The sequence below is a fragment of the Geotrypetes seraphini genome, chromosome 2 (genome assembly GCF_902459505.1).
Source record: "Geotrypetes seraphini chromosome 2, aGeoSer1.1, whole genome shotgun sequence".
Classification (NCBI taxonomy): Eukaryota; Metazoa; Chordata; class Amphibia; order Gymnophiona; family Dermophiidae; genus Geotrypetes; species Geotrypetes seraphini.
In genome coordinates this window covers 507,961,820-508,033,908 of record NC_047085.1, presented here as the reverse complement: position 1 = coordinate 508,033,908, position 72,089 = coordinate 507,961,820, and the positions used below count along the sequence as shown (strand labels likewise).

General features: G+C 45.7%; 2 protein-coding genes across 3 annotated transcripts in view; both read left to right on the top strand.

Annotated features, from left to right (window-relative positions):
• Positions 1–6,655, top strand: part of LOC117354598 (putative protein ZNF720) — an 11,876-nt gene extending 5,221 nt beyond the window's left edge. Inside the window, exon 3 of the mRNA XM_033932384.1 lies at positions 6,533–6,655. Coding sequence (XP_033788275.1) covers positions 6,533–6,648 — 116 coding nt within the window. The 3' untranslated portion in view covers positions 6,649–6,655. The remainder of the gene's footprint in view (positions 1–6,532) is intronic.
• Positions 6,656–18,358: 11,703 nt separating this feature from the next.
• On the top strand, positions 18,359–66,219 carry LOC117354597 (zinc finger protein 501-like). 2 transcript variants are annotated; one of them, XM_033932382.1, is made up of 4 exons: positions 18,359–18,462; positions 30,158–30,265; positions 56,109–56,477; positions 63,655–66,219. In XM_033932382.1, exons 3-4 carry the CDS (start codon positions 56,120–56,122, stop codon positions 64,818–64,820), a joined length of 1,524 nt encoding a protein of 507 aa, XP_033788273.1. In that variant the 5' UTR covers positions 18,359–18,462; positions 30,158–30,265; positions 56,109–56,119; the 3' UTR covers positions 64,821–66,219. The 2 variants fall into 2 exon arrangements, with proteins under 2 accessions (XP_033788273.1, XP_033788274.1); XM_033932383.1 differs by having other exon boundaries at positions 56,106–56,477.
• The last annotated feature ends 5,870 nt before the right edge of the window (positions 66,220–72,089 follow it).

The window sequence follows — 72,089 nt, the reverse complement described above, 5'->3', positions numbered from 1 at the left end:
CCTCCGCCGGTTCCCCCGCTTCCCGTCCTGCGCAATGACTCCTTGCCGGCGCCCCCTTTGGTTCCGGTGGGGGCCCGGCTGCGCAAATTTTTCCCCAAATGGGCCGAGATCGCGTCCGATCAGTGGGTCCTTGAGGTGGTGCGGGACGGTTACGCTCTGGAGTTTACCCGCTCTCTGCCGGACCTTTTCCTCGCTTCTCCATGTCAGACTCCATGAAAGACGCAGGCTTTTCGTCAGACCCTTCAGCGTTTGCTAGATCTCGAGGCAGTGGTGCCGGTGTCCCCTACGGAGTGGGGCACCGGCAGGTACTCCATTTACTTTGTGGTGGCCATAAAGGAGGGGACCTTTCGGCCCATCCTGGATTTGAAAGGGGTCAACAGAGCTCTCAAGATTCCGTCTTTCCGCATGGAAACGCTGCGGTCGGTCATTCTGGCGGTTCAGCCGGGGGAGTTTCTTACGTCTCTCGATCTGACGGAGGCCTACTTGCAGGTTCCAATTCGGGCCTCTCATCAGCACTTCCTTCGCTTTGCGATCTTGGGGCGGCACTTTCAGTTCTGTGCGCTTCCCTTTGGTCTGGCCACGGCTCCTCGGACGTTCACCACGGTAATGGTGGTCGTCGCGGCAGCCTTGCGGTCGGTGGGCATCCTGGTTCACCCCTACCTGGACGACTGGTTGATTCGGGCAAAGTCGTTGCAGGAGAGCTCCCGGGTTACGGCTCGGTTGGTGGAGTTTCTCCGGTCGCTGGGCTGGGTGGTCAACCTTTCCAAGAGTCGGTTGGTCCCGGCTCAGCGTCTGGAGTGCCTTGGGGTTATGTTCGACATCTCCTTGGGGAAGGTCTTCCTTCCAGAGGCCCGGGTGAGCAAATTGCAATCTCAGATTCGCCTGCTTTTGGCGTCCCGGGGTCCTCGGGCGCGAGATTTCCTCCAAGTCCTGGGGTCAATGGCGGCGTCCCTGGACGTGGTGAGGTGGGCGCGGGCCCACATGCGTCCTCTTCAGTATGCTCTGCTCCGGAGGTGGTCTCCCCGGAGGCAAGATTTGGATGTTCCGGTTCCCCTGCGAGGCTTGGCGCGCTGCAGTCTGCGCTGGTGGATCCGGACCCCTCACCTGGTTCAGGGGGTGGGTCTGGATCTCCCGCAGTGGACGGTGCTCCTTACGGATGCGAGTCTCCTCGGTTGGGGGGCTCAGTTTATGGGCCACTCAGCTCGGGGCACCTGGTCCGCGGAGGAGGCCTCCTGGTCGATCAACGAGTTGGAGACCAGAGCGGTCAGGCTGGCGCTGTTAGCTTTCCACTCCCTTTTGCTGGGCAAGTCGGTCAGAGTCCTGTCGGACAATGCCACGGCGGTGGCTTATGTCAATCGTCAGGGGGGCACCAAGAGCACTCCTGTGGCGCAGGAGGCGGCTCGGCTCATGGTTTGGGCGGAGTCCCATCTTCTGGACCTCTCGGCTTCTCATATAGCCGGGGTAGAAAATGTTCAGGCAGACTTCCTCAGTCGTCACTTCCTGGATCCAGGAGAGTGGTTTCTCGGCGCCGGAGCGTTTCGGTTGATAGTGCAAGATTGGGGGCAGCCCCTGATGGACCTGATGGCCACGAGTGGCAACGCCAAAGTGCCCCGCTTCTTCAGTCGTCGCAGGGAAGGGCTGGCCGAGGGTCTGGATGCTCTGGTCCAGCCGTGGCCAACGGAGGGGCTGTTGTCTGTGTTCCCTCCTTGGCCGCTGGTGGGCAGAGTGCTTCTTCGCATTGTTCACCATCCGGGTTTGGTGGTGCTGGTGGCTCCGGATTGGCCTCGACGTCCGTGGTATGCGGATCTGGTGAGGCACCTGGTGGCGGTTCCTCTTCCTCTGCCTCTCTCGGACGACCTTCTGATGCAGGGTCCCATTCCCTTGTTCGACCCGTCTCTCTTCTGTCTTACGGCGTGGCTCTTGAAAGGGGTCGCCTTAGCAAGAAGGGATATTCAGACAAGGTGATCGCTACACTGTTGGGGTCCCGGAGGCTTTCTACCTCTCGGGCTTATGTGCGGGTTTGGCGTCTCTTTGAGGAATGGTGTCGGGCGCGGGGAGTGACCTCTTTTCGCGCTTCTCTGCCTAACATTCTAGAGTTCTTGCAGGATGGCCTGGATAGAAGCCTGGCTTGGTCTTCTCTCCGGGTTCATCTTGCGGCCCTGTCGACCTTTCGAGGGTTGGTGTCAGGTCAGCGTTTATCGGCTCTTCCTGATGTGATTCGGTTTCTGCGGGCGGCCAAGTTGCTTAGGCCTCCCCTATGGCCCTCGGTTCCCTCTTGGGATCTTAATCTGGTTCTCTCTGTTTTGGTGCGCCCGCCTTTCGAGCCCTTGGACGACTGTTCTTTGAAGGACCTTACTTTGAAGGCGGTCTTTTTGGTGGCCATTACTTCTGCTAGGCGTATTTCTGAGCTGCAGGCTTTCTCTTGTAGGGCTCCCTTCTTGGAGTTGTCTAGGGAGCGGGTCGTCTTGCGGCCTGTTCCTTCCTTTCTGCCGAAGGTTGTTTCTCCTTTTCATGTCAATCAATCGGTGGTTCTCCCGGTCTTGGGTGGTCGGGAGGGCTCTTCTGAGCAACGGCAGCTGCGCAAGTTGGATGTCGGTCGGGTCCTTCGCTCTGATGTGCAGCGGACCCAGGAATTCCGGAAGTCCGATCATCTCTTTGTCCTCCTGGCTGGTCCTCGTCGGGGAGCTGGCGCTTCTAAGGCTACTATTGCGCGCTGGATCAAGGAGACGATTGCTTCCGCTTATCTTCTGAAACAGCAGCCTGTTCCGGAGTTTCTCAAGGCTCATTCCACTCGGGGTCAGGCGGCTTCTTGGGCTGAGTCGTCGCTCGTGCCTCCGGTGGATATTTGTAAGGCTGCGGTTTGGTCCTCCTTGTATTCTTTTGTTAGACATTATCGGGTAGATGTTCAGGCGCGTCGGGACGCGGTGTTCGGTGAGCGTGTTCTGGTATCGGCCCTTCGGGGGTCCCGCCCGTGAGAGGGACTGCTTTGGTACGTCCCATTCGTAAAGTTAACCTCTACTGGTCTGGAGAGTGCTAAAGAAGGAGAAATTAGGTTCTTACCTGCTAATTTACTTTCTTTTAGCTTCTCCAGACCAGTAGAGGTCCCCACCCTGTCTGTTGTTGTTGTTGTTGTTGGGGCTGTTTTCGCGGGCAGTTTTTGTTTTTTGCTGCGGGTTCTAGTATTTTTCTAGGGCCGGGGAGAATTAAAGAACAGCGGCTGTGGCTCGGCTGGCTTAGCTGGCGAGCTGTGGGGACATTTTCCTTCGGGTATTTCTCCTCTGCATTTTCCAACAGCATTTGGGTATGTTATTTGTTACTCCTGTTCGGAGTATTGTTTTCTTCCTGTTTTCCAGTTCTTGGTTCTGCTTGGCTATTCGGCAGACTGAGGGAAATAGAGAAGGGAGGATAGTATATACTGTCCCAAAGTTTTGTTTTCAGTCTCCACCTGCTGGTCATGATTAGATATATACCCATTCGTAAAGTTAACCTCTACTGGTCTGGAGAAGCTAAAAGAAAGTAAATTAGCAGGTAAGAACCTAATTTCTCCTTTTTTTTCTTCTCTTCGCGGGCATCTCCAAGGACCAATCGCCCAACTTGCATCCTACAGTCACATAGCAGAGCCATGAAACCATCTGATCAGTGTCAAATGGTATCACAAATCATTGTAGAGATAAAGAGCCAGGAGCTAGTTCTGCAGATGTAGTCCATCTCTCCTTCACACATCCCTCCAGGAAACGAGGGGCCCAGGGCTGGCAAAGATGACCTTGGCTGACACACATGCAGCTTGTAAAATTCCAAGATGTGTAAGCAGGAGACACTTTGCTATCTTAGGGTCCTTGACTTGTGTTCCAATGTTAATGCCTCTGATGATGGAGTCCCCTAAAAGCAATACTTTATTAGATTGAGTTTTGTTATTCTTCCTTTCTGGGTACTTTTCTGTATGAGTTACCTTCATTGGTTCCAGTTCCATTTCAGTTCTTTCTTGAGCACTGCAGTGCTCTAATGGAGCAAAAGAATTCTGTAGGTGCAACTGTGAGGGTGGATGTTTCTGTGTCACATGTCACAATCTGCCTTACCTTACTGTATGATCCATTTATTCCTTTATTGCATTACTCTTTGAGGCAGTGGTGGTAAATTGGTATGATTCTATGGAGTGATGGAAGTTATTTATTTATTTGATTCGATTTCAGAACAGGTTAGAAGCCAACATTCACAAAAGTTACATTGGACAGTATAATGCAATACAATACATACATAACAATATTATACAATCTAATATAATAAAACCCTAAGCGCACATGCGAACTGTTACCTGCATGGTTCCGTTTTCCGTGAGCTGTAGGGCCCCGCCAGCAAGAGTTCGTATGCGCGCTTCTACTCCCTCCCTCACTTTAAGTTCGCCGCCGCCATCGTTGCCCCCTCCCCCCCCCCGTGCACCCTTTCCCGGCGCACAAAAACCCCCATTGACCCTCCCAATGCGAGACGCACAAACCTCCTGGCTCCAGCAGCGGCCGCATCATACTAAAGATGCTGCTTCGCGGCCTTCCCATGCTCTGATTTCCACTGCCGGCGTCTCTGATGACGTCATCAGAGACGCGGCAGAAGAAATCAGAGCATGGGAAAGCCGCGAAGCAGTGGCTTTAGTGTGATGCAGCTGCTGCTGGAGCCGGGAGGTTTGACGGTCGTCTCGTAGTGGGAGGGTCAGTGGGGTCAGCTACACGGCGGCGATAGTGGCGGGGGGGTGAAGAGAGTTCTACTGCACAGGGGGATGGCTGGCAGGCAGGTTGGCTTCGGAGGGTGCGGGAGGGACAAAGTATGGAAGGCAGTGAGGGGGAGCAGGGAAGAGGTGCTGCTGGACTGGAGGAGCAGGGAACAGGGACCAGGGGAACAGGGAAGAGGTGTTGCTGGAGGGGGAGGGGAGAGTTCTACTGCACAGGGGGATGGCAGGCAGGCAGGCAAGCTGGCTTCGGAGGGTGGGGGAGGGAGTTTCAGCACATGCCAGCCTCCCTTTTCCTCCGAAACAGGAAGTTACGTCATGAGGGGAAGGAGGAGAAGGGAAGCCGCTGCACGCAGTGTTAGAGCCCAATGGCCTGGGTTCAGTTCGTTTACAGATGGCGGGCAAGATGGCAGCAAGGGAATGGAAGGGAGGGAAGCTGACCTGACCTCACCTCACCAGGCAGTCGGGGGCCTCTGCAACTGTGAGGCCCAGGGCAGCTGCCCTGTTCCCCCATAATGCTGACCCTGGGCCCTCCTGATGTTTTCAGGCCCAAGATATGTGCCTACTAGGCCTACCCTTTAACCTGTGCTGCTTAGGCCCCCTCTCTGGCACATACCAGGATGCACAGGGGAGGGGAAGGCCTGCCATTTTGAAAAGGTGGGCCTGCTGGCTGGAGGGAATAGGTATCCCTCCAGGCCAGCCTTTGTGAATAATATAGGAGGGGTGGGGGGATCGTCATGGGCATAATGGCGATGGGAGGGAGTAAGCATCCCTCTTTCTGCCGGGGGGTATATGTGTTGTTGGGGTTGCTTTACGGCGGTTGCTGGAGGGAATGGGCATCCTGTAAGGGGGTGATTGCTTGACCGTGGAGGCAGGAGGGAGTGGGCATCCCTCCCGCTGCTGAGGGGGGAGGGTGTCAGGTGGGCTGCTTGGCGGTGGCAAGAGGGAATGGGCATTCCTCTTGCTGCCGGGGGGGGTACCATGTGGGTTTCTTGACAACTGTGGCGAGAGGATATGAGCATCCCTTCCGCTGCCGGGGGGAGGGGTATCAACGGGGTTGCGTTACGGTGGCAGCAGGAGAGAGTGGGCATTCCTCTTGCTGATCTTTGATTTGGGGTTTGTTTTTTAATTCTGCACATGTGTCGATCACTATTACACTTCTCCCTCTGTATTCACGGTTTCAGCAATCGCAGTTTCGATTATTCACGGTTTTTAGCTTGCTAGCTCCTCCACTCCAATTACGTCAGTTTGCATAGAGAAAATCACTGATTCCCAGCATTTTCTTCACTGTGTTTTTGCCTCTCCTTCCAGAACAGGCCACGTCTCTCACCATGTTATTTGCGGTTTCACCATATTCATGATGTTTTTTAATAGAAAACAGCGAATAACATATGAAAAAGTTATTTGTGTTTTTTCTTTTTTTGCGGTTCTGTTAATCTCCTTTCACAGCGAATATGGATGGAGAAATGTACCAGCGATTTTAGCACATGCAAATTTAGCAATCCTCTGTGACTCTCCACGAACCTCATTTGCATGTGCGTTTTTTTAAGAATGACTCGCCTTTTTGAAATCGTTACAATAGTGGCCCATCTGATTTTACCACAAACATTAGAGAATCTTCCCCTTATTGTATTTCTGTTTATATTTGGTCATTTTACTATTGTTAAAATGTTAACAAAATTGTAAGTTTTTATGTCAAGTTGTATCTGCTGAACACTGCCTTGGGTAGCCAATCCCTTGGAAACTCCTGCTGCATATTTTTCTTTGAATAAAAGGGAAGTGTAACTCAGTTTTCATGTTTCTTCCTGGAAACAGGCTATGTAAAGATAAGTCCTGATCTATTATCATGGATTAAACAAGAGGGAGAACCAAATATCCAGGATCCCCAGGAGTCAGAGGAGAGAGAAAGACATTCATACACAGGTGAGTAACAAATACTGTACAGAATGCCATGGGGTATTACTACTGAGTAATAATTACTATACAGCTGAGTATTAACTCGCTCCTGGTCTCAAAATTTAAACGGCATATCGTAACTCAGGGCACCTGAATCTGTCAGCCAATAGAAACATAGAAAATGACTGCAGAAAAGGGCCACGGCCTATCAAGTCTGCCCACTCTAATGACCCACCCTCCTAACTTCTTCCCCTAAGAGATCCCACATGCCTATCCCATTTTTTCTTAAAATCTGGCACGCTGCTGGCCTCAATTACCTGCAGTGGAAGTTCATTCCAATGATCAACCACCCTTTCGGTGAAGAAATACTTCCTGGTGTCGCCATGAAATTTACCGCCCCTGATTTTCAGTGGATGCCCTCTTGTGGTTGTGGGTCCTTTAAGAAAAAAGATATCATCTTCCACCTTGATACGGCTGTGATATATTTGAACGTCTCAATCATGTCTCCCCTCTCTCTACGTTCCTCGAATGAGTATAGCTGCAATTTACTCAGCCTTTCCTCATACGGGAGATCCATGCAGGGAGAGCCATGCAGATACCATTCTGAGACTCTATATAGTTTTCTTGGTTTAACTAAAGCATAGGTGTTGTCCCCCATAGCATACGTGTCGTATTTAAAAAGTCCCAATTTTCTGTAACACATGTCTGTCTACTGATCCTGTAGCATTTAAATTCACTATAGCATGTGTGTTATCAAAAACCATCTCAATGTTCCGTAGCTCGTTATTGATCCTGTAGCTTGTTTGTTATCCTGAAAACTACTGTGTGCGTATCCTTGTAACCTGTTCTGGGCCACTGGGGAGGACGGGCTATTCAACTAACTAGCTGGGATGTAACACAAGTATAGAAAGCAAATCAAGTAATGAGTATAGAAACCAAACCAGGTCGTAAATGTGCCTGCCTAACCTTCAAGATCCTCCACGGTATCCTTCCTCCTTTTATCCCTCTATCCTGGAATTCCTCAAATCCAACCTCCACTAGATCCACTCAAAAATTAAAACTATCCTACCCCTCCTTAAAAGGCATCTCCCTTGTTGGTAAACTTGGCTCTTCCCTCCCTTTCAGAATCACTCAGCTCTGGAACAGTCTCCCTTCCCCTCTCCGCAATTTGAGCCCCCTTCTATCATTCCGTAAGCATCTGAAGACTTGGCTCTTCTCCAGAACGTAACCCCGTCCCGCTCCTGGCACTCTCACACCAACCTCTCTTCTCTCATACTTATATAATTCCACTGGAGTTCCGTTCCTTCCCTAACCATGTAAACCGTGTCGAGCTCCATCTGCGGAGAAGATGCGGTATATAAACCCAAGATTTAGATTAGATTAGATTAGTTAGGACTTCGATAGGAAGACAGGATTTAAATGAGAAACCAAGGTGGCAAGGGAGCCTCTTCTGGTGATACAGACAGGTCGTGACCAGTCTGGGCCGCCGCGGGAGCGGACTGCCGGGCAGGATGGACCTATGGTCTGACCCGGCGGAGGCACTGCTTATGTTCTTATGTTCTTATCTAAATCAACTACCTCTGGTAGGTTTATTAAACCAGGAAACTGGTAAAAACCCACCTTTTAAAATGGATTCATTTCAAATTACAAAAATGGAATACAACACAAGTGGCAACAAACCCATAATACATAGAAACATAGAAATAGACGGCAGATAAGGGCCACGGCCCATCTAGTCTGCCAACCCCAATGACCCTCCCCTACCTTTCTCTGTGAATAGATCCCACGTGTCTATCCCATTTGGCCTTAAAATCAGGCACGCTGCTGGTCTCAATAATCTGAAGTGGAAGACTATTCCAGCGATCAACCACCCTTTCAGTAAAAAAAAATTTCCTGGTGTCCCCGTGCAGTTTCCCGCCCCTGATTTTCCACGGATGCCCCCTTGTTGTCGCGGGACCCTTGAAAAAGAAGATATCTTCTTCCACCTCGATGCAGCCCGTGAGATACTTGAATGTCTCGATCATGTCACCCCTCTCTCTGCGTTCCTCGAGTGAGTACAGCTGCAACTTATCCAGCCGTTCCTCGTACGGGAGATCCTTGAGTCCCGAGACCATCCGGGTGGCCATTCTCTGGACCGACTCCAGTCTCAGCACATCCTTACGGTAATGCGGCCTCCAGAATTGCACACAGGTAGGGCATCACCATGGATCTATACAATGGCATAATGACTTCAGGCTTACAGCTGACGAAACTCCTGCGTATGCAACCTATGATTTGCCTTGCCTTGGATGAACAGTACAAAAGTATTCCATCACAGAAAAAAACAAAAACTACTCAATATCAATGTATACAAAACAACCCCTTACAACACAACCCTCACAACCCACCTTTTTACCCAATTATTGCCCGTAAAGACATTCTCCAACCCTAAACCAGTTGTCTAAATCTACTTCCGTAAGAGTTGTGCACATGTCGTTGAAGGTACCTTACCATTCGAATTGTGGCTGTCATTAAGTCCCAATGCCTATTTTTGTTTTTAGGCTATGCTTGGACGTGGCTCTCTACTTCATGTGCTCACATCATTAGAGTGCCTTAACAATTGTCTTACTACTGTACTTAGGTCCCAAATGTGTATTTGATCTCTCATGCTGTGTATAAAAATTGTCTCACTGCTGTATGAAGTAGAGAATGACATGGTGGCTGTTACCTGCGGGTAGCCACAGGTAACCCACCAAAATGGGAACAGAAAAAAAAGTGGTCACCACAGGTATGGAGACAAGGCCATTCACCACCCGTGGAGCGGTGCATGAGCATTTCAATAAGTTGCGCGCGGCTGCTTGAAAGTTGAAACTTCTCCTCTGACGCAACAGGAAATAGGAAGTTGCATCAGAGAATAAATTTCGGCAGCCATACGCAACTTAAGAACTGAAAAAGGGACATGAACAATGGTCGACAGCCAAGGCAGAGAAGCAGCAGTAGCAACCATGGGGAAGTCAATCTATAGGTATGGAGACCCAGGGCCTGAGAAGCCCATGCTAGTCACATTACACTGCAGCCTGTCCCTTTCAGTACCCCTACCGATGCACTGTAGAATGAAAGGCATGACAGGGAACAAAATTTCTCTAACAGGATTTTTCTTAGCTTGATCTCCATTTCCCACACTCTGTCCTTCACATCTAGCTGCACTGCCACCCTCTGATGATCATGTGGTTCCCCTCGCCTTTCCTGCTCAACAGCTGTGTCTTTTAGAGAAAAGCTATACAACCCAACAGACTTGTTAATTTTAATTGATAAAATAATTTTGGAAAAACTGATTAGATCCATTTTTAGACACATTCAGCTGAGTGTTTTTGTTTGGTTTTTTTTTGTGCACTCTGGTCCTTTTAAATATGTTTCTGGTATAGCATTTTCTACAGTACTGGGAGTGTATGGATAAACAGATTCTCCTTTACAGGAATATGTTCAGCGATTAGCTCCCATTGGGGAGGAGACAATGGAAATGGGAACGAGGGGGCAGATGCTGGATGGAAGTTGACAGAGGAGAAGATGCTGGATGGCAGGGGTAGAGAAAGAGGACACATGATGGAAAAGGGAAGGAAAGGAGAGAGTGAAATGCCAGACCATGGGGTATAGGAGAAGGAAGGGACGAAGAGGAGAGAGATGCCAGACCATTGGCAAGTGAGTTATCAGAAGACAACCAGAGTCTGGGACCAACATGATTTGAATAATGACCAGGCAACAAAAGATTTTTTAAAAAATTTATTTTCTGTTTTGTGATTACAATATGTCAGATTTGAATTAGAGAGTTGCGCAGGGACAGAAATCCACCCATCCCCATCAAAGTCCCACCTGTCCCCACCCGTCCCCGTGAGGAATCCCTCCATCCCCACCCGTCTCCGCGAGGAATCCCCTCCGTCCCCACTCGTCTCCGCCCCCGCCCATCCCTATAAACTTCAGAAATAGTTATTTCATTTAATTATGCTACTGAATTAAAGGCTCTGGTAGAAAACCATTTACAAATAAGTAAAGAGACTTTATTAATTTGGAAATATTAATTGGGAAGAATATTTTGGGAGGGAGGGGTAAATTTTCCAAATTTTTATAGGTACCATCAAGCCTATATTCTACGTCAGGGTATGTATTGGATCCTCCCAGAACTTATAGATAATGCACCAGATTGGTTGTATTTGGAATGGCGCCTTATGTTTCCCCTAAATTTAGTTCATCTTCCAAGTATTAACATACCTAGAAGATACAGAGAAAATAAAATATTAATGGATACTTGGAAAACATTGAGGTTTATAAGTAAATTAACACCTATCCCAATAAACAAATCAACTAATCAATCTCTATGGATAAACTCCAAGATCAAAATTGGCGGAGCTCAAATCCTTTGGATTATTGCAGGCATTAGATCTCTAGATGATGTTATTTCAGAAGGTAAACTGCTGGAATTTTCACAATTGCAACATAGATTTGGTCTTAGTAAAACACAAAGTTTTAAATGGTTGCAATTGAAGCAGGCCTTTCAGGTTGGGTTCCCTGAATGGAAAACATTGAATAATCAATATAGTTTAAAGTTCTTATGTTTTCAAGCAGACTTCCTAGGACATCAAGCCGCATTGTGGTATAAATTAATATCTGAATATTTGAATAAAAAACCAAAAAATGGTCTAAGAGATATTTGGAGCATTGAGATTAAGCATCAAATTAATGCATCTCAATGGCCACTAATTTGGTCTTGGAGAATGAGATGTACAGTGTCAGCATCTATGAGACAAACTTGGTTCTTTTTATTACATAGAGCTTTTTGGACCCCTACACGTTTACAAAAATTAGATAGCTCTAAGTCTAATAAATGCTGGCACTGTAATCTGGAACCAGGGACGTTAGATCATTTACTGTATCATTGTCCCTACATTAAAAGTTTTTGGAATACAATTTGGCCACAAATTAATAAATTGATGGAAAATCATATAGCAATATCATATGATACAGTGTTATTTGGAATGATGATGAGAAAAAAAAAGTCAAATTTCACCAGAAAATAACAAGCTTTTATTAATCATGACAGGGGTTGCCATTCAGCATATAACCAACAATTGGAAGAATTATAATAACCTAAATTATACATTTTGGTGGAATATAATATGTCATATATTCAAAATGGAAAGAGCAATAGCAATACAAAGAGGGACATATACTAATTTTATAAAAATATGGGGGCCATTGACAAAATATTGTAATGAATAAATAATAGGATTTCTCTTCTTCTTTTCTTCTTTTCAATATCTTCTTTGTGACACACATGAAGGGGAGGGTAGTGAAAATAATTTTTACATAATATGATATAATATGAAATACAATATGTAATGTATGATTGGAAAGTATTAGAAGGGTGGGGGGAGGGAGAGGGGATAAAAATATATTTAAAATATGATGTATTAGATATAAAAGTGATATTGTGTATTTATCAATTGTATTTTAATATTTTGTACACTTTATGTAAAATTTGAAAACGAATAAAAATTATAAACCCCAAAAAAAGAATACATACTTTGTAAACGGGTTTCTACCAGAGCCTCTAATGTTTATAAATTTTTATCAACACAACTAATATACTACTTTATCCTGAAGAAAAAAAAAAAGAAATATAATTTTTTTCCTACCTATATTGCCTGGTATCTGCTTTCCTCATGTTCTCATTCAATTCCTTCCATCCACTATCTCTCTTCTCTCTGTGTCTTCCATTTGCTCTGTTACTGTGCCTCTCCCTTTCTCCCCCCTTCCAAATTGGTCTGGCATCCATCTTCTTCCCTCCGCTCCCCCCATAGTCTGGCATCTCTGTCTTCTTCCCTGCCAGCGTCTTCGCCCCACTCTCTCTTCCCCATTTCCCTTCAGCATCTTCGCCCCACTCTCTCTTCCCCATTTCCCTTCAGCATCGTCTCCCCACTTTCTCTTCCCCATTTCCCTTCAGCATCTTCTCCCCACTCTCTCTTCTCCATTTCCTTTCAGCGTCCTTCTCTCCCCATTTTCCCCATGTCCTGTCAGCGTCCTTCTCCTCCCTCTGTCTTCCCCATGTCCTTTCAGCGTCCTTCGCCCATTTCCCTTAAGCATCTCTCCCCACTCTCTCTTCCCCATTTCCCTTCAGCATCTTCTCCCCTTCGTGGCGCTTCCCCACCCGACTGACAACAGAACAGGCCCGGTCCAACAAACCTCCCTGCCCTGAATCCAGCTGCTGTAAGAAGGTAATTTAGATTCACGGCTACAGGGCAGGGAGGTTTGTCGGACCGGGCCTGTTGTCGGTCGGTCGGTCGGGGGAAAGCGCCACGAAGGTAAGGGGATCTGGCCGGCTCTGCACCACCCCCCTAAGGCTGCCCCGGGGCGGACCGCCCCCCCCACCCCTTGGTACACCACTGCCTTGAATTTTTTCCTACCTGCCCTGCCGCAGCACACAGCCGACTGGAAGTCTTCCCGATGTCAGCGCTGACGTTGGAAGGAGGGAGGGCTTTGCTTAAGCCCTCCCTCCAACGTCAGCGCTGACATCGGGAAGACTTCCGTCGGCTGTGTGCTGCGGCAGGACAGGTAGGGAAAAGAAGACGAACTTCGCGGTTCGAGTGCATCCAACCCCGCAGGAACCCCGCAACCCTAGGGGCGTCCCCACGGGATCCCCATGACCCTAGGGGGGCGTCCCCACGGGATCCCCGTGACCCAAAGGGGGAACCCGCGGGATCCCCATCGTCCCTGTTCCCGTGCAGCTCTCTAATTAGAATCTCGGAGACAGCGTGAACTCGCCGAGATTTTACGCAAATACAAACTACTTCGAGATAGCTTAAAATTTGAAGATTCCGAGGTCTGCATCTTTCAGGATTACTCTGCGGCTTTATTGGAGAAACGGAAAAAAAATTTTACCCGCTCTGCTCTACCTTAGCAGAGAAAAAGCTGCGTTTTATGTTTCTCTATCGGGCTCTTCTGCGCCTTCAACATCAGGGCCAGTGGCACTCTTTTGACACCTCAGAAGATGCAGCTCTGTACATAATACTCATGTGCTTTCACTACAGGACCCTACTTGATAAGGGTCGACACCTATATAGCTGTGACCTAGTCATTTATTAGCAGAAGTTACTTACCAACTTATACAGCATGGTTTGCTGTATTGGTGGCCCTTATGCTTCTGTGTGTTTACCAAGTTTTGTTTATTTTGCACTATTGTTATACTATTATCAGTTTCAGATTTGGGGTCCTATGGATATTCATGCACTATTGGTTCTTTTGATGATTTGACTCGGGGCTCGGGGGGGCATATTTTCGTGATTTCACACACCTTCAGGCCCACGTTGGTGGGATCTGTAGTAGAGAATGCCACCTTTAGCCGCGGGTAACCCGCCAGAATGGGGAAAGAAAAAAAGCAGTCGCTGCGGGGACGGGGACAAGACCATTCACCGCCTCGTGGAGCGGTGAATGGTCTTGTCTCCGCAGTGAGGTATCAAGGATCGTGCGGTCCCCGCAGCCACCGCCCGCCCGCCCGTAGCATTTAGCCAGCTCCCTCCTTCCACCTCCCCTTAAATTTCGAGTTTTTCGGCTTCCTTTTTTTCCGAGCCGCACGCATTCAAAAAGCCGTGCACGCGCGGCTGCACGAGTCAATCAATCTTCTCCTCTGACGCAACCGGAAACAGGAAGTTGCAGGAGAGGAGAAGTTTGATTGACTCGCGCAGCCGCGCGTGCACGGCTTTTTGAACGCGTGCGGCTTGGAAAAAAGGAAGCCGGCAAACTCGGAAGGAATATAAGGTGAGGTGGAGGGAGGGTGGGGGCTGCTGGACCATTCTTCATTACCTTGCCATACTAATTCCATTCTGTGTTAGGTGCCATGCAGTAGCGTACCAAGGGGGGGGGGCGGGAGGGGCGGTCCACCCCGGGTGCCGCCTTAGGGGGGGGTGAAACAGCTGGCCCGGTCCTTATCGCGCTCCCACCCTCCAGCGAAAGCAGCATCGGTGCCATTACCGAAAAAGGTAATGGCGCCAGGCCTTGGAGCACCGAGGCAGACCGCCTCTCCCCCCTCCAAGCCGAACCCCCGCTGACCCTCCTGTCTCTCCCCCCCCCAAGTGAACCTTTCCGACCCTCCCAGCGAAAGCAGCAAACCTCCCTCCAGTAGCGTCGGCTTTCTCATCAGTGATGCGGCAGAGGGAGGAGAAAGCCGCAAAGGAGGTTTGCTGCTCTCGCTGGGAGGGTCGGAAAGGTTCACGGGGGGGGGAGATAGGAGGGTCAGCGGGGGTTCGTCTGGAAGGGGGGAGAAGCGGTCTGCCTCGGTGCTCCATTACCTTCTTCGGGCAGCAGCAGAGTTTACAATTCTCTGCTGTTGCCGGCTTCAGGCCTTGTTCTCTGCCGGGTCCTGCCTACTTCCTGTTTTCATGAAGACAGGACCCGACAGGAAGGCCTGAAGCGGGCAACAGCAGTGAATTGTGAATGCTGCTGCTGCCCGATGAAATTCAGGACATCGGGGAAGGAGCAGGGAGAAATCGGCTGCTGGCTTGGGGGTGAGGGTAGGGAAAGAATCGTGGAAGTGGAGAAATTGGCACAATGGCTTTGTGGGGGCTGGGGGGGGAGAGAGAAAGAAAGGAAAAAATAAAGAGGGGGGGCCAGGGGGAGAGAGAAAGAAAGGCAGAAATAAAGAGGGGTCAGGGGAGAGAGAAAGAAAGGCAGAAAGAAAGAGGGGGTCAAGGGGGAGAGAAAGAAAGGCAGAATGAAAGAGGAGGGCCAGGGAGAGAGAAATAAAGAGGGAGGCCAGGGGGAGAGAGAAAGAAAGGCAGAAATAAAGAGGGGCCAGGGGGAGAAAGAAAGAAAGGGCAGAAATAAAGAGGGGGTCAAGGGGGAGAGAAAGAAAGGCAGAAAGAAAGAGGGGGTCTAGGGGGAGAGAAAGAAAGGCAGAAAGAAAGAGGAGGGTCAGGGGGAGAGAGAAATAAAGAGGGAGGCTGGGGGGAGAGAGAAAGAAAGGCAGAAATAAAGAGGGGGGCCAGGGGGAGAGAGAAAGAAAGGCAGAAATAAAGAGGAGAGTCAGGGGGAGAGAGAAAGAAAGAGGGGGGGGGGGCAGGAGAAGAAAGAAGAAGGACCAGAAACTCATGAAATCACCAGACAAAAAGGTAGGAAAAATGATTTTATTTTCAACTTAGTGATCAAAATGTGTCCGTTTTGAGAATTTATATCTGCTGTCTATATTTTGCACTATGGCCCCCTTTTACTAAACCGCAATAGCGTTTTTTAGCGCAGGGAGCCTATGAGCGTCGAGAGCAGCGTGGGGCATTCAGCGCAGCTCCCTGCGCTAAAAACCGCTATCGCAGTTTAGTAAAAAGGGAGGGGGAATATTTGTCTATTTTTGTATAGTTGTTACTGAGGTGACATTGCATAAAGTCATCTGCCTTGACCTCTTTGAAAACCCGCAGAATATAAATGATAATTAACATTTTCTCTGCGTACAGCGTGCTTTGTGTTTTTAAAATTTTATTGTTGGTAGATCATTTTGACTTGGCCACAAAGGTAAGGGGTTGGGAGGGAGGGGAGCTGCTGAAAGACATCTAGTAATCCTTGCAGGCTTGACTGTGCAGGGAATTATTTTTGTAAAATCATGTTTTGTTATGTGACTGGCATTATCTAGACTTTAATTTCTATGAATGAATAGAATGAAAATGATATAAAATTACTTGCTTGTTTTTATGTGCGTGCGCTGAAGGAAAGTGGAGAGAGAGTGGGCTGAGGATGCTGAAGGGAAATGGGGAAGAGTGGTGAGAAGACGTCATCAGAGACGCGGCAGAAGAAATCAGAGCATGGGAAAGCCGCGAAGCAGTGGCTTTAGTGTGATGCAGCTGCTGCTGGAGCCGGGAGGTTTGACGGTCGTCTCGTAGTGGGAGGGTCAGTGGGGTCAGCTACACGGCGGCGATAGTGGCGGGGGGGTGAAGAGAGTTCTACTGCACAGGGGGATGGCTGGCAGGCAGGTTGGCTTCGGAGGGTGCGGGAGGGACAAAGTATGGAAGGCAGTGAGGGGGAGCAGGGAAGAGGTGCTGCTGGACTGGAGGAGCAGGGAACAGGGACCAGGGGAACAGGGAAGAGGTGTTGCTGGAGGGGGAGGGGAGAGTTCTACTGCACAGGGGGATGGCAGGCAGGCAGGCAAGCTGGCTTCGGAGGGTGGGGGAGGGAGTTTCAGCACATGCCAGCCTCCCTTTTCCTCCGAAACAGGAAGTTACGTCATGAGGGGAAGGAGGAGAAGGGAAGCCGCTGCACGCAGTGTTAGAGCCCAATGGCCTGGGTTCAGTTCGTTTACAGATGGCGGGCAAGATGGCAGCAAGGGAATGGAAGGGAGGGAAGCTGACCTGACCTCACCTCACCAGGCAGTCGGGGGCCTCTGCAACTGTGAGGCCCAGGGCAGCTGCCCTGTTCCCCCATAATGCTGACCCTGGGCCCTCCTGATGTTTTCAGGCCCAAGATATGTGCCTACTAGGCCTACCCTTTAACCTGTGCTGCTTAGGCCCCCTCTCTGGCACATACCAGGATGCACAGGGGAGGGGAAGGCCTGCCATTTGAAAAGGTGGGCCTGCTGGCTGGAGGGAATAGGTATCCCTCCAGGCCAGCCTTTGTGAATAATATAGGAGGGGTGGGGGGATCGTCATGGGCATAATGGCGATGGGAGGGAGTAAGCATCCCTCTTTCTGCCGGGGGGTATATGTGTTGTTGGGGTTGCTTTACGGCGGTTGCTGGAGGGAATGGCATCCTGTAAGGGGGTGATTGCTTGACCGTGGAGGCAGGAGGGAGTGGGCATCCCTCCCGCTGCTGAGGGGGGAGGGTGTCAGGTGGGCTGCTTGGCGGTGGCAAGAGGGAATGGGCATTCCTCTTGCTGCCGGGGGGGGGGTACCATGTGGGTTTCTTGACAACTGTGGCGAGAGGATATGAGCATCCCTTCCGCTGCCGGGGGGAGGGGTATCAACGGGGTTGCGTTACGGTGGCAGCAGGAGAGAGTGGGCATTCCTCTTGCTGATCTTTGATTTGGGGTTTGTTTTTTTAATTCTGCACATGTGGTCGATCACTATTACACTTCTCCCTCTGTATTCACGGTTTCAGCAATCGCAGTTTCGATTATTCACGGTTTTTTAGCTTGCTAGCTCCTCCACTCCAATTACGTCAGTTTGCATAGAGAAAATCACTGATTCCCAGCATTTTCTTCACTGTGTTTTTGCCTCTCCTTCCAGAACAGGCCACGTCTCTCACCATGTTATTTGCGGTTTCACCATATTCATGATGTTTTTTAATAGAAAACAGCGAATAACATATGAAAAAGTTATTTGTGTTTTTTCTTTTTTTGCGGTTCTGTTAATCTCCTTTCACAGCGAATATGGATGGAGAAATGTACCAGCGATTTTAGCACATGCAAATTTAGCAATCCTCTGTGACTCTCCACGAACCTCATTTGCATGTGCGTTTTTTTTAAGAATGACTCGCCTTTTTTGAAATCGTTACAATAGTGGCCCATCTGATTTTACCACAAACATTAGAGAATCTTCCCCTTATTGTATTTCTGTTTATATTTGGTCATTTTACTATTGTTAAAATGTTAACAAAATTGTAAGTTTTTATGTCAAGTTGTATCTGCTGAACACTGCCTTGGGTAGCCAATCCCTTGGAAACTCCTGCTGCATATTTTTCTTTGAATAAAAGGGAAGTGTAACTCAGTTTTCATGTTTTCTTCCTGGAAACAGGCTATGTAAAGATAAGTCCTGATCTATTATCATGGATTAAACAAGAGGGAGAACCAAATATCCAGGATCCCCAGGAGTCAGAGGAGAGAGAAAGACATTCATACACAGGTGAGTAACAAATACTGTACAGAATGCCATGGTGGTATTACTACTGAGTAATAATTACTATACAGCTGAGTATTAACTCGCTCCTGGTCTCAAAATTTAAACGCATATCGTAACTCAGGGCACCTGAATCTGTCAGCCAATAGAAACATAGAAAATGACTGCAGAAAAGGGCCACGGCCTATCAGTCTGCCCACTCTAATGACCCACCCTCCTAACTTCTTCCCCTAAGAGATCCCACATGCCTATCCCATTTTTTCTTAAATCTGGCACGCTGCTGGCCTCAATTACCTGCAGTGGAAGTTCATTCCAATGATCAACCACCCTTTCGGTGAAGAAATACTTCCTGGTGTCGCCATGAAATTTACCCGCCCCTGATTTTCAGTGGATGCCCCTCTTGTGGTTGTGGGTCCTTTAAGAAAAAAGATATCATCTTCCACCTTGATACGGCTGTGATATATTTGAACGTCTCAATCATGTCTCCCCTCTCTCTACGTTCCTCGAATGAGTATAGCTGCAATTTACTCAGCCTTTCCTCATACGGGAGATCCATGCAGGGAGAGCCATGCAGATACCATTCTGAGACTCTATATAGTTTTCTTGGTTTAACTAAAGCATAGGTGTTGTCCCCCATAGCATACGTGTCGTATTTAAAAGTCCCAATTTTCTGTAACACATGTCTGTCTACTGATCCTGTAGCATTTAATTCACTATAGCATGTGTGTTATCAAAAACCATCTCAATGTTCCGTAGCTCGTTATTGATCCTGTAGCTTGTTTGTTATCCTGGAAAAACTACTGTGTGCGTATCCTTGTAACCTGTTCTGGGCCACTGGGGAGGACGGGCTATTCAACTAACTAGCTGGGATGTAACACAAGTATAGAAAGCAAATCAAGTAATGAGTATAGAAACCAAACCAGGTCGTAAATGTGCCTGCCTAACCTTCAGATCCTCCACGGTATCCTTCCTCCTTTTATCCCTCTATCCTGGAATTCCTCAAATCCAACCTCCACTAGATCCACTCAAAAATTAAAACTATCCTACCCCTCCTTAAAAGGCATCTCCCTTGTTGGTAAACTTGGCTCTTCCCTCCCTTTCAGAATCACTCAGCTCTGGAACAGTCTCCCTTCCCCTCTCCGCAATTTGAGCCCCCTTCTATCATTCCGTAAGCATCTGAAGACTTGGCTCTTCTCCAGAACGTAACCCCGTCCCGCTCCTGGCACTCTCACACCAACCTCTCTTCTCTCATACTTATATAATTCCACTGGAGTTCCGTTCCTTCCCTAACCATGTAAAACCGGCTGTCGAGCTCCATCTGCGGAGAAGATGCGGTATATAAACCCAAGATTTAGATTAGATTAGATTAGTTAGGACTTCGATAGGAAGACAGGATTTAAATGAGAAACCAAGGTGGCAAGGGAGCCTCTTCTGGTGATACAGACAGGTCGTGACCAGTCTGGGCCGCCGCGGGAGCGGACTGCCGGGCAGGATGGACCTATGGTCTGACCCGGCGGAGGCACTGCTTATGTTCTTATGTTCTTATCTAAATCAACTACCTCTGGTAGGTTTATTAACCAGGAAACTGGTAAAAACCCACCTTTTTAAAATGGATTCATTTCAAATTACAAAAATGGAATACAACACAAGTGGCAACAAACCCATAATACATAGAAACATAGAAATAGACGGCAGATAAGGGCCACGGCCCATCTAGTCTGCCAACCCCAATGACCCTCCCTACCTTTCTCTGTGAATAGATCCCACGTGTCTATCCCATTTGGCCTTAAATCAGGCACGCTGCTGGTCTCAATAATCTGAAGTGGAAGACTATTCCAGCGATCAACCACCCTTTCAGTAAAAAAAAATTTCTGGTGTCCCCGTGCAGTTTCCCGCCCCTGATTTTCCACGGATGCCCCCTTGTTGTCGCGGGACCCTTGAAAAGAAGATATCTTCTTCCACCTCGATGCAGCCCGTGAGATACTTGAATGTCTCGATCATGTCACCCCTCTCTCTGCGTTCCTCGAGTGAGTACAGCTGCAACTTATCCAGCCGTTCCTCGTACGGGAGATCCTTGAGTCCCGAGACCATCCGGGTGGCCATTCTCTGGACCGACTCCAGTCTCAGCACATCCTTACGGTAATGCGGCCTCCAGAATTGCACACAGGTAGGGCATCACCATGGATCTATACAATGGCATAATGACTTCAGGCTTACAGCTGACGAACTCCTGCGTATGCAACCTATGATTTGCCTTGCCTTGGATGAACAGTACAAAAGTATTCCATCACAGAAAAAAACAAAAACTACTCAATATCAATGTATACAAACAACCCCTTACAACACAACCCTCACAACCACCTTTTTACCCAATTATTGCCCGTAAAGACATTCTCCAACCCTAAACCAGTTGTCTAAATCTACTTCCGTAAGAGTTGTGCACATGTCGTTGAAGGTACCTTACCATTCGAATTGTGGCTGTCATTATGTCCCAATGCCTATTTTTGTTTTTAGGCTATGCTTGGACGTGGCTCTCTACTTCATGTGCTCACATCATTAGAGTGCCTTAACAATTGTCTTACTACTGTACTTAGGTCCCAAATGTGTATTTGATCTCTCATGCTGTGTATAAAAATTGTCTCACTGCTGTATGAAGTAGAGAATGACATGGTGGCTGTTACCTGCGGGTAGCCACAGGTAACCCACCAAAATGGGAACAGAAAAAAAAGTGGTCACCACAGGTATGGAGACAAGGCCATTCACCACCCGTGGAGCGGTGCATGAGCATTTCAATAAGTTGCGCGCGGCTGCTTGAAGTTGAAACGTTCTCCTCTGACGCAACAGGAAATAGGAAGTTGCATCAGAGAATAAATTTCGGCAGCCATACGCAACTTAAGAACTGAAAAAGGGACATGAACAATGGTCGACAGCCAAGGCAGAGAAGCAGCAGTAGCAACCATGGGGAAGTCAATCTATAGGTATGGAGACCCAGGGCCCTGAGAAGCCCATGCTAGTCACATTACACTGCAGCCTGTCCCTTTCAGTACCCCTACCGATGCACTGTAGAATGAAAGGCATGACAGGGAACAAATTTCTCTAACAGGATTTTTCTTAGCTTGATCTCCATTTCCCACACTCTGTCCTTCACATCTAGCTGCACTGCCACCCTCTGATGATCATGTGGTTCCCCTCGCCTTTCCTGCTCAACAGCTGTGTCTTTTAGAGAAAAGCTATACAACCCAACAGACTTGTTAATTTTAATTGATAAATAATTTTGGAAAAACTGATTAGATCCATTTTTAGACACATTCGCTGAGTGTTTTTGTTTGGTTTTTTTTTGTGCACTCTGGTCCTTTTAAATATGTTTCTGGTATAGCATTTTCTACAGTACTGGGAGTGTATGGATAAACAGATTCTCCTTTACAGGAATATGTTCAGCGATTAGCTCCCATTGGGGAGGAGACAATGGAAATGGGAACGAGGGGGCAGATGCTGGATGGAAGTTGACAGAGGAGAAGATGCTGGATGGCAGGGGTAGAGAAAGAGGACACATGATGGAAAAGGGAAGGAAAGGAGAGAGTGAAATGCCAGACCATGGGGTATAGGAGAAGGAAGGGACGAAGAGGAGAGAGATGCCAGACCCATTGGCAAGTGAGTTATCAGAAGACAACCAGAGTCTGGGACCAACATGATTTGAATAATGACCAGGCAACAAAAGATTTTTTTAAAAAATTTATTTTCTGTTTTGTGATTACAATATGTCAGATTTGAATTAGAGAGTTGCGCAGGGACAGAAATCCCACCATCCCCATCAAAGTCCCACCTGTCCCCCCACCCGTCCCCGTGAGGAATCCCTCCATCCCCACCCGTCTCCGCGAGGAATCCCCTCCGTCCCCACTCGTCTCCGCCCCCGCCCATCCCTATAAACTTCAGAAATAGTTATTTCAATTTAATTATGCTACTGAATTAAGGCTCTGTAGAAAACCAATTTACATATAAGTAAAGAGACTTTATTAATTTGGAAATATTAATTGGGAAGAATATTTTGGGAGGGAGGGGTAATTTTCCAAATTTTTATAGGTACCATCAAGCCTATATTCTACGTCAGGGTATGTATTGGATCCTCCCAGAACTTATAGATAATGCACCAGATTGGTTGTATTTGGAATGGCGCCTTATGTTTCCCCTAAATTTAGTTCATCTTCCAAGTATTAACATACCTAGAAGATACAGAGAAAATAAAATATTAATGGATACTTGGAAAACATTGAGGTTTATAAGTAAATTAACACCTATCCCAATAAACAAATCAACTAATCAATCTCTATGGATAAACTCCAAGATCAAAATTGGCGGAGCTCAAATCCTTTGGATTATTGCAGGCATTAGATCTCTAGATGATGTTATTTCAGAAGGTAAACTGCTGGAATTTTCACAATTGCAACATAGATTTGGTCTTAGTAAAACACAAAGTTTTAAATGGTTGCAATTGAAGCAGGCCTTTCAGGTTGGGTTCCCTGAATGGAAAACATTGAATAATCAATATAGTTTAAAGTTCTTATGTTTTCAAGCAGACTTCCTAGGACATCAAGCCGCATTGTGGTATAAATTAATATCTGAATATTTGAATAAAAAACCAAAAAATGGTTCTAAGAGATATTTGGAGCATTGAGATTAAGCATCAAATTAATGCATCTCAATGGCCACTAATTTGGTCTTGGAGAATGAGATGTACAGTGTCAGGCATCTATGAGACAAACTTGGTTCTTTTTATTACATAGAGCTTTTTGGACCCCTACACGTTTACAAAAAATTAGATAGCTCTAAGTCTAATAAATGCTGGCACTGTAATCTGGAACCAGGGACGTTAGATCATTTACTGTATCATTGTCCCTACATTAAAAGTTTTTGGAATACAATTTGGCCACAAATTAATAAATTGATGGAAAATCATATAGCAATATCATATGATACAGTGTTATTTGGAATGATGATGAGAAAAAAAAGTCAAAATTTCACCAGAAAATAACAAGCTTTTATTAATCATGACAGGGGTTGCCATTCAGCATATACCAACAATTGGAAGAATTATAATAACCTAAATTATACATTTTGGTGGAATTATAATATGTCATATATTCAAAATGGAAAGAGCAATAGCAATACAAAGAGGGACATATACTAATTTTATAAAATATGGGGGCCATTGACAAAATATTGTAATGAATAAATAATAGGATTTCTCTTCTTCTTTTCTTCTTTTCAATATCTTCTTTGTGACACACATGAAGGGGAGGGTAGTGAAAATAATTTTTACATAATATGATATAATATGAAATACAATATGTAATGTATGATTGGAAAGTATTAGAAGGGTGGGGGGAGGGAGAGGGGATAAAAATATATTTAAAATATGATGTATTAGATATAAAAGTGATATTGTGTATTTATCAATTGTATTTTAATATTTTGTACACTTTATGTAAAATTTGAAAACGAATAAAAATTATAAACCCCAAAAAAAGAATACATACTTTGTAAACGGGTTTCTACCAGAGCCTCTAATGTTTATAAATTTTTATCAACACAACTAATATACTACTTTATCCTGAAGAAAAAAAAAAAGAAATATAATTTTTTTTCCTACCTATATTGCCTGGTATCTGCTTTCCTCATGTTCTCATTCAATTCCTTCCATCCACTATCTCTCTTCTCTCTGTGTCTTCCATTTGCTCTGTTACTGTGCCTCTCCCTTTCTCCCCCCTTCCAAATTGGTCTGGCATCCATCTTCTTCCCTCCGCTCCCCCCATAGTCTGGCATCTCTGTCTTCTTCCCTGCCAGCGTCTTCGCCCCACTCTCTCTTCCCCATTTCCCTTCAGCATCTTCGCCCCACTCTCTCTTCCCCATTTCCCTTCAGCATCGTCTCCCCACTTTCTCTTCCCCATTTCCCTTCAGCATCTTCTCCCCACTCTCTCTTCTCCATTTCCTTTCAGCGTCCTTCTCTCCCCATTTTCCCCATGTCCTGTCAGCGTCCTTCTCCTCCCTCTGTCTTCCCCATGTCCTTTCAGGGTCCTTCGCCCATTTCCCTTAAGCATCTCTCCCCACTCTCTCTTCCCCATTTCCCTCAGCATCTTCTCCCCTTCGTGGCGCTTCCCCACCCGACTGACAACAGAACAGGCCCGGTCCAACAAACCTCCCTGCCCTGAATCCAGCTGCTGTAAGAAGGTAATTTAGATTCACGGCTACAGGGCAGGGAGGTTTGTCGGACCGGGCCTGTTGTCGGTCGGTCGGGGGAAAGCGCCACGAAGGTAAGGGATCTGGCCGGCTCTGCACCACCCCCCTAGGCTGCCCCGGGGCGGACCGCCCCCCCCACCCCTTGGTACACCACTGCCTTGAATTTTTCCTACCTGCCCTGCCGCAGCACACAGCCGACTGGAAGTCTTCCCGATGTCAGCGCGGACGTTGGAAGGAGGGAGGGCTTTGCTTAAGCCCTCCCTCCAACGTCAGCGCTGACATCGGGAAGACTTCCGTCGGCTGTGTGCTGCGGCAGGACAGGTAGGGAAAAGAAGACGAACTTCGCGGTTCGAGTGCATCCAACCCGCAGGAACCCCGCAACCCTAGGGGCGTCCCCACGGGATCCCCATGACCCTAGGGGGCGTCCCCACGGGATCCCCGTGACCCAAAGGGGGAACCCGCGGGATCCCCATCGTCCCTGTTCCCGTGCAGCTCTCTAATTAGAATCTCGGAGACAGCGTGAACTCGCCGAGATTTTACGCAAATACAAACTACTTCGAGATAGCTTAAAATTTGAAGATTCCGAGGTCTGCATCTTTCAGGATTACTCTGCGGCTTTATTGGAGAAACGGAAAAAAATTTTACCCGCTCTGCTCTACCTTAGCAGAGAAAAGCTGCGTTTTATGTTTCTCTATCGGGCTCTTCTGCGCCTTCAACATCAGGGCCAGTGGCACTCTTTTGACACCTCAGAAGATGCAGCTCTGTACATTAATACTCATGTGCTTTCACTACAGGACCCTACTTGATAAGGGTCGACACCTATATAGCTGTGACCTAGTCATTTATTAGCAGAAGTTACTTACCAACTTATACAGCATGGTTTGCTGTATTGGTGGCCCTTATGCTTCTGTGTGTTTACCAAGTTTTGTTTATTTTGCACTATTGTTATACTATTATCAGTTTCAGATTTGGGGGTCCTATGGATATTCATGCACTATTGGTTCTTTTGATGATTTGACTCGGGGCTCGGGGGGGCATATTTTCGTGATTTCACACACCTTCAGGCCCACGTTGGTGGGATCTGTAGTAGAGAATGCCACCTTTAGCCGCGGGTAACCCGCCAGAATGGGGAAAGAAAAAAAGCAGTCGCTGCGGGGACGGGGACAAGACCATTCACCGCCTCGTGGAGCGGTGAATGGTCTTGTCTCCGCAGTGAGGTATCAAGGATCGTGCGGTCCCCGCAGCCACCGCCCGCCCGCCCGTAGCATTTAGCCAGCTCCCTCCTTCCACCTCCCCTTAAATTTCGAGTTTTTCGGCTTCCTTTTTTTCCGAGCCGCACGCATTCAAAAAGCCGTGCACGCGCGGCTGCACGAGTCAATCAATCTTCTCCTCTGACGCAACCGGAAACAGGAAGTTGCAGGAGAGGAGAAGTTTGATTGACTCGCGCAGCCGCGCGTGCACGGCTTTTTGAACGCGTGCGGCTTGGAAAAAAGGAAGCCGGCAAACTCGGAAGGAATATAAGGTGAGGTGGAGGGAGGGTGGGGGCTGCTGGACCATTCTTCATTACCTTGCCATACTAATTCCATTCTGTGTTAGGTGCCATGCAGTAGCGTACCAAGGGGGGGGGCGGGAGGGGCGGTCCACCCCGGGTGCCGCCTTAGGGGGGGGTGAAACAGCTGGCCCGGTCCTTATCGCGCTCCCACCCTCCCAGCGAAAGCAGCATCGGTGCCATTACCGAAAAAGGTAATGGCGCCAGGCCTTGGAGCACCGAGGCAGACCGCTTCTCCCCCCTCCAAGCCGAACCCCCGCTGACCCTCCTGTCTCTCCCCCCCCCAAGTGAACCTTTCCGACCCTCCCAGCGAAAGCAGCAAACCTCCCTCCAGTAGCGTCGGCTTTCTCATCAGTGATGCGGCAGAGGGAGGAGAAAGCCGCAAAGGAGGTTTGCTGCTCTCGCTGGGAGGGTCGGAAAGGTTCACGGGGGGGGGAGATAGGAGGGTCAGCGGGGGTTCGTCTGGAAGGGGGGAGAAGCGGTCTGCCTCGGTGCTCCATTACCTTCTTCGGGCAGCAGCAGAGTTTACAATTCTCTGCTGTTGCCGGCTTCAGGCCTTGTTCTCTGCCGGGTCCTGCCTACTTCCTGTTTTCATGAAGACAGGACCCGACAGGAAGGCCTGAAGCGGGCAACAGCAGTGAATTGTGAATGCTGCTGCTGCCCGATGAAATTCAGGACATCGGGGAAGGAGCAGGGAGAAATCGGCTGCTGGCTTGGGGGTGAGGGTAGGGAAAGAATCGTGGAAGTGGAGAAATTGGCACAATGGCTTTGTGGGGGCTGGGGGGGAGAGAGAAAGAAAGGAAAAAATAAAGAGGGGGGGCCAGGGGGAGAGAGAAAGAAAGGCAGAAATAAAGAGGGGTCAGGGGAGAGAGAAAGAAAGGCAGAAAGAAAGAGGGGGTCAAGGGGGAGAGAAAGAAAGGCAGAATGAAAGAGGAGGGCCAGGGAGAGAGAAATAAAGAGGGAGGCCAGGGGGAGAGAGAAAGAAAGGCAGAAATAAAGAGGGGCCAGGGGGAGAAAGAAAGAAAGGGCAGAAATAAAGAGGGGGTCAAGGGGGAGAGAAAGAAAGGCAGAAAGAAAGAGGGGGTCTAGGGGGAGAGAAAGAAAGGCAGAAAGAAAGAGGAGGGTCAGGGGGAGAGAGAAATAAAGAGGGAGGCTGGGGGGAGAGAGAAAGAAAGGCAGAAATAAAGAGGGGGGCCAGGGGGAGAGAGAAAGAAAGGCAGAAATAAAGAGGAGAGTCAGGGGAGAGAGAAAGAAAGAGGGGGGGGGGCAGGAGAAGAAAGAAGAAGGACCAGAAACTCATGAAATCACCAGACAAAAAGGTAGGAAAAATGATTTTATTTTCAACTTAGTGATCAAAATGTGTCCCGTTTTGAGAATTTATATCTGCTGTCTATATTTTGCACTATGGCCCCCTTTTACTAAACCGCAATAGCGTTTTTTAGCGCAGGGAGCCTATGAGCGTCGAGAGCAGCGTGGGGCATTCAGCGCAGCTCCCTGCGCTAAAAACCGCTATCGCAGTTTAGTAAAAAGGGAGGGGGAATATTTGTCTATTTTTGTATAGTTGTTACTGAGGTGACATTGCATAAAGTCATCTGCCTTGACCTCTTTGAAAACCCGCAGAATATAAATGATAATTAACATTTTCTCTGCGTACAGCGTGCTTTGTGTTTTTAAAATTTTATTGTTGGTAGATCATTTTGACTTGGCCACAAAGGTAAGGGGTTGGGAGGGAGGGGAGCTGCTGAAAGACATCTAGTAATCCTTGCAGGCTTGACTGTGCAGGGAATTATTTTTGTAAAATCATGTTTTGTTTTGTGACTGGCATTATCTAGACTTTAATTTCTATGAATGAATAGAATGAAAATGATATAAAATTACTTGCTTGTTTTTATGTGCGTGCGCTGAAGGAAAGTGGAGAGAGAGTGGGCTGAGGATGCTGAAGGGAAATGGGGAAGAGTGGTGAGAAGACGTCATCAGAGACGCGGCAGAAGAAATCAGAGCATGGGAAAGCCGCGAAGCAGTGGCTTTAGTGTGATGCAGCTGCTGCTGGAGCCGGGAGGTTTGACGGTCGTCTCGTAGTGGGAGGGTCAGTGGGGTCAGCTACACGGCGGCGATAGTGGCGGGGGGGTGAAGAGAGTTCTACTGCACAGGGGGATGGCTGGCAGGCAGGTTGGCTTCGGAGGGTGCGGGAGGGACAAAGTATGGAAGGCAGTGAGGGGGAGCAGGGAAGAGGTGCTGCTGGACTGGAGGAGCAGGGAACAGGGACCAGGGGAACAGGGAAGAGGTGTTGCTGGAGGGGGAGGGGAGAGTTCTACTGCACAGGGGGATGGCAGGCAGGCAGGCAAGCTGGCTTCGGAGGGTGGGGGAGGGAGTTTCAGCACATGCCAGCCTCCCTTTTCCTCCGAAACAGGAAGTTACGTCATGAGGGGAAGGAGGAGAAGGGAAGCCGCTGCACGCAGTGTTAGAGCCCAATGGCCTGGGTTCAGTTCGTTTACAGATGGCGGGCAAGATGGCAGCAAGGGAATGGAAGGGAGGGAAGCTGACCTGACCTCACCTCACCAGGCAGTCGGGGGCCTCTGCAACTGTGAGGCCCAGGGCAGCTGCCCTGTTCCCCCATAATGCTGACCCTGGGCCCTCCTGATGTTTTCAGGCCCAAGATATGTGCCTACTAGGCCTACCCTTTAACCTGTGCTGCTTAGGCCCCCTCTCTGGCACATACCAGGATGCACAGGGGAGGGGAAGGCCTGCCATTTTGAAAAGGTGGGCCTGCTGGCTGGAGGGAATAGGTATCCCTCCAGGCCAGCCTTTGTGAATAATATAGGAGGGGTGGGGGGATCGTCATGGGCATAATGGCGATGGGAGGGAGTAAGCATCCCTCTTTCTGCCGGGGGGTATATGTGTTGTTGGGGTTGCTTTACGGCGGTTGCTGGAGGGAATGGGCATCCTGTAAGGGGGTGATTGCTTGACCGTGGAGGCAGGAGGGAGTGGGCATCCCTCCCGCTGCTGAGGGGGGAGGGTGTCAGGTGGGCTGCTTGGCGGTGGCAAGAGGGAATGGGCATTCCTCTTGCTGCCGGGGGGGGTACCATGTGGGTTTCTTGACAACTGTGGCGAGAGGATATGAGCATCCCTTCCGCTGCCGGGGGGAGGGGTATCAACGGGGTTGCGTTACGGTGGCAGCAGGAGAGAGTGGGCATTCCTCTTGCTGATCTTTGATTTGGGGTTTGTTTTTTAATTCTGCACATGTGTCGATCACTATTACACTTCTCCCTCTGTATTCACGGTTTCAGCAATCGCAGTTTCGATTATTCACGGTTTTTAGCTTGCTAGCTCCTCCACTCCAATTACGTCAGTTTGCATAGAGAAAATCACTGATTCCCAGCATTTTCTTCACTGTGTTTTTGCCTCTCCTTCCAGAACAGGCCACGTCTCTCACCATGTTATTTGCGGTTTCACCATATTCATGATGTTTTTTAATAGAAAACAGCGAATAACATATGAAAAGTTATTTGTGTTTTTTCTTTTTTTGCGGTTCTGTTAATCTCCTTTCACAGCGAATATGGATGGAGAAATGTACCAGCGATTTTAGCACATGCAAATTTAGCAATCCTCTGTGACTCTCCACGAACCTCATTTGCATGTGCGTTTTTTTTAAGAATGACTCGCCTTTTTGAAATCGTTACAATAGTGGCCCATCTGATTTTACCACAAACATTAGAGAATCTTCCCCTTATTGTATTTCTGTTTATATTTGGTCATTTTACTATTGTTAAAATGTTAACAAAATTGTAAGTTTTTATGTCAAGTTGTATCTGCTGAACACTGCCTTGGGTAGCCAATCCCTTGGAAACTCCTGCTGCATATTTTTCTTTGAATAAAAGGGAAGTGTAACTCAGTTTTCATGTTTCTTCCTGGAAACAGGCTATGTAAAGATAAGTCCTGATCTATTATCATGGATTAAACAAGAGGGAGAACCAAATATCCAGGATCCCCAGGAGTCAGAGGAGAGAGAAAGACATTCATACACAGGTGAGTAACAAATACTGTACAGAATGCCATGGGTATTACTACTGAGTAATAATTACTATACAGCTGAGTATTAACTCGCTCCTGGTCTCAAAATTTAAACGGCATATCGTAACTCAGGGCACCTGAATCTGTCAGCCAATAGAAACATAGAAAATGACTGCAGAAAAGGGCCACGGCCTATCAAGTCTGCCCACTCTAATGACCCACCCTCCTAACTTCTTCCCCTAAGAGATCCCACATGCCTATCCCATTTTTTCTTAAAATCTGGCACGCTGCTGGCCTCAATTACCTGCAGTGGAAGTTCATTCCAATGATCAACCACCCTTTCGGTGAAGAAATACTTCCTGGTGTCGCCATGAAATTTACCGCCCCTGATTTTCAGTGGATGCCCTCTTGTGGTTGTGGGTCCTTTAAGAAAAAAGATATCATCTTCCACCTTGATACGGCTGTGATATATTTGAACGTCTCAATCATGTCTCCCCTCTCTCTACGTTCCTCGAATGAGTATAGCTGCAATTTACTCAGCCTTTCCTCATACGGGAGATCCATGCAGGGAGAGCCATGCAGATACCATTCTGAGACTCTATATAGTTTTCTTGGTTTAACTAAAGCATAGGTGTTGTCCCCCATAGCATACGTGTCGTATTTAAAAAGTCCCAATTTTCTGTAACACATGTCTGTCTACTGATCCTGTAGCATTTAAATTCACTATAGCATGTGTGTTATCAAAAACCATCTCAATGTTCCGTAGCTCGTTATTGATCCTGTAGCTTGTTTGTTATCCTGAAAACTACTGTGTGCGTATCCTTGTAACCTGTTCTGGGCCACTGGGGAGGACGGGCTATTCAACTAACTAGCTGGGATGTAACACAAGTATAGAAAGCAAATCAAGTAATGAGTATAGAAACCAAACCAGGTCGTAAATGTGCCTGCCTAACCTTCAAGATCCTCCACGGTATCCTTCCTCCTTTTATCCCTCTATCCTGGAATTCCTCAAATCCAACCTCCACTAGATCCACTCAAAAATTAAAACTATCCTACCCCTCCTTAAAAGGCATCTCCCTTGTTGGTAAACTTGGCTCTTCCCTCCCTTTCAGAATCACTCAGCTCTGGAACAGTCTCCCTTCCCCTCTCCGCAATTTGAGCCCCCTTCTATCATTCCGTAAGCATCTGAAGACTTGGCTCTTCTCCAGAACGTAACCCCGTCCCGCTCCTGGCACTCTCACACCAACCTCTCTTCTCTCATACTTATATAATTCACTGGAGTTCCGTTCCTTCCCTAACCTGTAAACCGTTGTCGAGCTCCATCTGCGGAGAAGATGCGGTATATAAACCCAAGATTTAGATTAGATTAGATTAGTTAGGACTTCGATAGGAAGACAGGATTTAAATGAGAAACCAAGGTGGCAAGGGAGCCTACTTCTGGTGATACAGACAGGTCGTGACCAGTCTGGGCCGCCGCGGGAGCGGACTGCCGGGCAGGATGGACCTATGGTCTGACCCGGCGGAGGCACTGCTTATGTTCTTATGTTCTTATCTAAATCAACTACCTCTGGTAGGTTTATTAAACCAGGAAACTGGTAAAAACCCACCTTTTAAAATGGATTCATTTCAAATTACAAAAATGGAATACAACACAAGTGGCAACAAACCCATAATACATAGAAACATAGAAATAGACGGCAGATAAGGGCCACGGCCCATCTAGTCTGCCAACCCCAATGACCCTCCCCTACCTTTCTCTGTGAATAGATCCCACGTGTCTATCCCATTTGGCCTTAAAATCAGGCACGCTGCTGGTCTCAATAATCTGAAGTGGAAGACTATTCCAGCGATCAACCACCCTTTCAGTAAAAAAAAATTTCCTGGTGTCCCCGTGCAGTTTCCCGCCCCTGATTTTCCACGGATGCCCCCTTGTTGTCGCGGGACCCTTGAAAAAGAAGATATCTTCTTCCACCTCGATGCAGCCCGTGAGATACTTGAATGTCTCGATCATGTCACCCCTCTCTCTGCGTTCCTCGAGTGAGTACAGCTGCAACTTATCCAGCCGTTCCTCGTACGGGAGATCCTTGAGTCCCGAGACCATCCGGGTGGCCATTCTCTGGACCGACTCCAGTCTCAGCACATCCTTACGGTAATGCGGCCTCCAGAATTGCACACAGGTAGGGCATCACCATGGATCTATACAATGGCATAATGACTTCAGGCTTACAGCTGACGAAACTCCTGCGTATGCAACCTATGATTTGCCTTGCCTTGGATGAACAGTACAAAAGTATTCCATCACAGAAAAAAAACAAAAACTACTCAATATCAATGTATACAAAACAACCCCTTACAACACAACCCTCACAACCCACCTTTTTACCCAATTATTGCCCGTAAAGACATTCTCCAACCCTAAACCAGTTGTCTAAATCTACTTCCGTAAGAGTTGTGCACATGTCGTTGAAGGTACCTTACCATTCGAATTGTGGCTGTCATTAAGTCCCAATGCCTATTTTTGTTTTTAGGCTATGCTTGGACGTGGCTCTCTACTTCATGTGCTCACATCATTAGAGTGCCTTAACAATTGTCTTACTACTGTACTTAGGTCCCAAATGTGTATTTGATCTCTCATGCTGTGTATAAAAATTGTCTCACTGCTGTATGAAGTAGAGAATGACATGGTGGCTGTTACCTGCGGGTAGCCACAGGTAACCCACCAAAATGGGAACAGAAAAAAAAGTGGTCACCACAGGTATGGAGACAAGGCCATTCACCACCCGTGGAGCGGTGCATGAGCATTTCAATAAGTTGCGCGCGGCTGCTTGAAAGTTGAAACTTCTCCTCTGACGCAACAGGAAATAGGAAGTTGCATCAGAGAATAAATTTCGGCAGCCATACGCAACTTAAGAACTGAAAAAGGGACATGAACAATGGTCGACAGCCAAGGCAGAGAAGCAGCAGTAGCAACCATGGGGAAGTCAATCTATAGGTATGGAGACCCAGGGCCTGAGAAGCCCATGCTAGTCACATTACACTGCAGCCTGTCCCTTTCAGTACCCCTACCGATGCACTGTAGAATGAAAGGCATGACAGGGAACAAAATTTCTCTAACAGGATTTTTCTTAGCTTGATCTCCATTTCCCACACTCTGTCCTTCACATCTAGCTGCACTGCCACCCTCTGATGATCATGTGGTTCCCCTCGCCTTTCCTGCTCAACAGCTGTGTCTTTTAGAGAAAAGCTATACAACCCAACAGACTTGTTAATTTTAATTGATAAAATAATTTTGGAAAAACTGATTAGATCCATTTTTAGACACATTCAGCTGAGTGTTTTTGTTTGGTTTTTTTTGTGCACTCTGGTCCTTTTAAATATGTTTCTGGTATAGCATTTTCTACAGTACTGGGAGTGTATGGATAAACAGATTCTCCTTTACAGGAATATGTTCAGCGATTAGCTCCCATTGGGGAGGAGACAATGGAAATGGGAACGAGGGGGCAGATGCTGGATGGAAGTTGACAGAGGAGAAGATGCTGGATGGCAGGGGTAGAGAAAGAGGACACATGATGGAAAAGGGAAGGAAAGGAGAGAGTGAAATGCCAGACCATGGGGTATAGGAGAAGGAAGGGACGAAGAGGAGAGAGATGCCAGACCATTGGCAAGTGAGTTATCAGAAGACAACCAGAGTCTGGGACCAACATGATTTGAATAATGACCAGGCAACAAAAGATTTTTTAAAAAATTTATTTTCTGTTTTGTGATTACAATATGTCAGATTTGAATTAGAGAGTTGCGCAGGACAGAAATCCACCCATCCCCATCAAAGTCCCACCTGTCCCCACCCGTCCCCGTGAGGAATCCCTCATCCCCACCCGTCTCCGCGAGGAATCCCCTCCGTCCCCACTCGTCTCCGCCCCCGCCCATCCCTATAAACTTCAGAAATAGTTATTTCATTTAATTATGCTACTGAATTAAAGGCTCTGGTAGAAAACCATTTACAAATAAGTAAAGAGACTTTATTAATTTGGAAATATTAATTGGGAAGAATATTTTGGGAGGGAGGGGTAAATTTTCCAAATTTTTATAGGTACCATCAAGCCTATATTCTACGTCAGGGTATGTATTGGATCCTCCCAGAACTTATAGATAATGCACCAGATTGGTTGTATTTGGAATGGCGCCTTATGTTTCCCCTAAATTTAGTTCATCTTCCAAGTATTAACATACCTAGAAGATACAGAGAAAATAAAATATTAATGGATACTTGGAAAACATTGAGGTTTATAAGTAAATTAACACCTATCCCAATAAACAAATCAACTAATCAATCTCTATGGATAAACTCCAAGATCAAAATTGGCGGAGCTCAAATCCTTTGGATTATTGCAGGCATTAGATCTCTAGATGATGTTATTTCAGAAGGTAAACTGCTGGAATTTTCACAATTGCAACATAGATTTGGTCTTAGTAAAACACAAAGTTTTAAATGGTTGCAATTGAAGCAGGCCTTTCAGGTTGGGTTCCCTGAATGGAAAACATTGAATAATCAATATAGTTTAAAGTTCTTATGTTTTCAAGCAGACTTCCTAGGACATCAAGCCGCATTGTGGTATAAATTAATATCTGAATATTTGAATAAAAAACCAAAAAATGGTCTAAGAGATATTTGGAGCATTGAGATTAAGCATCAAATTAATGCATCTCAATGGCCACTAATTTGGTCTTGGAGAATGAGATGTACAGTGTCAGCATCTATGAGACAAACTTGGTTCTTTTTATTACATAGAGCTTTTTGGACCCCTACACGTTTACAAAAATTAGATAGCTCTAAGTCTAATAAATGCTGGCACTGTAATCTGGAACCAGGGACGTTAGATCATTTACTGTATCATTGTCCCTACATTAAAAGTTTTTGGAATACAATTTGGCCACAAATTAATAAATTGATGGAAAATCATATAGCAATATCATATGATACAGTGTTATTTGGAATGATGATGAGAAAAAAAAGTCAAATTTCACCAGAAAATAACAAGCTTTTATTAATCATGACAGGGGTTGCCATTCAGCATATAACCAACAATTGGAAGAATTATAATAACCTAAATTATACATTTTGGTGGAATATAATATGTCATATATTCAAAATGGAAAGAGCAATAGCAATACAAAGAGGGACATATACTAATTTTATAAAAATATGGGGCCATTGACAAAATATTGTAATGAATAAATAATAGGATTTCTCTTCTTCTTTTCTTCTTTTCAATATCTTCTTTGTGACACACATGAAGGGGAGGGTAGTGAAAATAATTTTTACATAATATGATATAATATGAAATACAATATGTAATGTATGATTGGAAAGTATTAGAAGGGTGGGGGGAGGGAGAGGGGATAAAAATATATTTAAAATATGATGTATTAGATATAAAAGTGATATTGTGTATTTATCAATTGTATTTTAATATTTTGTACACTTTATGTAAAATTTGAAAACGAATAAAAATTATAAACCCCAAAAAAAGAATACATACTTTGTAAACGGGTTTCTACCAGAGCCTCTAATGTTTATAAATTTTTATCAACACAACTAATATACTACTTTATCCTGAAGAAAAAAAAAAAGAAATATAATTTTTTTCCTACCTATATTGCCTGGTATCTGCTTTCCTCATGTTCTCATTCAATTCCTTCCATCCACTATCTCTCTTCTCTCTGTGTCTTCCATTTGCTCTGTTACTGTGCCTCTCCCTTTCTCCCCCCTTCCAAATTGGTCTGGCATCCATCTTCTTCCCTCCGCTCCCCCCATAGTCTGGCATCTCTGTCTTCTTCCCTGCCAGCGTCTTCGCCCCACTCTCTCTTCCCCATTTCCCTTCAGCATCTTCGCCCCACTCTCTCTTCCCCATTTCCCTTCAGCATCGTCTCCCCACTTTCTCTTCCCCATTTCCCTTCAGCATCTTCTCCCCACTCTCTCTTCTCCATTTCCTTTCAGCGTCCTTCTCTCCCCATTTTCCCCATGTCCTGTCAGCGTCCTTCTCCTCCCTCTGTCTTCCCCATGTCCTTTCAGGGTCCTTCGCCCATTTCCCTTAAGCATCTCTCCCCACTCTCTCTTCCCCATTTCCCTTCAGCATCTTCTCCCCTTCGTGGCGCTTCCCCACCCGACTGACAACAGAACAGGCCCGGTCCAACAAACCTCCCTGCCCTGAATCCAGCTGCTGTAAGAAGGTAATTTAGATTCACGGCTACAGGGCAGGGAGGTTTGTCGGACCGGGCCTGTTGTCGGTCGGTCGGGGGAAAGCGCCACGAAGGTAAGGGGATCTGGCCGGCTCTGCACCACCCCCCTAAGGCTGCCCCGGGGCGGACCGCCCCCCCCACCCCTTGGTACACCACTGCCTTGAATTTTTCCTACCTGCCCTGCCGCAGCACACAGCCGACTGGAAGTCTTCCCGATGTCAGCGCTGACGTTGGAAGGAGGGAGGGCTTTGCTTAAGCCCTCCCTCCAACGTCAGCGCTGACATCGGGAAGACTTCCGTCGGCTGTGTGCTGCGGCAGGACAGGTAGGGAAAAGAAGACGAACTTCGCGGTTCGAGTGCATCCAACCCCGCAGGAACCCCGCAACCCTAGGGGCGTCCCCACGGGATCCCCATGACCCTAGGGGGCGTCCCCACGGGATCCCCGTGACCCAAAGGGGGAACCCGCGGGATCCCCATCGTCCCTGTTCCCGTGCAGCTCTCTAATTAGAATCTCGGAGACAGCGTGAACTCGCCGAGATTTTACGCAAATACAAACTACTTCGAGATAGCTTAAAATTTGAAGATTCCGAGGTCTGCATCTTTCAGGATTACTCTGCGGCTTTATTGGAGAAACGGAAAAAAATTTTACCCGCTCTGCTCTACCTTAGCAGAGAAAAAGCTGCGTTTTATGTTTCTCTATCGGGCTCTTCTGCGCCTTCAACATCAGGGCCAGTGGCACTCTTTTGACACCTCAGAAGATGCAGCTCTGTACATTAATACTCATGTGCTTTCACTACAGGACCCTACTTGATAAGGGTCGACACCTATATAGCTGTGACCTAGTCATTTATTAGCAGAAGTTACTTACCAACTTATACAGCATGGTTTGCTGTATTGGTGGCCCTTATGCTTCTGTGTGTTTACCAAGTTTTGTTTATTTTGCACTATTGTTATACTATTATCAGTTTCAGATTTGGGGTCCTATGGATATTCATGCACTATTGGTTCTTTTGATGATTTGACTCGGGGCTCGGGGGGGCATATTTTCGTGATTTCACACACCTTCAGGCCCACGTTGGTGGGATCTGTAGTAGAGAATGCCACCTTTAGCCGCGGGTAACCCGCCAGAATGGGGAAAGAAAAAAAAGCAGTCGCTGCGGGGACGGGGACAAGACCATTCACCGCCTCGTGGAGCGGTGAATGGTCTTGTCTCCGCAGTGAGGTATCAAGGATCGTGCGGTCCCCGCAGCCACCGCCCGCCCGCCCGTAGCATTTAGCCAGCTCCCTCCTTCCACCTCCCCTTAAATTTCGAGTTTTTCGGCTTCCTTTTTTTCCGAGCCGCACGCATTCAAAAAGCCGTGCACGCGCGGCTGCACGAGTCAATCAATCTTCTCCTCTGACGCAACCGGAAACAGGAAGTTGCAGGAGAGGAGAAGTTTGATTGACTCGCGCAGCCGCGCGTGCACGGCTTTTTGAACGCGTGCGGCTTGGAAAAAAGGAAGCCGGCAAACTCGGAAGGAATATAAGGTGAGCTGGAGGGAGGGTGGGGGCTGCTGGACCATTCTTCATTACCTTGCCATACTAATTCCATTCTGTGTTAGGTGCCATGCAGTAGCGTACCAAGGGGGGGGGGCGGGAGGGGCGGTCCACCCCGGGTGCCGCCTTAGGGGGGGGTGAAACAGCTGGCCCGGTCCTTATCGCGCTCCCACCCTCCCAGCGAAAGCAGCATCGGTGCCATTACCGAAAAAGGTAATGGCGCCAGGCCTTGGAGCACCGAGGCAGACCGCTCCTCCCCCCTCCAAGCCGAACCCCCGCTGACCCTCCTGTCTCTCCCCCCCCCAAGTGAACCTTTCCGACCCTCCCAGCGAAAGCAGCAAACCTCCCTCCAGTAGCGTCGGCTTTCTCATCAGTGATGCGGCAGAGGGAGGAGAAAGCCGCAAAGGAGGTTTGCTGCTCTCGCTGGGAGGGTCGGAAAGGTTCACGGGGGGGGGAGATAGGAGGGTCAGCGGGGGTTCGTCTGGAAGGGGGGAGAAGCGGTCTGCCTCGGTGCTCCATTACCTTCTTCGGGCAGCAGCAGAGTTTACAATTCTCTGCTGTTGCCGGCTTCAGGCCTTGTTCTCTGCCGGGTCCTGCCTACTTCCTGTTTTCATGAAGACAGGACCCGACAGGAAGGCCTGAAGCGGGCAACAGCAGTGAATTGTGAATGCTGCTGCTGCCCGATGAAATTCAGGACATCGGGGAAGGAGCAGGGAGAAATCGGCTGCTGGCTTGGGGGTGAGGGTAGGGAAAGAATCGTGGAAGTGGAGAAATTGGCACAATGGCTTTGTGGGGGCTGGGGGGGAGAGAGAAAGAAAGGAAAAAATAAAGAGGGGGGGCCAGGGGGAGAGAGAAAGAAAGGCAGAAATAAAGAGGGGTCAGGGGAGAGAGAAAGAAAGGCAGAAAGAAAGAGGGGGTCAAGGGGGAGAGAAAGAAAGGCAGAATGAAAGAGGAGGGCCAGGGAGAGAGAAATAAAGAGGGAGGCCAGGGGGAGAGAGAAAGAAAGGCAGAAATAAAGAGGGGCCAGGGGGAGAAAGAAAGAAAGGGCAGAAATAAAGAGGGGGTCAAGGGGGAGAGAAAGAAAGGCAGAAAGAAAGAGGGGGTCTAGGGGGAGAGAAAGAAAGGCAGAAAGAAAGAGGAGGGTCAGGGGGAGAGAGAAATAAAGAGGGAGGCTGGGGGGAGAGAGAAAGAAAGGCAGAAATAAAGAGGGGGGCCAGGGGGAGAGAGAAAGAAAGGCAGAAATAAAGAGGAGAGTCAGGGGGAGAGAGAAAGAAAGAGGGGGGGGGGGCAGGAGAAGAAAGAAGAAGGACCAGAAACTCATGAAATCACCAGACAAAAAGGTAGGAAAAATGATTTTATTTTCAACTTAGTGATCAAAATGTGTCCGTTTTGAGAATTTATATCTGCTGTCTATATTTTGCACTATGGCCCCCTTTTACTAAACCGCAATAGCGTTTTTTAGCGCAGGGAGCCTATGAGCGTCGAGAGCAGCGTGGGGCATTCAGCGCAGCTCCCTGCGCTAAAAACCGCTATCGCAGTTTAGTAAAAAGGGAGGGGGAATATTTGTCTATTTTTGTATAGTTGTTACTGAGGTGACATTGCATAAAGTCATCTGCCTTGACCTCTTTGAAAACCCGCAGAATATAAATGATAATTAACATTTTCTCTGCGTACAGCGTGCTTTGTGTTTTTAAAATTTTATTGTTGGTAGATCATTTTGACTTGGCCACAAAGGTAAGGGGTTGGGAGGGAGGGGAGCTGCTGAAAGACATCTAGTAATCCTTGCAGGCTTGACTGTGCAGGGAATTATTTTTGTAAAATCATGTTTTGTTATGTGACTGGCATTATCTAGACTTTAATTTCTATGAATGAATAGAATGAAAATGATATAAAATTACTTGCTTGTTTTTATGTGCGTGCGCTGAAGGAAAGTGGAGAGAGAGTGGGCTGAGGATGCTGAAGGGAAATGGGGAAGAGTGGTGAGAAGACGCTGATTTATAAATTGACAATTGTACAGAATAGTGTTTCTTTTTATACTTTAATATAAACAGTTCAAGGCTTGTGTGGATGGAATCAGGTGGTTTGCGGGGATGGGGACCGAGCTTACGGGGATTAGTCCAATAAAATTGTATTTTTTTTATTTCTCATTATTTGTTTTATTTTTATTTGTTAATTTGTAAAGTGGTGATTGTTATGTATCAGTTTTTTCAAATTTACATCTACTGTCTTTATATTTTGCACTGTATTAGAGGACATGTGTTACTGTTTTTTGTGGTGTTGCATTGTATCCAGGGTCTGGTTTCTTGGCGGTTCAGATTAACTTTTGTCTACATATTTCTATTTTTAATTTGTGATTATTCCATATTGGGCGAGGGTGTATCTCTGTTCTGTGTGTATGAAAAGAACATAGTTTTCAGTTGGCAATGACTACAGGATCAATTGACTGTGCGGGATCTGGCTTGTTTAGTTTTACAATGTATGTGTTGGTGTTCTAGTGCTCACTGCAGTGTTTAAGATGCTGCCTTTTCCTAGGTACACTCTTGTGGTGCGATATGTGGATTGTTACTAAAAATCATATTTTTCATATAGATGGGGGGGTGTCAAAAAATGATGGGCCCCGGGTGCCACATACCCTAGGTACGCCACTGGTGCCACGGACTCAGATTCGAGTCCTAGCGACGATGAGTTAAAGATCCCAAAAGAAGCCAACTTCTAAATCCAGTGGTTAGAGCTACACTCCTTGTGACCCTGGGCAAGTCACTTAATCCCTATTGCTTCTGACACGAGGGTGAGAGGTGCCCGGATTGGTGATGTCCCTCCTCCGCCCTCTTCTCCACCCCACCCCTGCTGCATGCGTGAACACCCCATCCCTACCCCGTACCTCTTTTGACTTTACTGTTTCATTGTGGGTATTCTCCCCTCTTTAGCAGAACTGGTTTATCATTTTAAAATCATGTGTGGCACCAATGGCAAGAAAATATAATGATAAAACAGCAACTAATTTTGCCTATTTTTGTATATTAAAAAAGTACTACATTTGAAATGTATATCACCCAGTCCATAAGGTGAATGTTCATATTGCTGTCTGTTGTTCTGCTGAGCACTGGCATTGAAACAGCAAAATGCATTTATTGCATACTTGTCCTCTGTCGGAAACATTATGGTGGTATATTAGTTGTGTTGATAAAAATTTATAAACAAAGCCCTGCCAGCTGAACATCTCTTTCTCTAGTTCAGCAGCAGGAACTTTGATTTATAAGAACGGAATAAGCTAAATATTAGAGTACTAAGGCTTATATGGATGCTGCGGGGACGGTGACGGGGCGGTGAATGGGATGGCAGTGGCGGTGACGGGGCGGTGAAAGGGATGCCAGTGACGGTGACGGGGCGGTGCAGAGGATGGTGGACCGGGGCGGTGACGGGGACAGATTTTTTCACCGTGTCATCCGTGTCATTCTCTAATCTGTAGATGTGTCTGATCCAGAGGGGGGGCATAGAAATGAGAGGAGAGGGGGAGGGAGGGAAGGGGGGGGTGGAATTGGGTGGGGGTGTTGGGGAGAGGGGATTTTGAGTGGGAGATGTCTCTTGCAAGTGCTCTGTGTGAGCTGGTTCATTTACTTCTTCTTTTTCTGTAATGTATCATTGGAGTATCCACCCTGGGTTAGGCTGGGAGCTTGTGGGGGATTTTGGTTGATGGATTGGATTAGTTCAGCAATTAGATTTTTTTGCTCCTTTATGACCTTAGCCAATGCTCTTCACATAATTTCTTGGAATATTTCAGGTATCACCTCCCCTATTAAACGTACAAAAATTTTGCACCAGTTGAAACGTTATAAAGCAGATATAGTGTGTCTCCAGGAAACCCACTTGACAGACGAGGAACATTCCAAGTTAAAGAGATTCTGGGTGGGCGAAGTTTATGCAGCTTCTTTGCCACAAAAAAAAAGCAGGTGTAGCCATTTTAATAAACAAATCCCTGCCACAGCAGACCCGCCTAGTAGAACGTGAGCCACAGGGCCATTTCATATTGCTCCATGTTACCGTGGGTACATACTCTTTCTATCTTATGAGTATATATGCTCAAAATGTTTATGATCACTCCTTTTTTTTGCGTTTGACAGCAATATTAGTGGCCCACACAGGGGACCCCTTGTTTTTGGCAGGTGACTATAATCAGGTTCTTGATCCTAGTTGTGATCGTTCTAATCCTGGACCCTCTCTATCAGGGATGGGGACTCATGGAATTACATTTTTATGTACAGCTTTGGACTTGGTGGACCCCTGGCATTTATTACATACTACGGAACGGGATTATACTCATAGATCTAGAGCCCATGGAACATTTTCTAGGATTGACTATATTCTTACTACTAGACACTCCTTTCTGAATGTAGATTCGGCTGTCATTGGACCCGCGGTTCTCTCTGATCATGCCCTGATTTGGCATGATGTAAATATTGGTTTTGGTGTCAGGGGACCTGTTCGTTGGCGTTTTCCTAGTTATTTGTTTCATGATGCTCATTTTAGAGAATTTTTACAAAAAAAAGTGGGAGGATTTTCTGGAGTTTAATAGTCAACATATGAATAACCCAGAATTGTTTTAGAGTACAGCTAAGACAGTTCTTAGGGGAGATTGTATTGCTTATGTAATAGCCCGAAATCGCCAGCTATCTTGGGGTATCATTCATCTGGAGCAACTAAACTGATTAAGGGTATGGAAAACCTTACATACACTGACAGACTAAAGAAGCTGGGGCTGTTCTCCCTGGAAAAGCGGAGACTCAGAGGAGATATGATAGAGACCTTCAAGATCCTGAGGGGCATCGAAAAGGTTGACAAGGACAGATTTTTCAATTTGAAAGAAACCACAAGAACAAGGGGACACTCGATGAAATTGAAGGGGGACAGGTTTAGAACAAACGCAAGGAAATTCTTTTTCACACAGAGGGTGGTGGACACATGGAACACCCTTCCGGAGGCCGTGATAGGGAATAGCACAGTACAGGGTTTCAAGGAAGACCTGGATAGGTTCCTGGAGGACAAAGGGATTGAGGGGTACAGATAAGAGCAGTGGAAGGTTTAGAGATAAGTGTAGAGGTAGGTATAAAATTAGTCAGGGACCGCTGCTCAGGCATTATGCTCAGGCAATATGCCTGATGGGCCGCCGCGTGAGCGGACCGCTGGGCGGGATGGACCTCTGGTCTGCCCCGGCGGAGGCGACTACTTATGTTCTTATGGAGAGAGCATTAGTGGCTGCTAAGCGACATTATGCGGCCTGTCCCTCTTCGGCCGCTAGGGAATCTATACTTTCCATAGAGACATCTCTGAACACCCATATTCACGAACACACGATAAAAATGTTATTCTATCAAAAATTTAATTATCATAAATATGGTAATCGTGCAGGTAAATTGTTATATCTCACGAAAAGGGTGAGAGGACAGCATTTTCTACTGGGGATAAAAGATGGAATGGGGAGACTTCACCATAAATAACGTGCTAGATTGCAAACCTCTTTCGCTCCTACTTTCAGGACTTTTTCTGCAGAGCGTAGTCAGGAAGCGAGTTCCCTGATTGGGGACTACCTTGCGGATTCGGGATTACCCAAGCTTCCTGACGCAGACATTGTGACTTTAAATGCCCCTATCACATCTAGGGAATTGCAGCGGGTGATTCAGACTCAGAGGAATTTCTCTGCCCCCGGACCTGATGGCTTCACCGCTGAATTTTATAAATTGATGTCCTCTCAGATTGGTGCTCCCTTGAGAGATTATTTTACCCATGTCATTGCACAAAGGAGCTTTCCTTTAGGTGCTAATGAGGCCTGGATTATACTAATTTTGAAACCGGGAAGGAGGCTACTTCCACTGAGTCTTATTGCCCGATTTCGCTTCTTAATGTTGATGTAAAAATTTTGGCAAAGATTTTGGCAGACCGTTTGTCCTTACTTCTCTCTGATCTCATCGGGGTCGAACAGGTGGGATTTGTGAGAGGCAGACAGTCCGTACAAAATGTTCATACGGTACTTTTAACTATGGCCCATGCACAAGTTTATGACATTCCTTTATTATTGGTGAATTTAGATGCAGCTTGTGATTTCGATCAAGTTGATTGGACATTTCTGTTTGGTGTCCTTGAGTATATGGGAGTATCGGGTTGGTATGCACGGGCAATAAAGACTTTATATTACCTCCCTGGTAGCGCATTTATTAATTAATGACACCATCACTGAGAGTTTTCCAATAGAACGTGGAACTCGGCAGGGTTGTCCATTGTCCCTTCTTTTTTTGCTCTATCTAGAGCCTTTTTTAAGAACCGTAGTGCGGGATCCTGCTGTGACAGGGATGACTTTTGCTAACCATACAGTAAAGGTTTGGGCCTTTGCTGATGATTTAATATTTACACTAACACAATCTCTCTCTTCTTTGCCTCCTCTTTTAAAATCTCTGGAAGAGTTTAGGTTTTATTCAGGGTTCACATTGAATTATTATAAATCTAAGGCCTTAGCTATTCCTATAGCTCTTCAGGATACCTGGGAAGGGGAATTTACTTTTTCTTGGGCCCCTACGGCACTCAAATATTTAGGGGTCTGGTTACCTCGTGATTTGTCCACCCTATATACATGTAATGTCTCTGTTATTGGAGGAAACGAGGTGCCAGTTAAAAATTTGACAGACTTTTCCCTTATCAGTTGCAGGACGGGTGGCCCTGTATAATATGGTATTGTTTCCAAAATGGCTATATCGTTTTCAGGTTTTATCGCTGTTATTGACGCATGCTCATCATGTACAACTCTCCAGACTCATACAATTTTATCTTTGGGGGGGCAAGAAACCACGCATGACCCTTCTGCACATGTATCAGCCCAGGGAGAGGGGAGGTTATAGTTTGTTAAATATTCGATGGTATGCCCTGACCTGCCAGATGAGGCATATTAATAATTGGTTTCGAGATACATCTTATTTATCCCAGGACAAGCAGGAAGCATATTCTTGACTGATGGGTGATGGCACCGACGGAGCCCCGGTACGGACAATTTTAGAGTGATTGCACTCTAAGAACTTGGAAAGTTCTAGTAGGCCGCACCGCGCATGCGCGAGTGCCTTCCCGCCCGACAGAGGCGCGCGGTCCCCAGTTTCTTAGTTTCCGCGGAGCTAAGAAGACGCACTTTCAACGGCTGTTGAAAACTTTTTCCTCATTCGCCTTCCCGCTCGTGTAAACCTTTCTGGAAATTGTATTTCCTTTTTCTCTTATTTTCTTATAAAAAATTTAAAAAAAGACTTTTCTTTTTTCTTCTTTTTTCGGTTTTGCCCCGGCGGGGCCTGCTGCCACCATCGAGGCCTCGGCCTTCGATTTGGCAGAAGCCGTCTTTACGTTCATGCCCCCCCAACCCGGGTTTAAGAAGTGCCAGCGGTGCGCGAGGCCCATTTCTCTCACCGACCCGCACAACTGGTGCTTACAGTGCCTGGGTCCTGACCATCGGGCGTCCACCTGCACCCGCTGTGCCACTCTAAAAAAGAGAACCTTAAAAAACTGACAGATCCAACAGCGGTTATTGTTTGGTACTGATATGTCGGATTCGGCGGCACCGGCCCCGACATCGGCCCCGACGCAGTTGGCACCTACCTCGTCGACACCGCGCCAGCGTCGCATCCGGCTAAGAAGCCTTCCCCGCTGGAGCGTCCTCCGGTCTCAGTAGCAGCGAGCCCATTCCTGCCGACCTCGAGGCGCCCGCGGAAGTGCTCTGCACCGATTGAGGTGAGCCCCTCGACCTCGGGTTCCTCTTCGGAGTGTAGAGCAGCACCGAAGGTACTGCAGAAGAAAAAAGCGGTGCCGGTGCCTTCGCTGGACGAGCGAATTGCTGCCGTCCTGCAAGTGCAGCTCAAGGAGCAATTACAGCAGCTCCTTCCTGCTCTTTTGAAACCGAACCTTTCAGTCCCGGTCCGGTCTGAGCCACCGGTACCGGCAGTGGAGCAACCTCTTTTATCTGCATCCACTCTGTCGGTACCGGTACATTCGGCTTCGTCGGTATCCATGCCGATCTTAGCGCCGGAACCTTACACCAGGCTGTGCAAACTTCGGCACCGGCACAACCCAAAACATCTCCCGGTACCGTTTCCCAGAGGTCGGGTAAGTCGACACACAAAACTCGACACCTGGAACCCTCCACACCGGAGTCCCGAGACCGCAGCTTCCAAGTAAGGGATCCTGATCTGTGGGGTGACTCCGAAGAGCCTCTTCTCTCTGAGGGGGAGTGTTCATCGGCGGACGAGAATCCTTCTGTTTTAGATCCATCCTCTAAGCCTGATGCAACCTCTTTCACCTCTTTTCTCAAAGAGATGTGTGACTCTCTCTCTATTCCCTTGGAGGCTGAATCCAAAAAATCCAAGGCGTTTCTCGATGCACTGGATTTTGAACAGCCTCCAAGGGAATTTCTAAAATTGCCTCTCCATGATATATTAAGAGAGAATTTTTACAAAAATCTGGAGACGCCTTTGACCATCCCAGGAGCCCCTTGCAAACTGGACTCCTTATATAAGGTCATCCCCATTCCTGGCTTTGACAAACCACAACTCCCTCATGAGTCTCTCTTGGTGGAATCCACTTTAAAGAAATCCACGGGAGCTAGTGTGTACGCCTCGGTCCCTCCTGGCAGGGAAGGTAAGGCCATGGATAAGTTTGGCAAGAGGTTGTATCAGAATGCGATGCTAGCTAATAGATCAGGGAATTATGCTTTCCATTTTTCATTCTATCTTAAGCATCTCATTCAGAATTTGTCAGCTTTTGAAAAGTACCTCCCTGACCGCAAAAGATCTGCCTTTCGCCAAACTTCTTCATCACTTTTACAACTTCGTAAATTCATGGTCAGGTCGATCTATGACACCTTTGAGCTGACCTCTCGAGCCACGGCTATTTCGGTGGCCATGCGTCGTTTGGCATGGCTCAGGGTTTCAGAACTTGATGTCAATCATCAAGATCGACTGGCTAATGCGCCTTGCCTGGGTGATGAGCTGTTTGGAGAATCCATGGACTCCACTACCCAAAAGCTCTCAGCTCATGAGACTAGGTGGGATACTCTCCTCAAAACAAAGAAGAAGACCCCACCTACTAGGCCTTTTCTGCAGCAATCGGCCTACCAACGCCGATTTGTGGCTCGTCCTTTGCCACCGGCCCCTCAACAACCTTGGCGTCAGCGGCAACAACAGAGGCAAAACCCTAGACCAGCACAACAGCAACAACAGGTGAAGCCTCCTCCTCCACAAAAGTCCTCCCAACCCTTTTGACTTGGTTCTCCAGGACATAGCCAGTATTCTACCATCTGCCCATCTTCCGCAGCCCATAGGAGGACGCCTTGCTCATTACATAAGCTGTTGGAAAAATATCACCTCGGATCAGTGGGTCCTCAACATCATCCGCCACGGCTACTCTCTCAACTTTCAGACTCTGCCTACCCAAAGTCTGCCAAAAGAGTCTGCTTTGAACACTCCTCAGTCTTCCCTCCTTCTTCAAGAGGTTCAATCCCTCCTCCTTCTGAACGCCATAGAGGAGGTTCCTCTAGATCAGCAGGGACAGGGATTCTATTCTCGTTATTTTCTAGTCCCCAAAAAAACAGGAGATCTCAGACCCATCCTAGATCTTCGCGATCTCAACAAATGCTTGGTCAAAGAGAAATTCAGAATGCTTTCTCTGGCCACTCTTTACCCTCTTCTCAATCAGGGCGACTGGCTATGCTCGCTTGATCTCAAAGAGGCATATACTCACATACCGGTCAATCTGGCCTCCAGACAGTACCTCCGCTTCATGATCCATCATTGTCATTACCAATACAAGGTGCTGCCCTTCGGTCTTGCCTCCTCTCCAAGAGTATTCACCAAATGTCTGATTGTGGTGGCTGCCTTTCTACGCTCTCACCACCTTCAAGTCTTTCCTTACCTGGACGATTGGTTAATCAAGGCCAATTCATCTCAGACAGTACTTCTGGCCACCAACCAAACCATCCTGTTTCTACAACTTCTGGGGTTCGAGATCAATCTACCCAAATCTCATCTCATCCCCACTCAGAGACTTCAATTCATTGGAGCGGTGCTGGACACAATCCTCATGAGAGCGTTCCTGCCGTCCAACCGTCTTCAAACTCTTCAGTCTCTATGTCAGCAGGTACTTCCACAACGCTCCATCTCTGCCAAGCAAATGATGATACTCTTGGGTCACATAGCCTCCACAGTTCATGTCACACCCTTCGCACGTCTTCACCTGCACACTCCTCAATGGACCCTAGCTACCCAGTGGTCCCAAGCGACGGATCCCTGCTCACGACACATATCTGTGACATCGTCTCTTCGTCAGTCTCTGCAATGGTGGTTGATATCCTCAAATCTCTCCAGAGGTCTTCTGTTCCATCTACCTCCTCATCAACTTGTCATCACCACAGATGCCTCCCCTTATGCCTGGGGAGCTCATTTGAACGAATTCCAAACTCAAGGGCTTTGTACTGCCCAGGAAATGAAGCATCACATCAATTTCCTGGAACTCGGAGCGATGTTTTATGCCCTCAAGGCCTTCCAACATCTTCTCTTTCCTCAAGTCCTCCTGCTGTGCACAGACAATCAAGTTGCAATGTACTACATCAACAAACAGGGTGGCACAGGTTCTCGCCTCTTGTGCCAGGAAGCCCAAAAGATTTGGGCTTGGGCCACAGCTCACCAACTATTCCTGAAAGCTATCTACATTCAGGGAGAACAGAATTCCTTAGCGGACAAACTCAGCAGAATTCTCCAGCCTCACGAGTGGACACTCGATCCGTTAACTCTACAGTCCATCTTCGCTCAGTGGGGCACTCCTCAGATAGACCTCTTTGCAGCTCCTCACAATCACCAGCTGCCCCTCTTCTGCTCCAGACTCTACTCTCCTCACCGTCTGGCAGCGGATGCGTTTCTCCTGGATTGGTCCAATCTGTTCCTGTATGCTTTCCCTCCGATACCTCTCATGTTGCGGACCTTGTTCAAGCTCAAGAGGGAACAGGCCACCATGATTCTCATCGCTCCACGATGGCCCAGGCAACATTGATTCTCCCTTCTACTTCAACTCAGTTCCAGGGAACCTATTCTTCTTCCATTGTTTCCTTCTCTGCTTACACAGCATCAGGAGACACTGCTGCATCCCAACCTCCAGTCTCTGCACCTGACAGCTTGGTATCTCTCGGGTTGACTTCGAATGATACTCTGTTGTCTCAGCCCGTTCGTTCTATTCTGGATGCCTCCAGGAAACCGGCCACTCTGCAATGTTACCATCAGAAGTGGACAAGATTTTCTTCCTGGTGTCTTCTTCATCATCATGATCCTACGTCCCTTGCAGTGGAGACCTTGCTGGATTACCTGCTTTCTTTGTCTGACTCTGGTCTCAAGTCTACTTCCATCAGAGTCCACCTCAGTGCTATTGCTGCTTTTCATGAGCCAGTTCATGGAAAACTCCTTTCAGCTCATCCCTTGGTTTCCAGATTCATGCGGGGTCTTTTCAATGTGAAACCACCTCTTAAAGCACCCCCTGTAGTCTGGGATCTCAATGTGGTTCTCTCCGCCTTAATGAAGCCTCTGTTTGAACCTTTGGCTACAACTTCTTTCAAGTTTCTCACTTGGAAAGTGGTCTTCCTTATTGCTCTAACCTCTGCCAGGAGGGTCAGTGAGCTACATGCACTAGTTGCGGATCCACCTTTTACAGTTTTTCATCATGACAAGGTGGTTCTGCGTACACATCCAAAGTTTCTCCCTAAGGTTGTCTCGGAATTCCATTTCAACCAATCCATTGTTCTGCCTGTCTTCTTTCCGAAACCTCACTCTCATTCTGGAGAACAGGCTCTGCATACTTTGGACTGTAAGCGGGCTCTAGCTTACTATTTAGAGCGTACTAAGCCCCACAGATCATCTCCCCAACTCTTTCTGTCCTTTGATCCGAATAAATTGGGACGTCCTGTTTCTAAACGTATGTTGTCAAATTGGCTTGCAGCGTGCATTTCATTTTGTTATGCTCAGTCCGGACTGGCACTGGAAGGTTCCGTCATGGCCCATAGAGTTCGAGCTATGGCAGCATCTGTGGCTTTCCTCCGTTCCACTCCCCTTGAGGAAATCTGCAAAGCTGCTACTTGGTCCTCAGTTCATACTTTTACATCTCATTACTGTCTGGATGCATTCTCCAGATGGGATGGACACTTCGGCCAATCTGTTTTGCAAAATTTGTTTTCCTAATGGCTAACCTTCCCTCCATCCCTCTTTTTGTTAGCTTGGAGGTCACCCATCAGTCAAGAATATGCTGCCTGCTTGTCCTGGGATAAAGCACAGTTACTTACCGTAACAGGTGTTATCCAGGGACAGCAGGCAGATATTCTTGCGTCCCACCCACCTCCCCGGGTTGGCTTCTTAGCTGGCTTATCCTAACTGGGGACCGCGCGCCTCTGTCGGGCGGGAAGGCACTCGCGTGTGCGGCCTACTAGAACTTTCCAAGTTCTTAGAGTGCAATCACTCTAAAAGTGTCCGTACCGGGGCTCCGTCGGTGCCGTCACCCATCAGTCAAGAATATCTGCCTGCTGTCCCTGGATAACACCTGTTACGGTAAGTAACTGTGCTTTTTCTGCCACTCAGGTAGAGTTATCCGTTTTAACTCCTTATCATGTTAGTTATTTATTGCATGTTTCAGCTCCGGCTCTCCGCTTTGTGGTGGTGAACTATCCCTTCTTTGCCCCTGTGAGGCGGACGTGTTGATGGGTTTGTGCTTGTTTAAAACGGTCCTCTTTGATTTCTCCATACCTCCCGATACAGAGGAATTGTGACTTTGTTCCAGGATTGCAGAACCCCCCTTTACGGAGGTGGGCATCCCAAGGACTACATTATCTTTTTCAATTGTATACAGAGGAGGAGACACTGGCCTCCTTTTACTCCTTGCAACACTCTTTTGGACTGTTGGAGGTGGATTTGTTTGCTTATTGGCAAATCCGCCATTATGTACAATCATTGCCAGAAACTCACTTAACTGAGGATTGTCGGGAAGCAATCTCGGAAATGTTTAGTTTTTCAGCTCAGCAACTGATTCCCTTACGTTTTCATCACGTGGGAATTCGTGATGTGCAACCGGATATTAATTTGGAAATCCTAGCTGATACCTGGTCAGAGGACCTGCAGTGTGAGATTACGGCTTTGCAAATACAAAGGATTTTGAAGACTTTGCAGAAGTTGTTCTCCAATGTTCTTCATTGGGAACTTCAGCTTAAGTTTCTTCTCCGGCTGTATATTCCACCTCTGAGAGCACACATGATGGAAATAACTCAAGTACACAATTGCCCTAAATGTGCACAGGTTCAGGCTACACTGGGACATATGTTTTGGTCCTGCCCTCATATTCAGCACTTTTGAACTTGTCTGGGATGATATACAACTTCTATATGGAGCAGGCATTGGTTACCCACGCCCAGAGCACTATTTGGGCAATATCAGATAACGTCTCCTAAACTTAAAGGTATGTCGGGTTTTGTAGCCCGAGTGATGTTGTTGGGCAAAAAAGCCATTTTGACTCATTGGTTGTCCACTGACCCCCCCGACCTATAGTCACTGGAGATTTTTAATGCTCGTTCAAGCTTCCTTGGAGCGCAGACATTTTGCAGCATTGGCTAGTGGTCTGGGACGTCGTTTTCAGTTAATTTGGGAACACTTTTGGATGGATCTTACTCCTCATGCCAGGAGTCGTCTTTTGAATGTTTGATTTAGCGGTCTGTTTTTTGAACTCTCACACTCTGAGTTTGTAAGAGGATATGGGCGGGTGGTGGGGGGATTATAATGTGCGGATTTATATGAAAAATGTTTTATTTTGTCATGTTTGCATGCTTGCACTTTGTTGAATAAACATATTTTACCATACCAAAGATTTCAAATGACCATATGAACTTATTGAGTAGCTAAACTTCAATGACTGTTTGTTTATACCAGGAAGTAACTCTATTTATTGGAAAAGTTATATACTTCATTAAACTTTCTGGTTCCAGTCCCTCTAATAATTTATATACAAGTATAACCAACTTAAAATTCACTCTCTTCTCTTCTTGATCTTCAACCATTGTAATTGATTCAGAAGAGGAGTAACCCAGTCATATTGTTTTGCTCTAAAAATTAAACATACAGTTGTATTCTGAAGCAATTGCAGCCTATTTTTGAAATTCAGTGTAACACCACAGTATAAAGAGTTACAATAATTCAGCTGTGATTGTACAATAGCTCTTACCACTCTGGCCCTGGGATCAGGGTAAAGAGGTTTGAAAGACTGTACCCAAATTTTGAATTTTTCTCACTCTAATCATAGAAGGAGAATTTGAGGAAGGATCTTTGGCTGGTTTTAGCCTTTTTTCTCAGACTGATCTCTGAGTATTTTCTTAGCATTCTGGCTCGAGGGGATGAATGCGGGTCTCTGGGCTAACCCTCAATAAGCCTGACAGGGTGAAGTTCTTGTCACAGGCCAGCAGGGAAAGCCCGATAGAAGGATCTAATCTGCATAAGATCCTGCAAAGGCCCCTGGGAGCTGTCCACTCACCCTTAGTGAAGTAGGATGCTGAAAAGAACAGTTCCATGGCAGAGAGATGGAGAAAACAGCTCTTTCAGGATCCAGGCAACCCTGTAGGGGAGGAATGCTGCTCTCTGGCCTAATCCTTGGTAAGCCTGATAGACCGTCCTGTCCAGTGCAGCTTGGAGTCCAAAAGGAGCTCTAGCTTGATAACCGGCAGAGGGCCTGGTAGAGGTTGTGAGTGACCAGGGGCTTGAACAACTGGGAGAGGACTTACAGAGAGAGGCTGAGTGACTGGAAGGAGTCCTCAGGAGTGAAAGTGATTGGGAGAGTCCGCATGGAGACCAGGAGAGTGAGCGACTGGGAGCAGTGGGTCAGGAAGAAGGAGTAGCCAGAGGGCCCAGTAGAACTTGGAGTCCAGGGCAAGTTCAAGCTTGATGAGCTCGGAGGGACCAGTGAAGAGTATCCAGGACCCAAAAGGCTGAGGATGAGAAGGCCAGTGGTGGCCCCATAAGCAGCTAGAAGAGTTCAAGGTCGTAGGCTGAAGGAGACTGGTGAGTGACCAGTGGCAACCGGCGGAGAGACCGGTAATGGTACCAGGAGCTGCCAGAAGACCCAAGAGGAAGCAGCCTGTAGACCCTGAAAGCATTGACCAAAGGTGACTGACAGAGGGACCTGCGGGGCCGTTGTCTACTGGTGGAGAGCGGTAAATGATACCAGAAGCTATCCGAAGACCTCGAGGGCCAATGAAGGGTTGGAGAGGACTCGTAGGAGAATGGAGTCCAGGGAGGACACAGTAGTGACCAGGAAGCGTTAGAAGAGCCTGATCAGGTTTTAGAAGTGTGTGTCTGAATGAAGAATGTTTTGTTCTTGCTTTAGCATAACCAGTGAATGAAAAGAAAGACCAGAAATGCCTGGGTATGAAGAAGTGATGGGTAATGACTGGTCGGCCCAATCACATTGAGACAGAGACCGGAGTGAGCTGGAGACAACTATAGATATGGAGGTGATAAGAGTGGATCCTGGTGACCTGGCCGGACAACAGACATGTGTCACACCATGATGTTCCACTTCTGAAGGAAGCCCGTTGGTTACCATACTTTTATCAAGCCAAATTTAAGAGGTTGGGTCTGACACACAGAGCTTTATACTGAGATTTCTCACAGTACTTGGGTAAGTTATTGATCCCTTACCCTATCCCACTTTAAGATCTTAGAACCAGAATCATCTTATCCTGTCTCTTATCTTGAACAAAATTGGATCCTAGTACAAAATCGGCTTTCTTGTACAGGGCTCAGCCATGAAGAATTCTCTGCCCCAGCATTTATGGTTAAAATCCCATTTAGATTGAACTCACTTTTATTCTTTAGCATTGTGGGAGCTCTAACAGTATGGTAGATTTTTATCCATAGCTATGGAATCAACTACTGTTTCCTGTATCATTGTTGATTTTGTCTTTTGTGGTGTTCATCGTTATATTGTACTAAACCAGGGGTGATAGTCGGTCTTCGAGGGCTGCAAACCAGTCGGGATTTCAGGATTTCCCCAAAGAATATGCATGCGATCTATTTGCATGCACTGCTTTCATTGTATGCCAATAGATCTCATTCATATTCATTGGGGAAATCCTGAAAACCCGACTGGATTGCGGCCCTCGAGGACTGTACTAAACTGTTATTATAACCTGTGCTGTTTGGTACCTAACAGAAGGGCAATAATCTCAAGTATAATTAATAAATATTGGAAAATGATTAAAAATAGACTGGCAATAATAGGCTTAGATTTAAATCTTTTCTTTTTCTTATGCTTTGGGTTGTTTCTTTGAGATCATCCTTCTTTTTGAAGTTATCGTATAACTTTTCTACTTGTTTTCAGAACAAAGAGTCTATTGATATATTTTTGGATCCTCTACAGCCCAGAATTTTCTTAGAGAAGGAAATTATACTGTCTATTATTCAAAGCAATAAATGGCTCAGCCCCCAATTACCTAAACAACCGCCTGAACCAAAATCTCACCACTAGACAAAGAAGATCTAAGACTCCATTTACCTACCCCCCACTCAAAGGCACCCAGCGTAAGAAGATGTTTGACAGTCTGCTAGCGACGCAAGCAGCGAAATTGGACCATGCCATCTCCAACCTGCTGATGACAACAAGCGATTTCAAATCTTTTTGCAAAGAAATCAAAACCCATCTATTCAAAAAATTTATACAGATGTCATAACTCCAACCTGGATTCCCCTCCGTGTGACTCCCCCATCCTCCCTTCTTCATCAGTTACCCTTCCCTTCAAAGCCCAAGCTTGTCAACTGCTTCCCTAACTGCATATATACTGAAACTGCACTATATCCTATCTGTACAGCATCCCGAATTGTATATCCACTGGAATAGCCCAATCCTCCTTGCCGTATCCCATTCCCTAAACTATACTACACCATTCTTCTTGTTAACTCCTCTGGAAATGTTCTTCTTCTTGTAACTTTTCTGGAAAAGTCCAGAAGTCTCTTTGTAATCATCCTGGAAATGTCCAGATGTCTCTTTTGTAATCCGCCCAGAACTGCAAGGTTGAGGCGGAATAGAAATCAGTAATGTAATGTAATCTTGGGATCAGAGGTGGTTGTAGGCAGGAACAAGACTTTGGCTGTAGTTGTGGGGGGCTAAGATCTGTTTTTATGGACTGTATTTGCTGCTGTTATACCTTTCTTTGATTGTTATTTTTGCTATTGTTGCTATTTGGAAAATTAGTTTCTCTATTTTTAAAATTAGGTTATGAAAGATTTGAAGACTTATGTGCTAATTTGCAGAATTTCTTAACATCAGTAATCCCATGTAGTCATGTGAGCCCAGAAATTTGTTTCTTGATTGTTAGTAGCGCATAGTTACTGCGCAGTTTACAACTTGTATTGAACAGTTTACCATAGATTTCCTTAGGTTTTGTACTGAAAAACGAGGACACCTCTGAATGGCCAAGCACTATTGAACTCACTCTGAGTTATATTGGCAATTGTATGAAGCTCCTATTCAGTTGCCCTTTACTTCTGTAGTCTTATTGTTATCAGTCAGACTCTAATTCTTGAACAACTTTCTTTAATAACATGAAGTAAAGAATAAACACAATAGATGACTTCAAGGCAGTTCAACTGCCACAGAATCTTCTCACTCTACCAAGCCATCCTATTCAAGGGGAAAGTGGGAGTATGTCCACACACCTTGTGATAAATAACACTGTGCTCCAGACTTAGATATTGCAACCTAAGCTGCATTAGATTGTTAGAAATAAAGGGAGAAAACCTGGTGCTAGTCTCATACAGCCATGTGGTCTACAAATATGGCAACTGTTCTCTCTCAGACTGAAGAAGGGTGGGTTTAAGCTCTGTGGATGTAGCCTAGCTCTCTGGAAAAAGCAAAGCACTCTGGGGATTTAAGTCCATAGAGCACACTTTACTTATACATCTTAGCATAAACACTTAAACTTGTTCTTATACAAGAAACTGAACAAATGCCCCCATACATGATTACAGTCTTTTGTTTCTCTCTAGCAGGTACTGAGACAATGCAGGAGACGAAGAGGGTGGAGAATCAAGAAAAATGTCTTCTAGAAATTGAACGTATCTCAAAACAATCAGGAAATGTCAGTGAGAATATTTCACAGAAGAATGAGAGTAGAAACATAAGGAATTATCAACAGGAATCAGAGAAGAAGCAACGAGACCCTGCAAGAGACTCCCTGGATGCAGTTACTGAGTGTGAGAAAAGTGACAGGGAACTCACAAACATCCCTGAGCCCCAGAGACACCTGAGAGAAAAGAGACCCTTACAAAGTAAATACAGTGACCAAATGACTTCTAAGCTCCACCAGGGAGAGAAGAAAGGGAAGAAAATTCTACATGACACCTGTGGAAAAAGCCTTGGTAAGATATATCATTTATTACTGCCCAAGAGAATCCACCTCAGGGTGAGACACTTCTCATGTTTTCAGTGTAGAAAAGGTTTGGAACGAAAGGTGACCCTGAAATATAGCAGAGAATGCATGCTGAAGTGAAACCTTTTTTCATTCATTGAATGTAACAAAACATTAATTCCTAGGGATGGACAACCCCAAAATGTTTGTTTCATTTCTTGTTTTATTTTAGTTTATCTTCATTTTTTGTTTCAAGAGCAATATCACCAAGAGTGTGAACAATTTGGAAATAGGGCATGCTGTTATGAAAAAAGGTATACTATTTCTGATGTTTCTCCAAAGAGTCACAGGTATACAGAGGTAAACCAAAATACACTAGATATAACTAACGATTGCTGCCGTGCTCCAACTGTCCTTAAAGCTTTCAAAAACAAATAAATCTTAAGGATAACTTTAAGTTCAGAATGAAGCCCCAGGTGCAAAGCATTCCACAAAGTGGGGGCATGAAAGAAAAAAGCATGGTTTCTTGTAGAGTCCTAATATGCCTGGAAGAGCGAAGGGATGTCCAACTGATGGGCATGTAGGGTATAATTTCCTTTGCCAGATATTCTGAGATCCCCTCTATTAAGTGCTTTGAAGGTCAGAATCAGGATCTTGAAATGCATTCTTTAAGCGATAGGCAGCCAGTGTAATTGGGAGAATAATGGGATCACATGATCATATCTTCTAGCTCCGCAGTATTTTGAAGGGATTGTAGCTATTTGAGTGCAAATTGAAGACCTGCTTATGCTACGTTACAGTAATTAAGCGAGATGTTATGAAGGCATGGTATAACGTGTGTGGGGTCTTTCCAATAAGAAAAAGATGGTCACAGTGAAGTTGATGTAAAATGAAAAAGTCCAACTGCAGTACAGAAGAAGTGTATTCTGAAAACTTTAGACGTGAATCAACAATTATACTAATTTATCTAAAAGAAGCCACTGGGGGGAGTGAGGAAACAAAAAGGCTGGGAACTACAGATGGAGGAGGAATGTGATTCAAGATCCAGCATGTTACCATCTTTTCAGGATTGAGAAGCAAATGGTTATTTTTATTTTAAAAATGTATGAATTGCTTAAATCTAAGCGATATACAAAACATTTACATGCACAATTTCAAGCACAAGTAAACATTATAAAATGTAGTAAACAAATAAGTCAATCTTCCCACAAAATTTCCTTAATACAGAATTCTTTAAATCTAAAACAAATAGCCACAGAGTTAAAGAAAGGCGTCCACAAATAATTGTGTTTTAACTTTTTCTTAAAAGACGTATGATTTTGCATAATCTCATTATACCTGGAATTGAATTCCAGAGATTCTTACCGGCAATTGAGAAAACAGGTATAGTAGCTTAGGCAATAAAATTCTGGAACTAGAAGCGGAAATGAGGAACGCCAACTTTGATGTAGTGGCGATATCAGAAACGTGGTTCTCGGAGTCCCATGGATGGGATATGGTCATACCAGGATATAACTTACTCCGTCGCGACAGAGAAGGCAAATCTGGAGGAGGAGTAGCTCTGTACATTAGAGAAGACATCAAAGTTACTAAAATCACAGACATCAAGTATAAGGGAGAATCCCTCTGGGTGAACTTTGCCAGGGGCAATAACAAATGCCTGTACCTTGGTGTTGTATACAGACCACCAAGACAAAGGGAGGATGCAGACGATGAACTAATTGAAGATATTGATAACATCATACTGCGTGGAGATACAGTGTTGTTGGGATACTTCAATATGCCTGATGTGGACTGGAACAAACCCTCCGCTACAACCAGCGGCAGCAAGAGCTACTAGCCTCCATGCGAGGAGCATGCCTCAAGCAGATGGTACTAGAACCCACCAGGGATCAGGCAATCCTGGACCTGTTACTCACCAACGGAGACTTTGTCACGGAGGGAGAAACCTTAGCCTCCAGCGACCACAACATGGTGTGGTTCCACCTCAAGAAAGGGACCACTAGGTCAAATACATCGACTAAGGTCCTAAATTTTAAAGGAACTAACTTTCAGGGCATGGGGGACTATGTCTACAAAGCGCTGCAAAACCAGAGCACAACGGACAGTGTAGAGGTGCTATGGTCGGCTCTGAAATCTACTCTGTAAGAAGCAACCAACATATACATAAAAACCGTGAGCAAACGACGCAGAAAAAATAGACCACAGTGGTTCTCTACGGAGATCTCAGAACTAGTAAAGCAAAAGAAAAAAGCTTTTGTAACCTACAAACAATCACAACGACCGGAATCTAAAGAAACCTGCCTAGTGAAATCTAGAAAAGTTAAAACGATAGTCAGAGAGGCCAAACTCTGGATGGAAGAAAACATAGCTAGGCAGGTTAAAAAAGGTGATAAATCCTTTTTTAAATACGTTAGCGACAGGAAGAAGAACACAAGCGGTATTGGGCGCCTAAAGAAACCTGACGGTAACTTTGCAGATTCGGACGCAGACAAAGCAGAACTACTCAATAACTACTTCTGCTCAGTCTTCACCTGTGAAGCGCCAGGATCTGGACCTCAGCTACAGACAAAGAGGAGCTCAGAGAATCCATTCCGGGACATGGAATTTACAGCGAGCAACATCTACCACGAGCTATCAAAATTAAAGGTAAACAAAGCTATGGGCCCGGATAACCTACACCCCAGAGTACTTCGAGAATTGAGAGATGTCCTGGCAGAACCTTTAGCCGAGTATTTCAATCTTTCCCTAAGCAAGGGAAAAGTTCCCTTGGACTGGAAAACTGCCAATGTTATTCCGCTCCACAAAAAGGGATGCAGGTCAGAAGCTGAAAATTACAGACCGGTGAGTCTCACATCAATAGTGAGTAAATCCATGGAAACATTGATTAAAAACAGATCGGACTCGATTCTGGACGATGAAAGATTAAGGGATCCCCACCAGTATGGCTTTATGAAGGGAAAGGTCTTGTCAATCCAATCTGATAAGCTTCTTTGACTGGGTAACAAAAAAACTGGACAGGGAGAGTCCCTGGACATCATGTATTTAGACTTCGGTAAGGCTTTTGATAGTGTCCCACACCGTAGGTTATTGAACAAGATGAACGCGATAGGACTAGGAGAAACACTGGCTGCAAGGGTAGAAGACTGGCTTACGACAGACTTCAAAGGGTAATGGTAAAAGGTATTCCATCAAAAACGTCAAGAGTGACCAGTGGAGTGCCGCAGGGCTCGGTCTTGGGCCCGATGTATTTAATATCTTTGTAAGGGATCTAACTCAGGGACTTTGAGGCAAAATTTCATTATTTGCCGATCACGCTAAACTATGCAACGTTGTGGGCAAGGCAACAGAACCTGACAGCGCAACCAGACCCAACACTATGGAGCAGGACCTACTTTTACTGGAACAATGGTCCAGTACTTGGCAACTAAATTTTAATGCCAAAAAAATGTAAGGTAATGCATCTTGGTAGCGGAAATCCATGCAGAACATACACCTTGAACGGTGAGAACTTAACAAGAACTGTTGCAGAAAGGGACTTGGGAGTAATCATCCGGGAAGATATGAAAGCTGCCAATCAGGTGGAGAAAGCTTCAGCCAAGGCTAGACAAATGCTGGGTTGCATCAGAAGGAGCTTTATCAGCCGAAAGCCTGAAGTCATACTGGAGTACTGTGTCCAGTTTTGGAGGCCACACTATCAAAAGGATGTGAAGAGAATGGAGTCGATCCAGAGAATGGGCACTAGGATGGTCTCGGGACTTAAAGATCTCCCATATGAAGAACGTCTGAGCAGACTGCACTTGTACTCTCGAAGAGCGCAGAGAAAGGGGGGACATGATAGAAACATTCAAATATATCACGGGCCGCATTGAGGTGGAGGAAGAAATCTTTTTTCTTATGGGTCCCACGGCGGCAAGAGGGCATCTGCTAAAACTTAAGGGGAGAAGATTTCATAGTGACACCAGGAAATACTTCTTCACCAAAAGGGTGATTGATCAATGGAATGGTCTTCCACGCCAGGTAGTCAAGGCCAGTAACCTGCTCGACTTCAAGGGACGATGGGACAAACAGGTGGGGTTGCTGCAGAGTTATACTTAAAAGATGGATTCTCAAAGGAGGGAAGGTTCTTGAGTGGGCAGACTTGTTGGGCTGCTGGCCCTTTTCTGCCATCATACTCTATGTTTCTCCCCCGATATTCGCAGGGGTAACCGCAAATAGTTTTTAACAGGGGAGACAGGAGAAGGCAGCAGGAGCGCCGGCGAGTGAAAGAAATCACTCGCAGTATGCTCCGACTGTGTGTTAGGTTAACATGTGACAAGAAGGGAGGGGGGAATGCCTCAGCATTCGTCACAAGGTGCTAGCATTTTCCTTGCTAATAGAATGTCGATGTGGCAGGAGGGGAGAGGAAATGAGAAAAGATCCATACTTCCTTCACAAGGCCTCAGATCCAAACCAAGGCTCAGAGTTCAGTGTGCTGACCTGGCCTGTGTTCGGACCTTGCCCTGGTTCAGAACCACTGCATGCCTTCAGGTTCCTTCCTTCCTGCCGAAGGTGGTTTGGGATTTCCATGTTAATCAGGAAGTCTGTTTGCTTTTCAAACAGTTTGTTTTTCAGCTTATGGGTTCAATTACACAGGATCATGTTTTGAGGACACTTGATATGCGGGGAGTGCTGCTTCTGGAGGTCACAAATGAGTTTCGTCTTTCTGACCATGTGTTTGTGCTGACTCGTTCTGTCAAGCGGGACACTCCCACTTCTAAGGCCACGATTCCTAGATGGATCGTAGAGCCATTTTGTCAGCCTACGTTCTTCCTGGGACACAGTCTCCTATTTCTGGCAAGTCATATTCTGCAAGCTTCTTCGTGGGCTGAAGCTAGAGCAGTCTCCCCTGAGATTTGCAGGGCAGCAACGTGGTCCTCCCTACACACGTTTGCCAAGTTTTACAAAGTGGATGTGGTAGCTAGACAGGACTCTGCCTTTGGGTCCTCAGTCTTGAGGGCTGACACAGTAAGCCCACCCTCGCGTTTTGGGGACTGCTTTTGTATGTCCCACTTGTCTAGAATGTCTCACCTATTGCACTGGAAAAGGAGATTATGTACTTATACTGGTAAGCTCTTTTCCAGTAGATAAGTGAGACATTCTAGGCTCCCACCCTGTCCTTCCTGCGCCTGACTGCTGTCTCAGTCTGTTTATGCTTCTCCAAGTTGTTTCTTGGATGCCTGTCATCCCTTGGGGACTGGGAAGAATATTGTATATATGTTCCTCTTTTATATGGGATTAGTTTCTGAACTCCTTTGAGGTTTATGCTGGCTATTTGTTGCTGATGTTCTCATATTACTTCTTTGAGCAGAACAGTTGTTTATAAACTCAATTGTTATGGGTGTCTCTACTTCATGTTGGTTTGGTGGCTATTAGTGCTTGAGTACTAACTATAGGTGGAGCTAAGGAGCCCAGTGCAATACAGAAAAGAGGCACAGAGAAAAATTCAAACTGGATTCCTTTGGCAGATGGCACAAGGCCATAGGGACACAACCCATGTGTCTAGAATGCCTCGTTTGTCTTCTGGTAAAGAGATTACCAGGGTAAGTACATCATCTCCTTTTATTGACTGAAGTATGTTGGTTCTGGGAAATGTAGATAGCAAATGTATTTGTAATGTATTTCTGGTTTTATTTCTCCAGTGCTAAAGTGTTTGCTGACCCTTGCTGTAGCTGGTGAGGATCCCCAAGCCCCACCAGCTGAGGACCCCCTCCAGAGGTGGCTGGAACTCCCTTTTACCAAGCGTAGCAGTCACTGGCAGCATCCTTGAGCCACTGAGGTGCAGGCATCTGTGACTTAGGGAATTGCTGATGTCGATCAAGCTTGGTAAAAGGGATTTTTTAGCTTGGAGGAAGTCTTCAGCTAACATAGTTTGAGGGTCCTCATCAGCTGGAGTATTTATATTTACATTAGAGACTGTGGCAGAGACCCATTTACAAAGTATGTAATCTTCTCAATTAATATTTCCAAATTAATAAAGTGTCTTTGCTTATTTATGAATGGGTCTCTACTAGAGCCTCTAATTCAGTAGCATAATTAAATGAAATAACTAATTCTGAAGTTTATGGAGACAGGCAGGGACGGAAGAGATTTGGTGTGGGGACAGACAGGGATGGATTTGATTCCAGAGGGGACGGACAGGGATGGGTTTGATGTCTGTCCCTGTGCAACTGTCTACTCTGAAGGGCTTGATAATACCAAGGTGATGCTCGCTGAGAGGTGGAAACATATTGAAGAGAGTGCTACCTCATCCAGAAAATTAGTTAAGGAAGTTTTTCATTAGAGGACCAAGCTTCTACTTGGAAGAGTAGAAAAGTTTCCTGGAAAAAAAAGATGTCAGTGGAGATCTATCTGTGAGAGACATCCAGAATAATATCCATTCTGATCAGACCAGGGTATTGGGAAGGCAAAGAACCATTAGCGGGCAAGGTCCCAAACCCTCCCTAGAGTTTGCCCCCAGGAGTTCACTCTAGTCCAAGGAGCTTGCTCAAGAAGGCTGCAGTTCCTGTTTCAATTTTATAATCACTTTGGTGAGTTGAGGTGACACATTTGGCTCACATGACCCGTACTCAGGAAAGTCTGTTTGGCAACATTCAAGACTGAAAAAGAGGAGCAAAGCAGCAATCGCTAGTAAATAGTCAACCATATAAACAGCAGTCGCAGTGCTGACCATCCCAGCACGATCCAGGTAGTGGTGGAGTCTGATCAGACCCTGAAATTATGTGGATGGACAGTGGCGATATTCAATGCCGGTACCTGGATGGCTAACTGGGCAACTAAAACCACTTAAATACCAGTCCTAACTGTGCCTAGTTAGCTGTGGGTACTGCACTGAATACCAGCTGTACCCACATAACTTCCAACCATCACCGATAAACCAGATTTTTAATACCAGTGCCTGGATATGTCCTAGCATTTACTATCTGGGACTAATCTAGTTAGCAGATAACATCTTTATAGAAAATGCTCAGTGGCCCCAGCTGAATATTGACCCATAACAATTTAACAGTTAATAGAAACAGGAATAAAACTCATTACCTAAAGACTATGATGTTTCTTTTTATGATATCTTAGAATACCCAAATAATTCAAATGGGAGAGAAACATTCTGCGTCTTTATATTGATACAACTTTTTATCTTCAAACAGGTTTAAAATGTCTTCAGAAGATCCATGAATGTGAGAGGCCATTTACATGTCCAGAATGTGGCAAATGTTTTCATTACCAATCAAACTTAAGAACACACAAGAGAATTCATACTGGAGAGAAACCATACACCTGTCCAGATTGTGGGAAAAGATATCGTGATTCTTCAGCTTTAAAAATGCACAAGAGGATTCATACTGGAGAGAAACCATACACCTGTCCAGAATGTGGGAAAAGCTTTATTCAACAATCGCATTTAACACTACACAAGAGGATTCATTCTGGAGAGAAACCTTATACCTGTCCAGAATGTGGGAAAAGATATCGTGAATCCTCAGCTTTAAAAATGCACAAGAAAATTCATACTGGAGAGAAACCATATACCTGTCCAGAATGTGGGAAAAGCTTTAATCAGCAATCACATTTAACATTACACAATAGGATTCATACTGGAGAGAAACCATATACCTGCCCAGAATGTGGGAAAAGCTTTAATCAGCAAACAAAATTAAAGCTGCATATGAGGATTCATACTGGAGAGAAACCGTATACATGCCTAGAATGTGGGAAAAGCTTTATTCAGCAAACACATTTAACACTACACAAGAGGATTCATACTGGAGAAAAACCGTATACATGTCCAGACTGTGGTAAAAGCTTTATTCAGCAATCACATTTAACACTACACAAGAGGAGTCATACTGGAGAGAAACCGTATATTTGTCCAGAATGTGGGAAAAGATATCGTGAGTCCTCGGCTTTAAAAATGCACAAGAGGATTCATACTGGAGAGAAACCATTTACCTGTCCTGAATGCAGTAAAAGCTTTACTCGGCAGTCATGTTTAACGCAACATAAGATGATTCATACTGGAGAGAAACCATTTACCTGTCCTGAATGTGGTAAACGCTTTACTCGGCAATCATGTTTAACACAGCACAAAATGATTCATACTGGAGAGAAACCATATACCTGCCCAGAATGTGGTAAAAGCTTTAATCGGCAATCACATTTAAAACTGCATGAGAGGGTTCATATTAGGAGTAATTTCCCCAAGAGTAACAATGTTCATGCCCAGAATGTGTTAAAAGATTTTAGTGGAGTCAGCTTTAACAAGGAGCAAGAAAATATATACAGGAAAGAAATCATATGTATGTCTAGAGTGTAGTAAAAGCATTAATCAGCAATTACATTTAAAGATACACAAGAAGATTCATGCAGGAGATATGGGAAGATGTTGTAAATGAATATTTAGGAATGGCAGAAAGAACTACTGAGAAATTGCTGACAGAAAATATAAATAAAGAATATTATAGGAGACTAAAACTGATATTGATTAGTACTTTAACATCACAGAATAAGTTTACAGGCTATTAATCAACTGACATTTTCTGCACTCTAATATAGTCTTGGTATTGTGGACTGGCCTCTTAAAGACCTTGAAAAACCAGACGTATGAGCAAGAAAACTCCATGCCCACAAGGTCATCTGTAAGTGTCAGTTTTCTTGGTATTGTGGACTGGCCTCTTAAAGACTTTGAAAAACCAGATGTATGAGCAAGAAAACTCCATGCCCACAAGGTCATCTGTAAGTGTCAGTGTATGCCTAGGCTTGAACATTCCTTGATCTGAAGGAGGGATGAGTCTCAAATAAATAGTAGTCTATAGATTACACCCAATAAGAGATGTTGAAATATGAAAGAAAACGTGCAGAATCCACTTGTGATATTAAACTTGGATATTGGGCATCTCTCCTGCTACCAAAGGGGGCTATAATACACATGCTCAAGAAGTGTGCTTTTACTACTCCCATTAAAAAATAAAACAGATGACAATTCATGATTCTTCATGTAATTTTTTTTTCCCATTAGCCACTGTCAAAACATACGCCACTACATGCACTTTTAACAGTGCTGCCATTGTACAAGCACCCCCGGACCAGTCACTGATTTATGCTCTTGGACAATAGCTCAATGATTTTTAAGAATCCACCAGAGTGCTCATTTCATTATTGAAGAGCCTAGTTGCATGGCAGTAGCAGAGACTGCTAGAAAGCTCACTAAAGCCTCAGATAAGCCTTTTTGATAATCCACTGCTAAAATGCTATACCATCGGAAACCAGTTTAGCAACTACATTAGTTTTGAGAATCTGGGCCTAAGAACATAAATTGGTCTGACCCCAACCCGAACAATCATACACCATTCAGAGCATAAAGTTACAAAGACAAGGGGATGGGAGAACACCCTACGACAGATGTCTCAGCAGTATTTGGCACAAAGAGCATTATTTCAGCTACAGCCTTCATATCTTTCTAATTTGGTGATATTTTATGTCCCAAGGCATTTATTATGATATCTGAATAATAATAGGGTAGTTGTTTCTTGAAGGCACATCTTGCGTCAACTAGAGATTGTGCAATCTTTTATTTAGTTCCGTGGTTATGGCATAGAAACATAGAAATAGACGGCAGATAAGGGCCACGGCCCATCTAGTCTGCCCACCCCAATGACCCTCCTCTACCTTTCTCTGTGAATAGATCCCACGTGTCTATCCCATGTGGCCTTAAAATCAGGCACGCTGCTGGCCTCAATCACCTGAAGTGGAAGACTATTCCAGCGATCAACCACCCTTTCAGTGAAAAAGAATTTCCTGGTGTCCCCGTGCAGTTTCCCGCCCCTGATTTTCCATGGATACCCCCTTGTTGCCACGGGACCTTTGAAAAATAAGATATCTTCTTCCACCTCGATGCGGCCCATGAGATACTTGAATGTCTCGATCATGTCACCCCTCTCTCTGCGTTCCTCGAGTGAGTACAGCTGCAACTTATCCAGCCGTTCCTCGTACGGGAGATCCTTGAGTCCCTGCCCATAGACCTGAGAAAAGAAGAATCGTATATAAATCTTAAAAGATGTTTAAAAGCACGTTTTTTTCAATTGACTTTCCCAAATTAGAACGGAGTTAGGGACTGTGACCTGTGTTTATATAATGGTTGATTCTGTAATGGAGAATTTTTAGCTGTCTGTATAAATTATGGTTCATTGAGATTTGAATGTAGTTTGTTATAATATTTATGAAGAAAAAAAATTTTTTTTTTAACTTTTGTTCTTAATCTTTCCTTTTCTATTTTAATGGAGTTCTTTTCTTGATGAATGTGATTTATGCATTGTAAACCGCTTGGATCCTTTTAGGCCGTTATGCGGTATATAAAGTTCTTAATAAATATAAACATTTTTCCTTTTCTTGTAAGCCCTAATTAGGCCTACTTACATATTGCACATTCTGCGGTAGGTATGCAATGCATATTCATAACCTTTAAAAAGCTTAGGAGTGGTAGAGCTGCTGCCTCTACAACCAGGACTGCTTGTGAAAACTATGAAATGCTAATACTGCTAGGCCAAGGTCTAAGCTGTTAGGTGAGGCTCTACAATTCGGCCCTTTGCCTGATGCTTTAGGCTGATGAGTAAGAATAACTTGTCACAATAGGTTAAATAACATTTCCAAAAAGTAATTAAAATCAAAATTCAGATGAGCCAGTCTAGGACGTAGACAGACAAAATAGAGAATGACACGGTGACAAAATTCATCACCATTCCCGTCCCCGCGGATAACCGTGGGAAATAATCCCATGTCATTTTCTAGTGTCTATTTCAACCTCAGTCCTTCTACACCAGCATTCTTCAAAGCAAAGCTTGTGGGTCAGTGGTTGTGGCCATTCATACTCTGATTCTTCCCTCTCTCCTTAAAGAATGACATGAAGATGGTTTCCCGTGGTTATCCACGGGGATGGGAACGGTGATGAATTTTGTCACCGTGTCATTCTCTAAAAAATGCATAAAGAACATAACTACACACTAATGTTCTGGACTAATTCTGTGGCAAGCAAACACACATTATCCCTACAGGCAAATGTCTTGCCTATTAACATTTCCTATTAATGCAGAAGCTTAGTAGGCCGCTGGTGTTCTCGGGCACCGATACAGAAGCATGGTCTGTGGGATAGATGCCTCTGGCAGATGTTCTGGAGAAGTCAACTAGGCATTAGTCAACTAGACTGTGGCCTGGGTCTTAGCATTCTTTTCAGGCAAGCATCAGGAATAGCCTAGCCAAAAGACCTCAGGAGCAGGAATTGGCAGCACGCCCTCATCTGACATAATGGCTGCCAGGGACCAAGAGCCCTCTCTGAAAAACTGATGTTTTCCATGCCCCATGTTCTGAGCTCTTGACCTGAGTCTCAAAACATCTTTAGACGTTACATCAATAGAAAATCCAGCAGTCTTGGCTCTATCTGTGGCCCCAGCTTGCTCCTAAATAAGACATCAAGTTGGAACATGTGTCAATAACAAATTTCAGTTGCATTAGTTCAGTGCATCGCAAGATGAAACACAGACACAGAAGTGAGCCAAAGGTATGCCCTGCTGTATGCACAGTCTCTGAGGAAAAAGGTGGAAGGTTTTCAGCTTCTGTATAAAATTCTGATGCAGAAAATTCCTGTATTCCCCCCTTCTTTCCAACTGATGGACATAAAAGTATCTATCAACTGGAAACCCTAACTGGAGGTATTAGGACAGGTGTTTGCTTGCAATACAATAGTGAAGATGACCTAACAATGCATAAGTTCAATTACTGCAACACCATATAAAGTAACACTTAAAACAAATCAAAGAATGCAATAATAATTTTATTTTTATATACCGCAATACCACAAATAGTTCAGAGCGGTTTACAGAGAAAATAAGAACATAAGAATTGCCACTTTTGGTCAGACCAGTGGTCCATCGTGCCCAGCAGTCTACTCACACAGCAGCCCTTAGATCAAAGTCCAGTGCCCTAAATGAGCATAGCCTTACCTGGTTCAGCCTAACTTTGCCTTGAATCCCTAGAGGGTGTTTTCCCCTATAACAGCCTCCGGAAGAGCGTCCAGTTTTCCACCACTCTCTGGGTAAAGAAGAACTTCCTTACATTTGTGCAGAATCTATTCCCTTTTAACTTTAGAGAGTGCCCTCTCGTTCTCTCTACCTTGGAGAGGGTGAACAATCTGTCTTTATCTGCTAAGTCTATTCCCTTCAGTATCTTGAATGTTTTGATCATGTTCCCTCAGTCTCTTTTCAAGGGAGAAGCCCAGTTTCTCTAATCTCATTGTATGGCAACTTTACCATTTTGGTACTCCAGGTGAGGGCACACTATGGCCCGGTACAGCGGCATGGATAACCTCCAATCTGTTCGTGATCCCCTCTTAATCATTCCTAGCATTCTGTTCACCCTTTTCGCCGCCGCCACACATTGCACGAACAGCTTCATTGACTTGTCAGCCAGTACTCCCAAGTGTCTCCTGGGGAATCTCTCCAAGTACTGCACTGGACATCCTGTATAAGTTTTTTGTTACTGACATGCATCACCTTACACCAGAGGTGCCCACACTTTTTTGGCTTGTGAGCTACTTTTAAAATGACCAAGTCAAAATGATCTACTAACAATAAAATTTTTAAAAACACAAAGCACACTGTACACAGAGAAAATGTTAATTATTATTTGTATTTGTGGGTTTTTTAAGAGGTCAAGGCAGATGACTTTAAAATATGCAATGTCACCTCAGTAACAACTATACAAAAATAGGCAAATATACCCTCTTCCCTTTTACTAAACCGCAATAGCGGTTTTTAGCGCAGGAAGCTGTGCTGAATGCCCTGCGCTGCTCTCGATGCTCATAGGTTCCCTGCGCTAAAAACCACTATTGCAGTTTAGTAAAAGGGGACCATAGTGCAAAATATAGACAGCAGATATAAATTCTCAAAACAGACACATTTTGATCGCTAAATTGAAAATAAAATCATTTTTCCTACCTTTTTGTCTGGTGATTTCATGAGTCTCTGGTTGCACTTCCTTCTGTAAAGCCAATATTTCTATCTTTCTTTATTTCTGCCTTTCTTTCTCTCTCCCCCTGCCCCCCACCCAAGCCATCATGCCTATTTCTCCACTTCCCCGATTCTTTCCCTACCCCACCCCACCATGCCAATTTCTCCCTGCTGCTTCCCCAAGCCAGGCCTGGCGCGTATATGCGCCAGGCCCACAAGACTTCACCTCCGACATCAATTCTAACGTCGTAGAGGAAGTTCTAGGCCAGCCAGGCATCGATTGGCTGGCTCAGAACTTTCTCTCCGACGTCAGAATTGACATCGGAGGTGAAGTTTTGTGGGCCCGACGCTTGAAAACAGTCACTTTAGTACAATTCATGTGGCCACAAGAACTGGGAAAGTTGGCAAATGTGTGATGTCAATAGTAGGCCAAACATGATAGACATGCAGGCCAAAATGTCCAAGGGGTAAAAGCACAAAATACATTTACAATCCAAATGAATAAGACAACTTTATTTCATAGCTAAGCAAGGAACAGACCCAAATACTTGAACTGAATGTGACATGTTACATGAGTGGACAACATAATATTAAAAAAGCAAACCTAATGTTCAGGATCTCTGCATAGATTTTCTGTTAGCCTGGCTCTTCAAGTGAATCATTTCATATTAGGTTAGAAAACTGCTAATGAGATTTGCTCTGAAATTGTTTAACCTTTCTAGACAACGGTATATGGTAGATGGGACTTGAATACACATGACAATTACTTTTTTTGTCTTATACAGTTGACATGATTTCTGTATCAGTTTCTTTAATTCCAAGACTTTCATTTTCAAAGATTTAAGGAACTATTTTCTATACACAGAGACTTAGATTTGGCATTACAGAAAGTATCTGAAGAAGATTTAAGTCTGATTTGCTTTATTAGTCAAAGGGAGTCAACGTAACTACATAGAAGGATGATATTGAGCCACGCTGACTACTTTGATGTAGACCCTAATCGATCCAGCTGGGTGAAGGAGAGTTGGGGTGAGCTTTCGGGTTACTAAGGGGCCCTTTTATCAAACTGATTAGTTCACTAACTGAGTATTTTGTTCAGCATTTAGCAACCAGCTTTCTAGCTCCATACAGAGATGAGTCTTTTGCTTATGTTAGCCCTTTATTTTTATGGTGATGATGGGCTCGTGCAATATTTACCCTCGGTATTATTTTCAGTAAAGACCACCACCATTACTAGATTTGATCTGCACATTAGATTGTAAGCTCTTTCGAGTAGGGACCATCTCTTGTGTATTTAAGGTACAGCGCTGCGTGCATCTGATAGCACTATAGAAATAATAAATAGTAGTAGTAATAGACATTAATATATTATACAGCCTTCATCTATTTATATAAAATCAGATGTATGTATGTGTGTATGTTCCTCATAAAATAATTCCATCCACATAAAAGTAAATCATATATATAAGAGCCTTAAAGGACCTAGTCCGCTAGGGATACAGGACCCAACACGGTCCGCGTTTTGACAAAAAGTCTTCTTCGGGGGTCCCTGGGGGTCCTATAAAGGTGAGTACGTGGGAAACAATTGTGTGGTGAACCGGAAGTGAGACACTGCAAATGCAAGCAGTGTCTCACTTCTGGTTCACCACACAATTATTTCCCACGTACTCACCTTTATAGGTCCCCCAGGGACCCCTGAAGAAGACTTTTTGTCAAAACGCGGACCGTGTTGGGTCCTGTATCCCTAGCGGACTAGGTCCTTTAAGGCTCTTATGTGGATGATTTACTTTTATGTGGATGATTTTAGTGTACCTTTGGAACTTTGATACTTTCAAATAAAATCCATTTGGGAACATCGTCACTCCACAGAGTTTTTTTGGTTTTCTCTGGATTTTCTTCTTTGTGGATATTATGGAGTCAATTACTTTTGTTTTTTGTATGTATGTTCCGGCATAGCTCCAAAACGCATGGACAGATTTCAACCAAACTTGGTATACATATCAATAACTATCTGGGAAAAAAATACTGTGAGGGTAAAAAGTCATCAAAAAAGACAGATATTGTTTTGTTGTTGGGGTAAAGAATCATCAAAAAAGACAGCTATTGTTTTGACCAATTGTGTGAAGCTTGGGGCATGATGTCACACTGTGCTGTGCTGTCATTGCTGTAACAATACCTCCAAGGAAACGTAAGGCAAGTTTCCAACAGCTACATCTAGAGGTTCAGAGACAGTCCAGCAGCATAAGGCCTGACTACAGGATGTGAAAGAGAGAGCTGCTACATCAAGAGCAGGGGTCTCAAAGTCCCTCCTTGAGGGCTGCAATCCAGTCGGGTTTTCAGGATTTCCCCAATTTATATGCATGAGATCTATGTGCATGCACTGCTTTCAATGCATATTCATTGGGGAAATCCTGAAAACCCGACTGGATTGCGGCCTTCAAGGAGGGACTTTCAGATCCCTGAGTACAGCAGCATGAGGCCCGACTACAGGATATGAAAGATAAGTGTCTAATCCAGTGGTTCCCAGGCCAGTCGGGTTTTCAGGATAGCCCTAATGAATATACAAGGATCAGATTTGAATGCCA

Coding starts and splice junctions, on each gene's coding strand:
- LOC117354597 (XM_033932382.1), top strand. CDS start 56,120: ATGCAGGAGACGAAGAGGGTGGAGAATCAAGAAAAATGTCTTCTAGAA. Junction 56,478..63,654: donor CACCTGTGGAAAAAGCCTTG/GTAAGATATATC, acceptor ATCTTCAAACAG/GTTTAAAATGTCTTCAGAAG.